The sequence below is a fragment of the Grampus griseus genome (assembly GCF_964374135.1).
Source record: "Grampus griseus genome assembly, chromosome: 1".
NCBI lineage: Eukaryota > Metazoa > Chordata > Mammalia > Artiodactyla > Delphinidae > Grampus > Grampus griseus.
Genome location: NC_139017.1, coordinates 106,161,729 through 106,233,817, shown reverse-complemented (window position 1 = coordinate 106,233,817; position 72,089 = coordinate 106,161,729).

Sequence of the window (72,089 nt, the reverse complement as noted above, 5' to 3'; positions counted from 1 at the left end):
TGATTAGATATACAAGTGGAGATGAGAAGTGGATGGCTGGATACAGGAATCTGGAGTTCAGGGGACAAGTCAGGGCTGAGATGTAAATATGAGAGTTGTCAGGGTGTGGTATATATTAGAAGCACCTGGCACCTACAGAGTGCATGCAGAATAAAGAAAGAAAAATTCCAAGAAAGGAGCTCTAAGGCATTCCATTACCTAGAAGTTGGGTGTATAAAACATCGTTGTGCAAAGGAGACTGAGAAATTGCAGTCAGCAAGATAGGAGGAAAACCAAGACAGAAAGTGTCCTGGAGGGCAAGTCGATACATTATTTCTAGGAGGAAGGAGGATTCAGAGCAGGCAAATAGCAGCCGTGGTTCCAAGAGCCAGCATGAAGAGGCAACTTCCCAAATTTGCAACCCATGATCCGATGACTTGCTCTGGGGTTTGACTGCCTAACAGGGCTTCGACTGAAAGTGACTTGATGTTGGGAGCACATCCCCAGCTTTCTCTCACAGAATGTGGCAGCTCTTGCTGCTGCCTCAAGGTTGACACCTTCTAGTTTCTAATTATTTCCAACTCAAGAAGAATACCAAGCAACCATATAAAAAGAAGTGATGATTATATATTTTCACTCAATTAAGGCTTCTTCCTACATCATCATCGTTATTATACAGTCATTGTTGGCTTCTTCATTATCTAATCATTTCTGTAGGGTCTACACGTGCCCCTGAACTAAGATCTTTGCATTCACTTAGTGTTAACTCTGACAACAATCTGAGAGTTAGATGGTTTTGTTTTTATTTTAACACATGAGAAAACTGAGACAGGTGGGTAAAATGGGTGTTTGTAAATGACAGAGCTAGGACCTCAGGGTGTTTAAATCCAGGGTCCATGCTTTTAATCATTCTTCTGTTTCTGATTTAGTGACTATCATGTGTTTGGTTTACTCTCAGTAAAATAAATTTAGCTCATATAAAGAAAAATAAGTACCAGGAACTTACCAAAATTCTGAGGGAAAGTGTTTGTAAATCTTTCACAAACCCTTGTCCCATCCATCTTTCCAAACAGCATTTTGTCAAATTCCGAAATTTTAAAACTCCCTCTTCAGATGTTAGCATACTTTACATGGCTCCACCTCCATTTCCACCATCACTCCCACTCCCAAGAATTTCTCTCCTTAAGGTAGGTAGGAGGTTGTTGTGTTGTTTTTCTGTTTTTGTTGCTGTTGTTGTTGTTATTTAGGCAGAGGTCGGGGATGTGAGATAAGCATACGTATGGTTTTCACTGCACAAGTTAACATACATCACCTCGTTTATATCACTTCTCTGAAGTCAGGCTTTCAATTACTTTTTCCTATGGACTTGGTTTTAAGCTAAAATATATTCATTTTGCAAATATATGAAAGAGAGAGGTTGATTTCTATCTGTTACATTTGCTAGCTTTCAATCTCTAAAGATGTTAGAGTCTATCATTTCTACCACTGTTAAATCATTGTATTTATAGAATATTTATGCATATTGTGTTCTATCTAGACTTTACTGATCATAGGGCAAATACTCCTACTAGAGTATTTTCATCTCATAGATTTGAGATTCAGATAGTTCACCATTTTTGATGGCAGAAATTGAAAAAGTGAGATTTATGCTTCTTCTCAACCAGTGTAACTGGGCTAAACTCCATTTACCTCTTTGCAAGATATCCATTTCACTTCTCAGCTTAACAAAAACCAGAATAATATTTTAGTAGCCATGGAAATTGTATCCCACTATTATTTTTGGTTAATGCATGTTTTTTGTTCTAGTTGTAGGATTTTTATCTCATAATAAAACTTTCATTAATATTCCAATGACTTTTTCAGAACCTGTCCCTCAAAAACCAGTAGGAGCATGTTAATAACTTGAGCTCCACTGAGCTTCTCATCATTTCCAATAGCTCAACAACAGATTCAGAGCTGCCCTCTTAGAATTTCCTTTTCAACATGGCAAATAATTTTAGAAGCTAAACTTTCATTTTAAATTTCACAGTAACATGACGGAAGATCTCCAGGGCTAGATATGCCTGCTTTAAACATCACATGTTAATACCCATGGACAGATACAGAAAGACATAAACCAGCAACAGCTCTATGAAAGAAGAAGGGAAAGTCTATGAGCTAAAAGTAAGAGCCCAGGGCAGAGACAAGTTCTATTAACTAACCTATGGGCACCTTTTTGGCCTTCTTTCTCACCTTCTTCTTTAAATATCTCATTTTTATTTTTTGCTATCAAAATGATAATCTGACTTTCCAGCCATATTCACCTTCTTTCAGTTTCTTACTCAGCAAGCTAGCCCCTCCTCACCTTTCAGGTTGACACCCAAGAGTCCCTCTGTCTGCAGTGCCTGCCCTGATGCCCAGAGTAGGCACAGCCCTTGTCAAGAGATTTTCTAGCACTTTTTAATTTCTCTATCAGAACACTTGTTAAACTTTTTAATTGAAGCATACATGATTTACAATATTATATTAGCTTCAGGTGTACAACATGGTGATTCAATATTTTTTTATAGATTATATTAAAATTATTACAAAACAATGGCTATGTTTCCAATTACACTTTCCTTTGATTAAATTTCTTCAACATCAGATTTGAGGCAAATGAGGGCAAGGACTCACCATTTTATTCAACAGATTGTCTGTTAAATATTATGTACTTCATAACTATGTGTTTAAAGAATGAAATGCAACATTAGAAGAGGTAGATAGAGAAAACACTCTAGTGGTGGTATGGTGTGGTTTATGAGAGTTCAGCCTAAGACTCTGCACTTCCATTGCAGGGGGCACAGGTTCAACCCTGGTCGGGAAACTAAGATCCTGCATGCCATGCAGCGTGGCCGAAAAAAAGAGTTAAGCCTTCCTTCCACTGAGTATTGCATTCAAATCTCAGCTTGGACACCACGAGATTAATTTACTGACCCTGGATAAATTGCCTAATCTATTTGAATTTCAGATCCTTCTTTAAGAAAATGGAGATAAAAATAGATACCTCCTCAGCGATAGTGAATATACAATACAATTACATAGTTCATATAGCACTGTATCTGATACATAACAGTATTAAATGTATATAAATAATTTTTGTTATTTTACTAAACAATATTATGACTAAATGATAAAATATGTTTACTGATCTGGCTATGGATTGCATTTGTAGCACTGGTTATGAGTTTCAGTGGTAAATCCAAAAACAACTAATGGAAAAGTTTTATGGGATAAAGATAAAAATTGTACAATAATGTGTTGAATCGACAACCCCAGACAATTAATGAAGGTTAGAATGTGGTATGACATTGGCCAAGCTGCTAAATTCTCTGTTAGGCACCAAGGACAACGAATGTTATCGCTTTGTGTTTATCTTTGAGAATTAAAAAAATCCAGATTGAATTATGTATGTCATAAAGTAAAAGGCAACCATTAGTAGAATTAAAAATAGAATGTCTATCTTCCAAATAAGTATATAAGTTAAAAAAATCAAAATATAGCCTATTCAGTGAAACATAGAAAACTAAGGAAACAGCAGTGCAGAAAAAATGAAACCAAACAAACAAATAAAAAACAAGATTCATAAAACATGGCAAAAGCAAGGCTAAATCCATTAGTTATAAAAATATATAAATATATTGTGCAACCTATTAAAAAAACAAGGCCTCTCAGACTGATATTTTAAAAATTCAAAATAATTCTCTAAGAACAAAATAACTTTATAAGTCTTAAAATGAAATATTTATTAAGGATAATCAGAAATTCAGTCTTTTATAATTTCAAGTTTTCTACAAGTAGTTATTACTTCCTTAATTAGGGGGAAAATGGAGTAGATTAATACATGGTAAGACCTCAGAAGAGTGCCTGGCACAGAGTAAGCTCTAAAGTATTGGTTCATAGCATCAGTCATTACTATGGTTATGCCATCTAAGTAATAAACCAAAGCCAGGACATCACAATACAATCATCATAATCATGCAGCCTCCTTAGCTTTAGGGTGCAGTTGGTCACATTCGTGTAAGGCCCCAATGGTGAAATTCCTTGCGATTTCAGCTATTTGTGGTGTGGCTCATTCATCATCACCATATCCGTTATTTGTAGACTAATGAATGGCACAGAGTGGATATTTACTTTCATTATTTTCACTAAAACAGCTATAATGACATTTAAATTGCTCTGCAGTTTACAAGGTGACTTTGTCTCTATTTTCTAAGATAATAGAAAAGTTAAACCAAATTTTATTAAACGTCTTTGCTCTCCCTCAACATGTAAAGTTAGCTATTATATTTCTTTATTTCATTCATTGATTCATTCATCAATTCTTTACCAGGCATTGTGCCTATACAAAGTTGAGTAAAAACATGCATGGTCCCTGCCCGCATAAAGCTTATTGTCTATTAGGAGACAACAATAAATTTAGTATCCCACCTACAGAATGAAATACAGTTCCTTGAGAGCACAGAAGCTTGTGACCAAGAAGTCTGTCCCTTTTTGATGGGTCAGGTAGGCCAGGGTTTTCACAGAACTGTTACAGCCAAGGGTTATTATTAACATATCTCTCTGCCATGTCTACAGTTCAATTTATCTTTCTAACATCCAGAATTATGATTCACCAGAATAAGTACATTCAAATTCCACAGATCCTTTGTTCCAATCTCCCAAATTAGCTCTCTAATATATCAGTTTATACCTTGTTTTATTAAACCTTCTTTATTAAACCTTCTTCTGAAAAACATGTTTTGCATTCACTAATAAGAGCCACATGTAACTGCATCGGCAGAAAAAAAAAAATAGACACACCCAGATGGGCTGTTATATATCGGGAGTGAAACGCTTTCAAACAGGTTTATATTTGGGGAGGACACCCAGCATTCTTTACCCAACACACTCTGCTCCAGGAACAAGTGGAGGGTTTTGCTTAAGGTCAGTTACCTTGTCAAACCCCTAGAGATTTCACCATATCTGAAGGGCGTTACCTGGGCATGAAGAAGAAAACCCATGTAGTACATTGCTATGCAACTCCCTTTGAGTCTTTTCCAATACCCCTAGCAAGTTAAAAAAAAAAAAAGTTTAGTTAATTAATACCAGAATGCATTCCCCTCGTAAAAAGGAAGATATTGGAAATAAGATTAAAATCTTTGACAACCAGCCCTGTATCATGTACCATCAATAGAGGTAATCATTGTCATTGATTTGATGTGTTTCTTCCAGGACTGTTTTCTCTGAATTTACACATACATATAGGGTACTAATTTCTCTGGTTTTGGTTTCTTTTTTACACAAATAATATGTATATATATTTTTGAAACTTTTTTCAATAAAGACTATCTGATAGGTTTTACTTGAGAATACAAATAGATCTACTTCATTCATTTTTATTGCTGCACAGTATACGAAAGTGAGGGTATATTAGAATTTATTAATTCCCCTATTGATGGACATTTAGGTTGTTCCCATTATTTTCCCTATTACAAACAATGCTGCAGTGAATATTCTTGTAAATATGCTAGTAGATCTTTTTCTAGGCTATCATATGTAGAAGTAAGCTTGTGAAAACTTCTGAAGTGTTGTCTGTCACTTTATAATTGTATATATTACCATAAATGACATTAAAAATGTCAAAAATCAAAATGGCATAGGCATTGACCAATCAGGAAGGATGTACAAAGGAACCAGGGCAAATGCCAGCCAGAAGCATTCAGTATGTCATACTTTTTCCTTCTGCCCAAATGCCTGCACTGGGATTTGGGTTTTCAGCTTTGGCATTCATTAACATTTTTACCCTCTTACATATTTTCTTGTGATCATATTTGGCTATTCATGCTAGCAATCATGCTCATTCATAGCCAGAAAACACAAGCCAAAGACTCTGTGTGTATGTGTGTGTAATATGCATGCGATGGTTCATTATAGTTGATAGAAATATATATTATATTTTAATAAATGTTATAAATCCATTAAAATATTTAAATAAAGAAAATGATAAGCAGTAAAACACATAACTTTTTTTTTTTTTTTCTGCGGTATGCGGGCCTTTCACTGTTGTGGCCTCTCCCGTTGCGGAGCACAGGCTCCGGACGCGCAGGCTCAGCTGCCATGGCTCAGGAGCCCAACCGCTCCGCGGCATGTGGGATCTTCCTGGACAAGGGCACGAACCCGTGTCCCCTGCATCGGCAGGCGGACTCTCAACCACAGCGCCACCAGGGAAACCCAAACACATAACTTTTAAAGAAAGATTTTTAAAGAATATGACATACAAAAATGATTTGGTATCTTCCTCAGTAAATCTTAACTATTTTTTATCCATTCCAGTCTTAATGTTACCTACAGAATTTGATCTGGTATTTCTTCCTTAATCATTCAAATTTTCAGTTTAGCCCTTTTCTAGAATTTTATATGCTTCTAGTGCTTCAGGTCAGTTCCCCTCAAAAGCTTCTCTAGCTTTTTAAATTGTAATTATGCATTCTTAAGGAACTAATCCTGTGACTACTCAGCTTTCATATTTGCTTTAAAAAATGTCATAAGTTTCAGCAATCTTCTTCTTAAGGAGTTTCTTTCATCCTTTCCATGACATAGAATCAGAAAAAGAAGGAAAAGAAACACATGGGGTATTCCCTTTGCTGAGATTTCAAAAACTCCTTGTGATCAATTCAAAAGAATCCAAAAGAAGTTCTTTTCTGTTTAATTAATGAACTAGAATGAATCATTTCTCTTCCATAGTTTTTCTTTTAGAATAACAGGAAATGGGAATAGCATGGCATGTTGTAGTCAGTAAAGCACATTTCCATCCACCGACTGGAAGCTCCTAGCAAAGTAAAACAACACATCTCAGAACATCATTTCCTTTAGCAACATCCTAGCAATGATCCCTACCCTTACACACAGATCTTCTCATGCCAAAACTTCCATGCTATTAGAAAATAATAATAATAATTAATTAATTCATTGAAGATTTTCAAAACTGGTTATCTGATGGTAGCCCCGAGAGAGGAGTATGGGTCAATCCTATTTTCTATGCCCCTTCCACCAATCACTCAGAAATATAATTGTTTTGTACTTTCGTGATCCAAAAGCAAATCAAAGCCGTATTTCATTCAAAGTGCTCATGGCAGAGGGATCTTGGGAAGTAATTTACAACCCCATGATTTTAGAATCTATTATAAACCTCTTGTTCGTATAATTATGTTCACATTTTCTCCATTACTTTACATAGATAGCAGAATAAAGAAGCTGCAATTTTGATTACAAGATTGTTTTAATCTCATTACTTCTTCATATCCATCCACTTTTTCTCTTTAATTTCTAATTCAAAACATATTAAAATAATAAAAAAATATTTCAATAATTCTAACACTAATTATTTGACAGGTCTAAGATCCTAATCTCTCAAACATCTTACTGATTTGAATGAAGCACATTTAATTTTAAACATTAAGAAAAAATTAATTCTAATTTATTCTATAAATGAAGAACATTATATTTAATTTGATAACAAATCAGTCGATTCAAACTGAATTTGAAGGGGAGAAACAGTATACTGTTGGAAACCTAAAATCAAGGTTGCCTACTCTATGCTGTAGGGATGAACCTAACATTTTCATTCAAAACATGAACAAATTCTACAAACTATGAGATAGATGTACTCATTGGTCACACATAACTGTGATCCAGGCACTGTCTTAGGTTGTTAGATAAAATGTTGAAAAGGACTCTGGCTTAGGAAGCTCATAATATAATAAAATACAAAGTGGCTGGCACTAACCGATGTATGAATAACATGCTGGTGGAACATTATAGGTAGCAATGATTCCTTCCCTCCAAGTGGAACACTGGGGAGGTTTCACAGGGGTGATGGTTTATTAGAATGAGTAACAATTAGAATGAGCAGATATTGAGATATATTTTAAATGAACTCAATATCCAGCTATTAAAATCCACTTTGAGGATTGTTTTTCCTGGATAGATAAATCTACAGTTTCCTCCTACTATAATAATTTGCAAGCTGTATTTACAGGAGGTGGTCACAAGGGGCAAAGGCAGGACAAGAAAGTTTCTACTTTCTTCTTCCACCTTCCCCTCAACACCTGTTCCCTCTTTGGCAAGAAAACCTCTCCTTTTAGCTATATTATATTTACATGATTGTGCTACAAAAAGAAATCACTTTCTCAATTTATATTTTGTAAATTCAGACTTTTGTGTGTATATATATGTATATTTTAAATATTAAGTCCACTTGTAATAGTAGATACTCATATAGACATACATACAAAAAAATAAAAGCTTAGGCCTTAAAAATAAAAATAAAAGAAACTCCAAAGAACACTTTTTTACTATCAAGCCAACTTCCATCAGAAAATTTGCATAGAATGAAAACAACAAGTTCAAGTAGAAGCGGAGCACACATTGTCTTTCACACTTCCTAAGAGAGTGACTTGCTAAGACTGCACCGGAAGTTATTCTATGAAATTTCTGACTTGGATTTATCTACATTTTACTTTATTTTTATTTTTTCATAAATTCTTCAGCCTAGCACATTATTTTAAAAACACCGATAGTGGGAAGCAGCTGCATAGCAGAGGGAGATCAGCTCGCTGCTTTGTGACCACCTAGAGGGGTGGGATAGGGAGGGTGGGAGGGAGGGAGAGATGTAAGAGGAAAGAGATATGGGGATATATGTATATGCGTAGTTGATTCACTTTGTTATAAAGCAGGAACTAACACACCATTGTAAAGCAATTTTACTCCAAAAAAAAAAGTTCCTAAATCCATACTAGCCTTTAGAATACTTTTTTAAACTTTGAAATTTACCAGTGTTCACTAATTTTCATTTGTCATGAAAATCCTTTTCTTAGCATAAAGTAGAAGGGTAAAACAGTTTCACATAAGAAAAGGGAACCCTTCTACACTGTTGGTGGGAATGTAAATTGGTACAGCCACTACAGAAAACAGTATGGAGGTTCTTCAAAAAACTAAAAATAGAGTTGCCATATGATCCTGTGATCCCACTCCTAGGCATATATCCAGGGAAAACTATAATTTGAAAAGGTACATGCACCCCCATGTTCATTGCAGCACTATTTACAAGTCAAGACATGGAAGCAGCCTAAATATCCATCAACAGATGAACGGATAAAGAAGTTGTAGTACAGAGCTTCCCTGGTGGCGCAGTGGTTGAGAGTCCGCCTGCCGATGCAGGGAACATGGGTTCGTGCCCTGGTCCGGGAAGATCCCACATGCCGCGGAGCGGCTGGGCCCGTGAGCCATGGCCGCTGAGCCTGCACGTCCGGAGCCTGTGCTCCACAACGGGAGAGGCCACAGCAGTGAGAGGCCCGCGTACTGCAAAAACAAACAAACAAAATAAAGAAGTTGTAGTACATATATACAATGGAATACTAATCAGCCATAAAAAAGAACAAAATAATGCCATTTGCAGCGACATGGATGTAACTAGAGATTATCATACTAAGTGAAGTAAGTCAGACAAAGAAAGACAAATACCATATGATATGACTTGTATGTGGAATCTAAAATATGACACAAATGAACTTATCTGTGAAACAGACTCACAGACATAGAGAACAAACTTGTGGTTGCCAAAGGTAGGGGGAGTGGGGGAGGGATGGATAGGGAGTTTGAGATTAGGAGATGCAAACTATTACATATAGAATGGATAAACAACAAACTCCTATTGTATAGCACAGGGAATTATATTCAATATTCTGTGATAAACCATAATGGAAGAGAATATGAAAAACAATGTGTATATATATATATATATATATATATACACATATATATGTATAACTGAATCAATTTGCTGTATAGTAGAAATTAACACGCCATTGTAAACCAACTACACTTTGATAAAATAAATTTAAAAAAAAAGAATAGCAGGCTCACAACAAAATCACGGAGAGTGGAAAACAGTAAAAAGAAAAAAAATACAGTTTCACATATAAGTTCTGTCTGGGGGAGTGAGACAAGAGGGGAAGGAAAGAGCAAGTTTCCTTTACTCCTTGACTGCAAGATTTTCACATCAAAATATAGAGGTGGTCCGTGAGTTGAGTATAATCAAAATATTTAAAAGTTGTTTGTTCAGATTGACAGAAAAGTGCTTCCCTAGTTTATGACAGACTAAACCTTCCCAAATATGTTACATTTCACTATATCCACAGAAACACACACACATGCGCGCACACACACACACACACCCCCTTCTACGCTTTCCAAGCACCTGGTTTGTCTTGAAGAATGAGAGAGAAAACTAATAAGTAGGGACAAATAAGAAATTTTCTGTACTGAGGAGAAGAGAAATAAGTTTAAGAGCTGGTTGTAGAAACCCATAGAGTCGAGAACTTTGTTTGGCAAAACACTCTCATACGTCTTTATGTTTTGGACAATGTAATGATTAATTTTATGTGTCAAATTGTCTGAGTCACAGTGCCAAGATATTTGATAAGACATTATTCTGGATGCTTACATGAAGGTGTTTTTGGATAATATTTACATTTAAATCAGTAGACTTTGAGTAAAGAAATTTTTCCTCAATAACGTGGGTGAGCGTCAACCAATTAGTTGAATGGAACAAAAGGCTGAACACCCCTGAGCAAGAAGGAATTCTCCAGTAGGCTGCATTTAGACTTCATCTAATATACTGGCTTGTCCTTATTCTCCAGCAGACTGCCTTTGAACTTGAACTGCAACTCTTTCTGGGTCTTCAGTCTACTGTCCACACCCCCACACACACAAACTCCATCAGATTTTGGACTCACCAAGTCTCCACAATCACATGTACCAATTCCTTTAAAACAATCTCTTTCTATAGTTATACACGTCCTAGTGGTTTTGTTTCTCTGGAGAACCATGACCAATACATATAATTCTTAGAGTTTGTCCTGTTTTAATTGGGAATGAGTCAAGTAGATAGATAAACTATTCTGTCTTTGCAGGGAGAGAGAAACATGTTAGGGGAAGAGTATGAAAGTAGAAACGAAGAGTATCTTCAACAAAGAAAGGGAATAAAACTGGATGGAGAAAACAAATGGAAATTTTCCAGAGTTCATTATGAGTAAGGCTTTTAAGGAAAAAAAAAAGGCATCTAAATTTTTTTGGAACTTGGCTGTACCACATTGTGATCTATCCACCTTTCAATATTTCCATGATCCCATTTCTCATCCATTGACTCCAAATCCTCAATAAAATCTACTACATACATAGCCTTCAGAAAGTGGTATTTCAGAAGTTTAAGAGATTACATCAATGTCAAGAAGTGTGATGTGACATGGAAACTAAGCAGTGTATGCAGGTGATAACATGTAGAGCAGTGATTGAGAAGTTAGCAGAAGCAGCAATGTCTAGGGAGAAGATGAGCCCAAGGTTATTCAGAGGTGTGAGGAAAGAGAGAGACTAAGTGTTCCATCACCAGTAGGACAATGACAAGGTGATCCTAGCAAAACTGGGGACTTGCAGACATTCAAACCTTTGACCCATGCATTACATTTCACATTGTATCAGATTGTTCACTGAAACCTACACTTAGAATGCAATAAAAAAGAAGAAGAGAAGGAGGAAGGGGAGGAAAAAGAGATAGGTGGAGGTTAAAGAAAAGATAAAGGAAAATATGTAAAGAACTGTGTTCCAAATGCTACCATTGACTTAGTCTCTGATACTTTAGTAACTTCTGTAAAACCAAAGGCTCAATTCATCACACAACGTTATAATATCCATCCCTAGCTGGCTCCAAAATGTCTTTTAAGCCACATCTCCCACTAAGTTTTTGTGTTAAGACTCAGGCCACTGGCTGATGACCACTGGCACTAGTAAAGATGGAACCCAATTTGACGTGGCTGAGGCCTGACTTCCTATGAAGAGGTAAAGCATGGAGAAGAATATTGGTAAGGTGCCTGCAGCTCCAGGTAGATGCCTAACCTGACCTGGCAGCTGGTCATGTTAGGCATCTATCTTCCTTTTCCTGGATTTGGACTGGGTTGGAAAGGGGGCAAATAGAGTCCACACATCTTCCATCTACCCACCTAGGAAGATCTTAGTATAACCTTGAAGAGAAAATATAAGAATGTGCTTTGGTATATATTATTTCAATTATGTTCTGCTTTTTTTTTTCTTTCTTTCTTTTTTTTGTGGTACGCGGGCCTCTCACTGTTGTGGCCTCTCCCGTTGCAGAGCACAGGCTCCGGATGTGCAGGCTCAGCGGCCATGGCTCACGGGCCCAGCCGCTCCGCGGCATGTGGGATCTTCCCGGACTGGGGCATGAACCCGTGTTCCCTGCATCGGCAGGTGGACTCTCAACCACTACGCCACCAGGGAAGCCCTCAATTATGTTCTGCTTTTCACTGAATTGAAAAACCAAGAAAGTCACTTCTTTGTTCTCTGGGGTTTCTCTTTATTGGTACATCAGAGACTCACATCTATTGGCCTGAATAGGGAATGGTTACAGGTTTAAAAGGAGATGTGTGCAAAGGGGAAATGCACTGGTCATAACTGAACAAATCATCCTGCTCCTACCAGAAACTGACAATTGTGATGATTCAGTCACTGGGATGACACTCTCTTTTATGCACTAGGGAGAGTTTGATAAGGCAAAAGAAAGAAACAATGTGATTTGGTCCCTGGCCAGACTTTGCCCTTTTCTCCCACCACTTTTTCTTTCATCACTAAGCTACAAACATGGGATTTCAACACATTGAGCTTGTTCCCAACTCAGGGCTCTTACACCTTGCTTATCCACTTGGAACGCTCGAATCTTAACATAGTTGGCTCCTCAATATTTAGTTTCTGCTCTTTTGTCACCTTCCCTAAAGGTTTTTCCTGACCCTTCTTAAAATAGCACCCAACATACCCCAAAACATACCCAGCCACTTTTTATTTTCTGCCTAGCACTTGTCATTATGTGACACATTATGTGACATCTATCCATCTTTATCAATCTATCTATCTATCCATCCATCTATCATGTATCTAACTATTTTTCTCTAGCTTTGTAAAACATCTCCACTAGGATCTAAATCCCATGAAAGCAAGGACCTTTTCCCCCAGATCTCTACTCTATCCTTAGCATGTAGAACAGTGTATCCTACACATAGTAGGGATTCATTTATCATGAATGGATAAGAGTATTTAAAGAGATTTTAGGAAAAGTATTCATCTACTGTTCTTAGTTTCCAATACATGTGTTAATTGCAAATGATTCTTATCTATTCTTCAATATTGGACCAGTGAGACCTCTAGCTAAGGTAGTTTTGTTCACTGTCTAATAAAATTCTGCCCATAATGTAATAAATTTATATGTAATTTAAAAATTTGCAACCATCCAGGCTTTTTCACTAAATGTGACCAATCCTTCCCCAAATTAATATGAATGATTAAGATTTTTGTAATATAGTGATGTATGATTCACCAAATATCTCAAAATCCTTTTTCTTTGTTAAATAAAATCAAAAGGAAATGACTAATTAGTCAATTTGAATGATTTCCAAATAACACACCAGCCTGTGTTTGTCTATATTACCAAAGTGAATTATTCATTAGCATTTATGAGAAGTGCCTGAAGAACACGAGCAGTGGGAGTAAAACAACCTAGAATGGTTTTTAAATGACCTTCTAAGCAACTTGGATTAACACTGGCATTATTCTCCCTGTACAAATCAAGTTAAAATTTTCCATGTGTCAGGTCTCAGAAGAAGGCAGTGAAGGAGTGCTCTTAGAGAGGAAAATGACCTTCTGCACCTCATACAATTAGATTCTGCTTCTCTCTCTGTGTATAGTGTCCATGTGTGTTTATGTGCATCTGGGGTGAGGAGGGAGAGAGAGGGACGCAGAGAAAAATGCAGAGAAGAAAAAGGAGAGTCAGAGAGAAAAAGGGATGAGAAGGAGGAGGAAGGAAAAAAGACAAGGATGAGAGAAAGAAAGAGGAAGGAAAGAAAGAGGAGACAGGGCATGAAGGAAAGAAAAGAAAGATAAAGAAAAGATATATGAAATTAAATCTGGAAATCAGAAGGAAGAAAGGGGAGATGCAGGAGGGTGGGGGAGGACATTTGTGATAAAAGAGACAGATTCTGAGGCAGGCTCTCCCTTGAGCTGGCACACAACTTTGCCAGGCTCCCAGGAGTTCTCCCAGGTGTGCAGGGTCACCTGACTTAATACTGATTAAAAGTGTAAATTGCAACACAAAAAGAAAAAAGTAATTGTCATGTTTCTTCTCTCCTGTGAGGTCACACTCTCTGGTTGTAGCTGAGCCTGCTGCTAGGCACACCCCTCTTGTTTAATAAAATTGTATTAACTTTATCCCTGCCCTTGATTTGCCGCTTTCTCACGTTGTGAGGAATAAATAATAAATGATTGTAAAGCACTTGTACATATGAAATGCCACATAAATGCTTAATAATAATCAGCTTAGGCCAGGAAGCCAGAGGGTGTTGAATAGAAATCATTGCACGCGGTCATTCTTGTTTAGGTGGCTAAAATCGTCCTGTGTGCTGTCTCCATTTCAAATCGTCCCACAGATTTAATTTTCACCCATTCAAGAATCCACTTCTCTGCAAACTAAACAAGCTTTGTTCCTCCATCCCTACAGTAACGTCGCTTGTGATGGTAGAATATAACTACCGCAGCCCATCTCTGCCTTTTCATTTCAGCTTGTTTATTCAGCACTCCTCTCCTTGTTACCCCTTCCAAATCCCCATGTGCACGATTCTGAGTTATCATTTCTTACCCCTTGGGGATGCCTGTTCTACTCTCATTGTCCTGGGAAAAATGTCTGTTTTCCAGTCTTGGATTTCATTGCTTTTGCTTTTGGGGAATCCAAGATAGCTAAGATGCTAGTTCCTTGATGCTCTTCATTCATGAATTTGTTTAATCATTTATTCACTCAGCACTTCAGAATGGAGTGTTGTGCTGGGCATTGGGGATACAGTGGAAACCAAGATGGAGAGAGTCTGCATTCTGTAAGAAAGACAGGCAGGGTGAGTCTAGCATGATTTGGGAAATTCTACGATCAGAGCAAGCACAGGGAGCTAAGGGAAGTCAGCATGTAAGCAGCTTGAAGTAGGAAATTCTGCTAGGGTCTGAGCTGATTTTGTTTTCTCCTTTGTTTTCAAAGGTCTTTAAAAGCTTTTTTATGTACTGTTTAACATGGCTGAAACTCTCTTGGTTTGACCTGGTTGTGGATAGAAGGAGGTGGTGCAGAACCTGGGCGATAACCTGGACTGACCTCTTCTCCTCCTCTGGAGGGAGCACAGGCACCCTCCGAGTCACCTCTGTCTGCTTCAGTTGCAGGTGGAACTCAACATTTGGGAGCTGGCAAGAGTTGGTCCTTTGCTGATAGAGCAATCTATTTTTAACCTGGAGTCTATACTTTCAAAAGAAGACAATCTAAACTTATATTAGTATATTTAATGACAAAAAAGGGTACATGCTTAATTGAAAAAAAACAAAATGAAAATAAAGATAAGCAGACATAAATTAACTGCAATCATATCACCCACTGGGACCATTTTTATCATTTAGTGTATATCCTATCAGATTCTTTCTATGCTTATATCATATAAAAATGTGCCTCAAGGCACATATTCCTCAATCCCACAGTATTACATTTCTCATCAATGTGGATTGTACTATACTTTGCATACATGTGTATTATTTTATTGCTTTTTTTTTACATTTTACACAAAATTTCAAAAACATAGTTTCATATCAAAAATATATTTAATCATGATTTCTAATGACTCCATATTCTATTATGTATATGAGTTTTTTCAAATTTTTAGATATACATGTTGCTGAAATAAACCTCCTAAAATCGGAATTACTAGTTAATATGCCTGTGTTAAAGTTGTTGTTACATTGTCAAAATGCATTCCAGAGAGTCTGAACTGGCTTCCACTCTCATCTCCCTTTGATCGGACCCCTGCCACACCCCTTATCCTCTTTTACCCCCGTATACACCCCTTGGCTAAAATGAAGTGCTCTCAGGGAAGACAGGCTTGAAGCTCAACAGTTTTCATTTTTCCTCTACCTTCCCATTTGTTCCCTTGTGGCATGAGGATTAGTGGACCTTGGGTTTTCAAACAGGTGGAGAAGGCTGTAGTGTGTATAATTGCCTTTGGTGAAACCATCGACATCCATGTTTAGTTCTTCCTGCCCCACTTCCTCCAATTCAATTAGGCTGTTTTTACCAGGGGGAGAGTTTCAAAGCATCAGATGAAGTGTTACCTCATGATTAGTAATTCATGACCAGAGATGAAGATGGGGCAAGGTAATAATGCCCTCCAAGCTGTTTTTCTCCACCACTCCCTCGTTCTCATTTACATAAAATGCTGTGTCTCAATCGTCAAAGCAAACACACAAAGTTTCACTGCCCCATAAACCAAAGATCCAATGCAGGGACTCATAAGCTTTTTGAAGTCTTAAGCCCCTTCGAGAATCTTGTGAAAGTTACAGACTTTCTCCTGGTGGGAAAAAACCCGAATGCTGCAGCATGAACAGAGATTGTACTTCTAATTCCTGTGGGTCAGGCACACTTGGAAGATCATCCAAAAGACTCTCTAGGTAAAAATTTCTCGTCAAACAGGCTGAAAAACAGGACAAGCCCAGAAGGAATCAAAAGTAGGATGGACAAGACATTTCACGTGCCTTGCCTCTGTTTTCTGTGCCCAAATTTTCAATGATACAAAGAAGTTTTTTCAAATGTAATTTATTTCATTATTTAGGTATTTTGCGAGGGGTCCAGTGAAGTAACTGAAAATTAGAGGAGTGGATTTTGGCAAATACGTACATTACAAGGCAAATCAAATAGGGGCGGGGGTGGGGGCATGGTTGATGTTGAGATCTACTTGCAAGGCTGCAGTTTTTTCTTGCCAAATGCTATCAGCCATAAAATGTCCAAGGCAGTGGATCACACCCACTCCTCATGCTCTGCTACTTGGCATTCCTCTAAGTTCTTCCTCAATTGTCATATCTCCACAGGCCATAACAAGGGACAACAGTCAGCAGCAATTCAATTTCGGCCTCCATCTGCTGGCAATAAGAACATAAGGGGGAAATTAATGTACACTCACACACTTGTCATTATAATAGCCCAAATTTGTTTTTATAGTATGACTTCCTTCCAAGGAAATCAAAAAACAATTTATATTCAAATTCCCAAATAGCTACTCACCTGGTAGATGGCTAAAATAATCATATCCATTTTTTGAAGGCAAAGAGATGCTAAAAATTTGTCAAAGGTCACATAGCACTTTCATGGTGAAATATGCTTATTAGAACAACTCTCTGGAAATCATTCTGGCATTCCTTAAAAGTCTGACATCTAATATGCAAGCCACAGAGCAGGTTATACTAATCGGTAATCATATTATATAAACATACTACAAAATATTTGTGTTCTATTAGTTAACATAATATTTCTTCACTCATTTTACTCTCTTTAATTTATTCTCCTTCCCCAAACCCAAGACCCATAATTGTCCATTTGTGAGCTCTGTGATGCTGGAAAAGTTACTTAATCTCCCTCTGCCTCCATTTGTACCTCTGCAAAATGGAATAGGAGAAGCCAACTCATAGACTTGTCATTAGGATTAAATAAAAAATTCTCAGAAGATTCCCCAATATATACAGGGTGTCCATAAAATTTGGAAACACATATATTATAATTTCATGTTTTTTCCAGAGTGATGAAAAATGAATTGATTGAGCTGGTACTGCCCAGTGGATGAAAAGGCTGATAATAACAATGAATAGCAGAGCCCTTTAATGCATATCATTTTGAAAGAGCTGCCATTTCCCATAGCACAGTTGGAAAGCTGGTTCAAAAATTCAAAGATACAGACAGCGTGTCAGCCAAACTCTTTTGTGAACTATCATCCATTTCCAACAAGGTGAATGAAAAGATCATAGCTAGTCCAAAGAGGTCAACTTGCCAAAGATTCAAGGAATTGGAGGTACCTTGCAGAATTGTTCAAGAGAGTCCCCAAATGCATGCCTTTCAACCATACAAGATGTAAGTTCTACAAAGCTTCTCTGAAAATGATCCTGACCATCATGATGAGGGGCAATGCACTGAATATATCAGATAAGATCATTGAACAAAATCATATACTGTAACATAAATATTTATTATGTATATTTGCTTATGTTTTCATGCTTTTTAGCCATCTATATTACTTATTAAATATTTATTAGTAGTATTTACTATTTAAGGAAAGAACAAAGATGTTCCATAATTCACTTTGTTTTCATTTTTGATATAATCACATTTTGGCACTAGCAAATAAAGACAGAGGAATCACTAGCTAGTACTAATGATTCTGTCCTATTCAGTTGTGGTCCCCTATTGACCTCGTCCTTCGTTAGCTTACCAACATGCCTCAATTCTTTAAGAAAATACAAACAGTGAAATATGTCTGCACATGTTTCCTGGTCCTTCTCCCATAGAATCAAAATTGAAATTTGAAATCTGTCTACATATTTTTTTCTCTATTTCCTAACCTCAATTTCCTCCTCATAAAGAGATATGGTCTTCAAGTTGACTTTGATTCATGAAAATATTATACTAAGGAACTGAAAATAATTATACAAATAAAAACAATATCTTCATATATGCACAATACTAAAAGCAATTTATTTTTGATCACCTATGTTATGCTCTCTGGAGAAGAGTTAATGACAGATTTCTGATGAGCAATTCCATAAAAGCAATTATGAGCAAATTATATATGGGGCAATTTTGAAGAACCTGTCTTTGCTTATGCTCACACTCAGTAACGATATAGAGAACTTTCCAAACAGAAGATATACATGTATTATGTAGTGTAAATAAATGTAGTATGCTGTCATGTCAAATGGACCTGTTTTACCAGGTACTTCATGTTGATCTTAATTCTCTAGCTTAGGGTGTTCAGTGTGACGCAGCCTGGCCAAAAAGGGAAATTCAAGAAATGTTTATTGTTAAGATGCTGATGAACCTCAGTGTTAACGGGGGTGATCAAGTGTAAACTGTCAAGTGTCGCAAGGACATCAACAGTGTCATAAAGCAAAGACTTTCTACAGGATCCATCAAAGGGAAGTCAAGTTTGAAAAAACTGAAATAATTAGATTGCCATTTGTCAAGTATGTCTGAATTTTAGTCTGCCATCTGGCAGAACCAGAGGATCAGAGAATAGAGACAGGCTATATATGTGTAACCCCTGAAATCTTGTAATTCCTATGAATATGAGACTTTGGGGGAATCAGAGGTCATGGACAGCAAATAATGGCCAAAATGCAGGCATGAATACCAGAGGCTTTGTAATAAATAGATTAGTAACTGGTGTAATAACGCCGAAGACTGCTATAAATGGATCAAATCAACCAGGAAGGAGTTTTTTAGTAACCATCTACAGGTATTATTCTTAGCCCTAAACTGTTCACAATTTTATTAGCAGCTTGATGAAAAAAATAGAAGGTAGAATTTTTAAATTCAAGATAGCACAAAACTGAAAGGATGAGAAAATATTTTTTAAAAGTACCCTAAAATTAATGTATTTGGGAGAATTAAACAAAGGAATTATTAAGGGAAGTATGGATAGGGATTAAGGAAACTACAAAGGATTGTTAAATACCCCAAAGAATAATAAGCTCAACTACTCCCTCTACAATTGAAGGTGTGAGAAGAGGAGCTGATTATTAGAACACTGATACACAGAAGTGTACGATACACAGAAGGATGGATGGAGAGAGCAGCCGTCTAAGTAAGAGGAGCTTGGAGGAAAGAAACAAGGGGAATAAATATTTTGACCTCACTTTTCTCCCTTCTTCCCATCTCCTAGGGCTCTTCATCCACCAAGCTCAACTGAAAATCAGAGAGCAAGTAACACACTGATGTTATGATTCCTGGGGTAGAACCCAGAAATCTGTATTTGTTTACAAATATGGTAATGGTTTGGATACATCCCAAAGTTTGAGAACCACTAGAGTCCAGTGCAAACTGTTAGTCTTGCTCTACTGCAAAGATCAGAAAATTTTTATGCAAAGGGCTTGACAGTAAACATTTTAGGCTCTTTGGACCATACAGTCTCTGTTGTAGCTACTCAAGTCCACCTTTGTAGCATGAAAGCAGCTTAAGCAAATGGGCTTGGCTGGAATTTGCCCCAGCAGGCTGGCTTTGGCCCATTACAGTTTTAACACTGTAAAACTTAAAAGCTTTTAAAATATACTGATAATTACACTTATTATATCACTTATTATCAATAGAACTTACAAGCCCTGACAAAGTTTTTGCACTCTCAATTATGCCAGAAGTGAAATTTGAAAAGAGTCTCCCCCAAAAAGCTTTCATCTAGGAAACTCATATCCCAGGAAGATGATCTATTGCTGTACAATAGGGAATATTACAACTTTTATTTATATTTACTTTTTTTAACATTTGTTTTAAATTTCTATTTTCAAATACTTTATGATGTGCTTAAAGAATTAGTATTTTAGTACATGGAAATATTTACAAATTAAATGAATTACTCTGTTTATTGGAAAGCAACACTGGCAAATAGGGTCTCCAAAAATCCACCCTTCCATAAAAGCAATGAGAACACTGATAAACAACTGTCAAATCATCTTTTTAAGAGCTCCTGGAATTAACCAAAGACTTGCAACAATCCAAGGAGAGTTTATTCAAGAAAACTGGTTGAATCTCAGTAAGAATACTGATCTTTGTGTCATCTTAACTTATCTTGTTCCCATCCCCTTACTCCCAGCTTTATAGTAGCCTTAAGAACTATCCACTTTGGAACCAAAATAACTAAAAAACAGCCGCCTAGCAGCCATGGGGGTAGATCAAACTGGTTTGGAATGCCCAAATGTCCATCTCCAAAGAAATGCCACTATCTGACCTATCTTGGAGCTCCCTGGAAAAAAACAATTCTCAGGGCTCATCTTTATTCGAACTCACTCAGATCTCACTGGATGAGGAAAGCTGTATCCATGGGGCATTTGTCTAAAATAGTCAGAGACAAGTGTTTAACATCATAGTTGCCTAAGACAGCAATACCAGTTGGGGTAATTGAACAACCAAAAAATTAAAGGTAAAAAAAGGGAAATGAGATCTCCATAGGGGTTTTTGAAAATATCTAACACGTTTCTAGGACTCTAGAAGGCCATCTGCATGTGTAGTGGCACATGCACAGAAAGACTTGAAAAACTCTAATCTGTGTCCATGGCTGACCTTAAGGCTCTGTGCAAGCAAGAACTGAAGGATAAGGCACAACTTTAAACTACTCCAGCATTGAAAGCCTAGTCCAACACACACTGGGTCCTTCAACAAAGGTGGGAAACTTACTGGTTCAGGACATTTAAGAAAATCTCTGTCCAATCACTATCTGGCTACGAAGATAACTAAGCAGAGGTGAGACTTTAATACCTGCACATAACAAAGAATAAGGTATTACAGAATTTTCCAGACAATTCACTAAACAAATAAACAACAACAAGAACAAAGTCTGGGGGAGAAGGTAGAGATCTATTCCCAGAGCTACAATGCTATGTTACTTAAAATGTCCAAGTTTCAACAAAAAAAATTACAAGATTTTATATGAAGAAACAGGAAAGTATGTCCAATACATGAGAAAGAAAACATGAAATAGGAATTGTTCCTGTGGAGTCCAAATATTGGACTTACAAGACAAAAACTTTAAATCAGATATCATAAATATGCTCAACTAATGAAATAAAATTATTGATACATTTTAAAAACTAAAGGAAAATATGATAACAGTGTCACACAGACACTGTGTTTTTCAAACAGAAAATATGAACAAAGAAATTAAAATTATAAAATGAAACCAAATAAAAATACTGGAGTTTGAAAGTATGATCATTAAAATGAAACATTCACTAGAGAGGAATAACAGCAGATAACAGCTGACAGAAGAAAAATAAGTATACTTGAAGATAGGGTAAATGAAATTATCCAGTCTGAGGCAGAGAAAAAAAAAAATAAAGGAAAATCACCAGAAACTCAGAAACCTGAGGGATACCATCAAGGTCAAGTATGTCAACACACATCATGTGACAGTCCCAGAAGAAAAGGAGAGAGACAGAAAGGGCAGAAAGAATATTTGAATAAAGAATGGCTAAAAATTTCCCAAATTTGATAAACAACATTAACTTACACATCCAAGAATCTTGAAACACTCCTAGTAGGATAAACAAAAAGAGATCCACACCTAAGCACATCATAGTCAACCTGTCAGAAGACAAAGAGAAAATCTTGAAAGGAGCAACAGAGAGAGAAAACGATAAACAAACTCATCATGTACAAGGTATCTTCAATGAGAGTAACAACTGACTTACCAGAAACCAAGAAAGCCAGGATGCTGTAAGATGATAAACTCAAAGGACTGAAAGAAGACTAGAAACCAAGAAAACTACCATTCAAAAATGAAGGCAAAATTAATACAACATAAGATAAAAAAATCTGAGAAAATTAATTGCTAGGGGACCTACCTTATAAGAAATACTAAAGGGAATCTTTCAGGTTGAAATAAAAGGACACTAGACAGTAATTTTAATCCACATGGGTACATAAAAAGTACCAGTAGAGATAACTACATAAGTAAATATAGATGAGAATACAAATATATTTTTCTTTGTAAATAATTTCTTCTATATCATTTGAAAAACAACTACATAAAGCAATATTTATAAAACTGTGTTGATGGACTCAAAATGTATAATTTGTATGTCAATAATATGCCAAAAAGAGTGGAAAATCAATGGGGCTATATTAGAACAAATTGTTTTGTATACTATTCAAGTTAAGCTGGTACTAATCAGAACTAGATTGTTATAAACAAGATGTTAATTGTACTCCCTAGGGAAGTTACTAAGAAAATAACTCTAAAAACTCATAATATTCATAAAATAAACAGCAAAAAATGAAAATTGTACACTAGAAAATACTTAGTTAATACAAAAGAAGACAGTAATGAAAAATAGAGGGAAAAAAGACATATGGAACACAAATAGCAAAATGACAAACCTAAAACCTTCTTCATCAACCCTAGTACATTGCTGGTGGTAATGTAAGTCAATGTAGCATCTTTGAAAAAGTTTGCCAGTTCCTCAAAAAATTGAACATAGAGTTACTATATGATCAGTCATCCCACTCCTAGATACACGTCAAGAGAAATAATACATGTCCACACAAAAACTTGTACAGGATGTTATAGAAGCATTATTCATAATAGCCAAAAATTGGAAACAACCCAAATGCTCATCAATTGATGGATAGGTAGACAAAATATGGCATATTTATAAAACGAAATGTTATTTGGCATTAAAAAGGCATGAAGTTCTGATCCATGTACAACATGGATGAGTTCAAAAATATTATGCCAAGTGAAAGAAACCAGTCACAAAAGAACTCATATTCTATGATTCCATTTATAGGCCATGTCCAGGATAGGTAAATCTTATACAGTTAGGTAGTAGTTTAGTGGTTTCTAAGGGCTAGAGGGAAGATGAATGGAGAATGGCTGCTATTGGGTGCAGGGTTTCTTTTTCAAGTGATGAAAATGTTCTAAAATTGGATAGTGGTGATTCTTACATAACTCTGTGAATATACTAAAAACCTTGAAGTTTACACTTTAAAAGGGTGAATTTTGTGATATATAAATTACATCTTAATAAAGATGTTACAAAAAATGTTCAAGCTCATCATTGTTTAGTTGATCACATGTAAGATCAAAATAGTTTGAAGTGAATTAGCGTTCCTGAAAGGCTAAGCATACTCTCATCAGACTGACATCCTGAAATATGTCAACTTCAACTCTACACAAATACAAAACCCGACAACTTGAAAAAATGTGAAAAATGTATACAGATTGTAGAGTGGGCCATACACTTAGAAAAAGGGACTCACGTGGATTAAATTTTCTGTTTTATGAATTTTGGCCTAAAAACAAGCTGAAGTTGAATAGAAAACTCATACTTTATTTGTCCTGAAGGTCCAGAGGATAGAATTAAGGGAACCCATAGCTGCTGGAGAGTGAGGTGGGCATGTTAGAAAAAAGAAAGATAGTGTGGTAGAAAGGGCCCAGGTTCTGTGGTAAACTTGGCTCACATTTTCAGCCTGAGTCTTGAACCATGCATGCATAAAGCAAACCCAAAATAGCACAGACAAGGAAAAAAAAAAAAGAAAACAGCTAAAACTTAACTGATATTTAAACTGTTGCCCAAGAAAAAACATTTATATTTCCACTACAACCAATTTAATTCCTGCTAAAATCAAAATATCAACACTCTTGGGTGGAATAAAAGAGAATCCAAAGTTTCTGCAACATGGCAATTAATGTCAGAATGCAATCAAATTTAGTCGACATAAAAAGAAACAGAAATACTTGACAAATTCTGTAGACAAACGACAACCAACATTGACCAACCTTGACATAATTTAGGTATGAAATTAGCAGATAAAGATTTTAAAGCAGTTAGTATGCTTCTGATCACGTATAAATATGGTTGCAATGAATGAAAATATAGGAAATCTCAGCAGAGAAATATAAGCCATGCAAAAAAAAGGGAAATTCTAGAGCTGAAAATAATTTATTTATAAATATCTGATATATAAAATGTACTGAGTAAGTTTAGCAGGAGAATGGAGACGACAGAAGAAATATTGAGTGAACTTGAAGGTAGATCAATAGGAATTATCCAATCTACAGAATAGAAAAAATAAACATTTAAAAATAAATTAACAGAACTTTTTTTGATATTATGGAATAATATCAAAATATTTGTTTATACATGTAATTGAAGTCTCAGAAGAATATAGAATGGAACATAATATATTTTAAAGAAATAACAGTGATTTTTTTTCAAAATTTGGTAAAGACAAAAACCGAAAAATTTAAGAACCTCAGCAATTCCCAAGCAGGAAAAATATGAAGAGAATTATACTTAGATATATTAAAATAAAACTGCACAAAACCAAAGAAAAAGAGAAAAAATTGAAAGTAGTCAAAGAAAAATGAAACATTACATACAGAGAGAAAAAATAAATCATTATACCATTTACTTATCAGAACACTTGGAACCCAGAAGACAGTGGGAAAATATCATTAAGGTGATCATTAAGGTGATGAAAGAAAATATCAAAGAAACAAAAACTATCAACCAGGAATTCTATATCTAGCAATAATGTCCCTCTAGAATGTAGGGAAATATATCTTCAGCTAAAAAGAATATAAGAGAATTTGTTGCCAGCAGACATAAATTAAAAGAATTGCCAAAGGCAGTTCTGAGGCTGAAGAGATACCTCACTGGAAGCTCATATCCTCAGGAAGAATAAAGAATACTGAAAATGGCAAATATAAAGATAAATGACTATTCTCTTTTTCTCTAAATTACTTTAAAATTCATATGATGGTTTAAAGCAAAAATTACTACATTGTCTCATGGAGTTTATAATGTATATAGAAATAAAATGTTATATCCATGAGAGCATTAAAGTGAGGGATATTATATAAACCTACAGACAATTGTAAAGTTCTGCATTTTATGTGAAATGACACAATATTAACTCTAAGTTCACTGTGAAAATTTAAAGATGTATATTTTAATACCTACAGCAACTACTAAAAAATATGCAAAGTGGTATAATTAAAAAGCCAACAGATAAATTAAATTGCAATTCTGAAAATATTCAAAAATCCAAAAGAGGACAGAAACAGAGGAAATTAAAGGCAAAGTAAGTAAAATGAAGGAAATGATCAAGTTAACAGCAGATATTAATGAAATAAAAAAACAGATAAGCAATAGAGAAATTAGTAAGGACAAAACTTGCATTTTTTAGAAGATCAACAAAATAATAAGTCCCTAGTTAGACTGATAAAAATAAATAAATAACACGAATCACCAATAAGAGGAACAAAAGTACTGCTATCACTGCTTATACTAAAGCTATTAAAAGGATAATAAAACAATATTATGATCAACTTTATGCCCCAAATTTATTGACAACCTAGATGGAATAGATAAATCCTGGGGGCAAAGAGGAACAGCTTACCAAAACTGACATTAAATTAAATTGAAAATCTGAAATGTTTTACAATTAACAGATAAGTCAAATCCATCATCAAAAGACTTTCCACAGGGAAAACACCAGGCCCAAGTGATTTCATTTGTGAATTCTATCGAAATATAAGGAAAAATAGCACCAAATTTACACAAAGGCTTACAGAAATAAGAGGAAGAGGGAATATTTGCTAACTCATTTTATGAAGCCAGCATAATCCTAATATTGATATCTCACAAAAAATATTACCAAAAAAGAATTACAGACAAATATCCCTCATGGACATAGATACAAAAATGTTACACTTAAATTCCCCAAAATACTTAATAAAATATTATTAAATAAAATTACAGTTTTATTCAAAATAGCCAAAACTTGGAAACAATCAGATGTCCATAAATGAATGGAAACATAAATCAACTGTGATATATTTATACAATGGACTATAACTCACCAATAAAAACAAACAAACTATTGAAATGAATGACATGGATGAAGATCAAAATATTATGCTGAGTAGGAAAAGTCTTACAAAAAAGAATATGTACTGTGTGGTTCTATTTATTTGGAGTTCTAAAACAAGCAAAACTAATCCATGATGGAATAAAATAAGAACAGTTTTTGATTCTGAGAACTTAGGGGAGAATTTGAGAAGTCCATGAAAGAACTTTGTGATAGTAACATTCTATATCTTGATAGAGATTTGTTACATAGCATTTGTCAAAACCCACCAAACATACAAGATTTGTGTATTTCTTTTTATATAAATTTTACATGAAAAACTGCAAAAATGTTGAACTCTAGTTAACGATATGGATGCTAAAGTATTTAGGAAGAAAAACATCTGCAATTCTTAAAAAGTAAAATGAGTAGCTAAAGGGATGACAAATGATTATAAATGTGATAAAACAAGTAATTTCAAACATATAGCAAAGTTTACTATTTACTATGAGTCTTTCAATCTTTTATTTATTTATTTATTTATTTTAAAATAAATTTATTTATTTATTTTTGGCTGTGTTGGGTCTTCGTTGCTGCGAGCAGCCTTTCTCTATTTGCAGCGAGTAGAGGCCACTCTTCCATGTGGTGTGCGGGCCCCTCATTGCGGTGGTCTCTCTTTGTTGAGGAGCATGGGCTCTAGGCTCACAGGCATTAGTAGTTGTGTGTGAAGAGTCTTTCAATCTTTATATTTGACATTTTTCATACTGAAATGATGGAAAATGGTTTGAAGTTCCATAACTTAGACTATGGGAAATTTCTCATTTAGAAATATGAAGGACCAATTAGCTATAGAATCTTAATATAGCTAGGAAACTACCTGAAAAAGAATTCATACTCAATGCAACCCCACTGTGATATAAGAAACCAGTATTCTGGTTCAGAAAGAAATATTTTCAAAACTCTTTTCTAATGGGTCAGGACTAAGAACTGGTTTTTATTCAGAGCCTTCTCCATTTTTCTCACTTAATTGTTTCATCATTTAGACTATTTAAGATTCAGGTTGTTCCTCCTTATGTGCCAGCATCACAAACTTCCTCTAAGCGAATGTCCATTTGTAAAGATAGAAACGCAAGCAAAATGTACAACCTAAGTTTCCACTAGTTCCCACGTTCCATGTACTTCAAATGCCCATAAGCAGCTTCATAAGCCTTTAGCAGCTCTTTCTCTTTTTATTCAAATTGGATTCCACTAAAAACCTGGTTGGATGAACAAGTAAACAGACAAATAAAATAAATGAACAAATAAATGAATACATATAATTTAACCAAAGCCAGAAACTCTGCCCACTAAGGACTCAACTGCCCTCCAGTTTCAAGGAACAGTTGGGTAGCCTGCCACGGTCTTAGTGTGTTATGAAGAACTGAGTCTAATCCTTACATTCTAGCTGTCCTCAAACCCAAAGACTAAATAGAAATCTTTTTGTTCAAGGTTAAGTAAACCTAAAATGTCAACAAGTAACCTATAAAAAAGAAATATAACCTGCAAAATGCATATTCTTCCCTTGATTAGATTTAGACCACCATAAAAAAGGAAAATTGCTTTAAAAATATTTTGCTATCTGTTGTTAATATAAGAGAATATTACTCTGAGTATTTTCATCTTAGCATTCTCTAGCACCTGGCACAAAAATTTTAAATATCCTTTGAATGGATGAATGAATGAATGAGTTTCTCTTATTAAAAAAGTTGACTTTAAGACACGAGAATGAATATAATCAAATTAAACCATGGTTGGAATTTGGAAGTCGCTAATTGATACTGCAGACAACAAAATAAATAATTCAAAGGATGTTCTTGAAAAATACTTGTGAAATAAAGAAAAAGAGAACAGAAATTTAAAATTAGGGAGAGAATATAATGGATTTGAGTTTCCAGATTTTATAAGACCTTAGGGTTAAAATGAAAAGTGGCATTTAAAGATAGAGTGATGAAAGGAGACTTAAACTTAGAAATATCCTGGTAACATACTTAAATTTAATAAGTGTATTCTTAGCACTTATCACCATCCAAAATATTACATATCTTATAAATTGTCTTTTTGTTCCTCTATTAGAAGTTAAGCTCCAGGAAAGCTGGAAATTTTTTACTTTTGATCCACTGCTATGTGCACCACCACCAAAAGTATTTTCTAATAGATAGTAAATATGCAGTAAATATATATTGAGTTAATTACCTAATTTTAATTAATTAAAAAGAATCCAGGCAAGGAATGAGGGATGGTGGTGGTGTGTAGATCAGTAGGGAGTCAAGTATATATTGAATACAGCAATTAAAAGCAAGTTGGTCTCAGCTTTTCCTCTGTAACAAAACTCTGTTTTCTTTTTCAAAAAGCAATATAACTTTAAAAACTTTTTATGACCTTAAAATTACACTAATAATAAGCTACCTTTTGTGCACAAAGATAACAGGACAAATCTCAAGTTTTGCAAAGTCTAAGAAATTAAGAGTTCATAAAAATTGCTTAAAGAAATGCTTTGAAAAACTTAAAAATTTTATCAAGATTAGAGCTCAGGGGGAAAAAAGGCAGTTAAAAAAATTACCAGTAATTTTCAGAGAAAACTCTAATTCGAAAAGATACATGCACACCAATGTTCATAGCCAAGACATGAAAGAAACCTGTGTCCATCAATTAGATGACTGAAGGAGATGTTGTCTCTCTCTCCCTCTTTCTCTCTCTCTCTCTCTCTATATATATATATATGTATATATATGACAAATATACATAATATATAGAATGTATTATATATATATATATAATAGAATATTACTCAGCCATAAAAATGAATGAAATAATACCATTTGCAGCAACATGGATGGACCTAGAGATTATCAAACTAAGTGAAGTAAGTCAGAAAGAGAAAGACAAATATCATATGATATCATTTATATGTAGAATCTAAAAAAATGATACAAAAGAACTTATTTATAAAACAGAAACAGACTCACAGACATAGAAAACAAACTTATGGTTACCAAAGGGGAAAGGGTGGGGTAGGGATAAACTAGGAGCTTGGGATTAACAGATACATGATACTTTATGTAAAGCAGACAAACAACAAGGTGATACTGTATAGCACAGGGAACTATATTCAATATCTTTTAATAATCTATCTATAATGGAAAAGAAACTGAAAATATATATGTATATATATAACTGAATCACTTTGCTGTACACCAGAAGCTAACACAACACTGTAAATCAAATATACTTCAGTTATAAATAAATAAAAACTTCCTGCTAATTTTGAAGTCAACCACATTCACAGAATTATGAGAACAAGAGGACAACCACCATGGCAAAAAAAGAGTTGAAGCTAAAAACTCTACATGGTGTATTGAAATCCACAAAATAAAATATTAAATATAAATGGGGCTCGAGCCAAACCAGAACTTTCTGAGGAGCATAAAAAATAACTCACAGGGCTTCCCTGGTGGCACAGTGGTTGAGAGTCCGCCTGCTGATGCAGGGGACCCATGCCCTGGTCCGGGAAGATCCCAACATGCCGCGGAGCGGCTGGGCCCATGAGCCATGGCCGCTGAGCCTGTGCATCCGGAGCCTGTGCTCTGCAATGGGAGAGGCCACAACAGTGAGAGGTCCACGTACTGCAAAAAAAAAAAATAAAAATAAAAATAAAATAATCTAGCATTACAGAAGCTAGACCAGGAGAATTATTTATATATCAGCCCTGTCTCCCATTGATTAGGAGATGCCCTTGGGAGCATTAACACCTTGGCACCTCCTGGTTTCACAGGCTGGTTGCTCCTACCAGCTTCTGTGAAATGAGAGAAGCCCAGGCAGAGAGTGAAAGACAGAGGGACACTAGGTCTTAATTTGAACAAGACACTGTCAGCATGAGACCAGTGGAAGGCTCAAGAAATTGTCTATTCTAACCATGGCTGAAATCAGAGGTGAGACAAAGAGGATTTTACTCAGGCCTTAAAGAGGAGTCTGATGTTTCTTTGATAGATCTTCCAAGATCTATCATCTATGCAATTCATGATTAATTTCCTCCCATCCTCCTACCTTGCCCAATTGACCAGAGCTTCCTTTGGAAATAGGGATTTATGTTTCTGCTTACATGGAAGAGCAGTTTAAACAAAGTAAAAATATTATTGGTGAAGGCAATAAGAATATTAAGAATAAATAAATGTGTGTATAATTTTCATCTTTTGTACACCAGATGCAAAGGATACTAGTTCTTTTAAAATATATGTACAAGAATTCATATACTCAAAAAATTCTCATTATTAAAAAAAATAGAAACTATAGGAAAGAAACACCATACCACAATGCAATAAAACTAGAAATTCTTTATGTAGTTTAAATTCTCACTTCTGTTTTAAACTATAACTTTCATATTCTTGAGTTCATCACTGACTGGCATACCTACTATGCCAGACATTTGCCTATTTGCCCTCAACCCCTGTTCCCACTCTTCTGTGTTTTTTCTGTATATTAAAGAAGGTTAGAAGTCTGCAAGCTTTGTTTCTCTGTTTTCCTTGCTGGCTCTCTTGCTGATGAGTTCTGCTAATAGAATGTACTATTGGGAGATAAGAAGACAGCAGGAAGAGCAAAGGTTCCTCCTCTGACTCCAATATTGTAGTAGTGGCTGGCAATTGCTGTCAGTTTCTGTAGTAGTAGCAGGAATGGGTTGATTGATTCTAGACCAGAGAAGACTGGGCATAGGTGGCCACTTTTCCTTGGTGTCAGCTTTGTCCCTCCAACCCTCTTTCCTTTTCCTGTTTGCTATCCTAGCCCTTCCAATATTCATCAACAGTTCTTCATTTAAAATTCTCTCTGTTGAGAATGGCCATCATTAAAAATCTACAAGTAGCAAATGCAGGAGAGGGTGTTGAGAAAAGGGAACCCTCCCACACTGTTGGTGGGAATGTAATTGGTGCAACCACTATGGAGAACAGTACAGAAGTTCTTCAAAAAACTAAAACTAGAGTTGTCATATGGTCCTGCAATCCCATCCTGGGCATATATCCAGAAAAACTATAATTCAAAAAGATTCATGCACCCCTATATTCATAGCAACACTATTTACAATAGCCAAGACACGGAAACAACCTAAATGCCCATTGACACATGACTAGATAAAGATGTATATATATCCAATGGAAAATTACTCAGCAATGAAAAAGAAGGAAATAATCCTATTTGCAGCTACATGGATGGACCTAGAGATTATCATACTAAACGAAGTAAGTCAGAAAGAGAAAGACAAATACCATATGATATCACTTATATGTGGAACCTAAAATATGACACAAATGAACTTATCAACAAATCAGAAACAGACTCACGACATGCAGAACAGACTTATGGTTGCCAAGGGGGAGAGAGGGTGGGGCGGGATGGATTGGGAGTTTGGGACTAGCAGATGAAAACTATTATATATAGAATGGATAAACTACAAGGTCTTACTGTATAGCACAAAAACTATATTCAATATCCTGTAATAAACCATAATGGAAAGCTGGATGTCTCTATGGTGAATTTTGTTTCCCCAAATGGATCCTGAATAATAATAATACATTTTTTGACTAATTCTTAATTCAAATTAGCATGACTTGATAGGGGAGATGTCAAGATAGCAGTGTGGAAAAACACAGATTTAGCGTCTCCCCACAACTAGGGTGCCTGCCGGCCACTGGTGGGGGACTCTGACGCCCAAGGAGACAGGAGGAACCCCAGAGTGAACCAGTAGGATGTAGGGGGACAGAGAGGGGAGGAGAAGTGGAGGCCAGACAAGATCAGTGCCCCTGAGGCCAGGGAGATCAGGAGAGGCAGGTGGGAGGGACCCTCTGGGAAGAGTGGGAGAGGAATGGAGGGTGATCGCCTGGCCCACTGGGGTCTGGGGAGCCTGCTGAGCTCCCAGGCTGGTCCCCTGAAATCCAAAGACTCCCCCCAGGTCACGTGGGTCCTTGGGGGCATAGGAAGGAGGCCGAGGGGAGAACAGGAGAGGCAGATGGGAGGGGGTCTCTGGGAGGAGTGGGTGAAAAGCAGAGGGCAATTGCCCCACCTACTCGGGCATGGGGAGACTGCTGAGCTCCCAGGCCGATTCCCTGCTCTCCAAACTCCCCTCCAGGCCACGTGGATCCTTGGGGGCAAAGGAGGGAGTCTGCAGAGATCAGGAGAGGCAGGTGGGAGGGGGCCTCCCAGAATCCAGACCAGAGGAGCAGGAGAGGAGAGGAGGGTTTTTGTCTCAGCCGCTCGAGCCCAGAAAGCCTGCTGGGCTCCCAGGTGAGGTCCCCTGCCCTCTGAGACCAGGGGTTGGGGGGGCACACCTGGGCCCCCTTCTGTTCCTTGAGCCTAAGCCCCCCCCCCCTCACAGCCCCCAGGGCCTTTTCCAGCCCTGTGGGTCCTGAGCATTGGCACCGCACACTGCCCAAACCTTGCCCTTGCTTAGGTCCCACTCTCCACATCCAAGGCCTTCCCCCCACCTTCTTTTTCCCTTTCCCTACTCCTCTTTTTTATTATTGTGGTACTGATGTACCTTCTGGTTGTTGATTCATCTATATTTTCATTTTTACATTCTTTCTAACATATCTGTTAGTTTCCTAGTATAATTTTATTTTTTACTTATTGTTCTCTTTTTTATTTTTTGCCACCCCACATGGCTTGTGGGATCTTGGTTTGCGAGCCTGGGGTCAGGTGGAAGCTCCTGTGGTGGGAGCTCTGAGTCCAAACCACTGGACTAACAGAGAACCTCAGACCCCAGGGAATATTCATCAGAGTGAGGTCTCACAGAGGTCGTCATCTCAGCACAAAGACCCAGCTCTACCCAACTGCCTACAAACTCCAGTGTTGGAAGCCTCAGGCCAAACAGCCAGTAAAACAGGAACACAATCCCAATCATTAAAAAAAAAAAAATTCAGATGGCAAAAAAATATGTCACAGATGAAGGAGCAAGGTAAAAACGTACAAGACCAAATAAGTGAAGAGGAAATAGGCAATCTACCTGAAAAAGAATTCAGAATAATGATAGTAAAGATGATCCAGAATCTCAGAAGTAGAATGGAAACATGGATTGAGAAAATACAAGAAATGTTTAACAAAGCTCCAGAAGAACTAAAGAACAAACAAATGGCGATGAACAACACAATAACTGAAATGAAAAATTCACTAGAAGGAATCACCTAACAGAATAAGTGAGGCAGGAGAACGAATAAGTGAGCTGGAAGACAAAATGGTGGAAATAACTACCAAGGAGCAGAATAAAGAAAAAATAATGAAAAAATTTGAAGACAATCTCAGAGACTTCTGGGACAATACTAAATGCACCAACATTCGAATTATAGAGGTCCCAGAAGAAGAAGAGAAAAAGAAAGGGTCTGAGAAAATATTTGAAGAGATTATAGTGGAAAATTTCCCTAACATGGGAAAGGAAATAGTCACCCAAGTCCAGGAAGCACAGAGTCCCATACAAGATAAACCCTAGGAAAAACACACCAAGACACATATTAATCAAACTAACAAAAATTAAATTCAAAGAAAAAATATTAAAAGCAGCAAGAGAAAAGCAAACATAATATACAAAGGAATCCCCATAAGATTATCAGCAGATTTTTCGGTGGAAACTCTGCAGGGCAGAATGGAGTGGCAGGATACACTTAAAATGATGAAAGAGAAAAACCTACAACCAAGATTACTCTACCCAGCAAGGATCTCATTCAGATTTGATGGAGAAGTCAAAAGCTTTTCAGACAAGCAAAAGCTAAGAGAATTCAGCACCACCAAACCAGCTTTACAACAAATGCTAAAGGAACTTCTCTAGGCAGGAAACATAAGAGAAAGAAAAGACCTACAAAAAAACCCAAAACAATCAAGAAAATGGTAATAGGAACATACATATCGATAATAACCTTGAATGTAAATGAATTAAATGCTCCAACCAAAAGACAGAGACATGCTGAATGGATACAAAAACAAGACCCATATATATACTGTCTACAAGAGACCCACTTCAGACCTAGGGACTCATACAGGCTGACAGTGAAGGGATGGAAAAAGATATTCCATGCAAGTGGAAATCAAAAGAAAGCTGGAGGGGCTTCCCTTGTGCCACAGTGGTTGAGAGTCCGCCTGCTGATGCAGGGGACATGGGTTCGTGCCCCGGTCTGGGAAGATCCCACATGCAGTGGAGCAGCTGGGCCCGTGAGCCATGGCCGCTGAGCCTGCCTGTCTGGAGCCTGTGCTCCGCAGCGGGAGAGGCCACAACAGTGAGAGGCCCACATACCACAAAAAAAAAAGAAAAAAGAAAGCTGGAGTAGCAATACTCTTAACAGATAAAATAGACTTTAAAATAAAGACTGTTACAAGAGATAAGGCGGGACACCACATAATGATCAAAGGATCAATCCAAGAAAAGATATAACAACTATAAATATTTATGCACCCAACATAGGAGCACCTCAATACATAAGGCAAATGCTAACAACCATGAAAGGAGAAATTGACAATAACACAATAATAGTAGGGTACTTTAACACCCCACGTTCACCAATGAACAGATCATCCAAACAGAAAATAAATAAGGAAACACAAGCTTTAAATGACACAATAGACCAGATAGATCTAATTGATATTTATAGAACATTCAACCCAAAAGTGGCAGAATACACTTTCTTCTCAAGTGTACATGGAACATTCTCCAGGATAGATCACGTTTTGGGTCACAAATCAAGCCTTGGAAAATTTATGAAAATTGATATCATATCAAGCATCTTTTCTGACCACAACACTATGAGATTGGAAATCAATTATAGGAAAAGAACTGTAAAAAGCACAAATACATAGAAGCTAAACAGTGCACTACTAAATAATCAGTGAAGAAATCAAAGAAGAAATAAAAAAATACATAGAAACAAGTGACAACAAAAACATGGTGACCCGCAACCTGTGGGATGCAGCAAAAGCAGTTCTAATAGGGAAGTTTATAGCAATTCAATCTCACCTCAAGAAACAAGAAAAATCTCAAATAAACAATCTAATCCTACACTTAAACAACTAGAGAAAGAAGAACAAAGAAAATTCAAAGTCAGTAGAAGAAAAGAAATCAGAAAATTCAAAGTCAGTAGAAGAAAAGATCAGAGCAGAAATAAATGAAATAGAAATGAAGAAAACAATAGCAAAGATCAATAAAACTAAAAGCTGGTTCTTTGAGAAGATAAACAAAATTGATAAAACCTTAGCCAGATTTATCAAGAAAAAAAGCAAGAGAGATGCAGTTCAATAAAATTAGAAATGAAAAAGGAGAAATCACAACTGACACTGCAGAAATACAAAGAATTATAAGAGATTACTACAAACAACTATATGCCAATAAAAATGACAACCACGAAGATATGGACAAATTCTTGGAAAGGTACAATTCTCCAAGACTGAACCAGGAAGAATTAGAAAATATAAACAGACCTATCACAAGTAATGAAATTAAAACCATAATTAAAAACTTTCCAACAAACAAAAGTCCAGGAACAGATGGCTTCACGGGTGAATTCTATCAAACATTTAGAGAAGAGCTAACACTGATCCTTCTCAAACTCTTCCAAAAAATTTCAGAGTCAGAAACAGTCCCAAATTCATTCTGCAAAGCCACCATCACCCTGAAAGCAAAGCCAGAAAAAGATATCACACACAAAAAAGAAAATAAGACACCAATATCACTGATGAATTTACATGCAAAAATCCTCAACAAAATACTAGCAAACAGAATCCAATAGCACATTAAAAGGATCATACACCATGATCAAGTGGGATTTATCTCAGGGATGCAAGGATTCTTCAATATACAAAAATCAATTAATGTGATACAGCACATTAACAAATTAAGGAATAAAAACCATATGATTATTTCAATAGATGCAGTAAGAGCTTTTGACGAAATTCAGCACCCAATTATGATAAAAACTCTCCTGAAAATGGGCATAGAGGGAACCCACCTCAACATAATAAAGGCTATATATGACAAGCCCACCACAAACATCATTCTCAATGGTGAAAAACTGAAAGCATTTCCACTAAGATCAGGAACAAGACAAGGATGTCCACACTTGCCACTCTTATTCAACATAGTTTTGGAAGTCCTAGCCACAGCAATCAGAGAAGAAAAAGAAATAAAAGGAATCCAAATTGGAAAAGAAGAAGTAAAACTGTCACTGTTTGCCGATGACATGATGCTATACATAGAAAATCCTAAAGATGTCACCAGAAAACTACTAGAACTAATCAATGAATTTGGTAAGGTTGCAGAATACAAAATTAATGCACAGAAATCTCTGGTATTCCTATACACCAACAATGAAAAATCAGAAAGAAAAATTAAGGAAACACTCCCATTTACCACTGCAACAAAAAGGATAAAATACCTAGGAATAAACCTGCCTAAGGAGACAAAAGACTTGTAGTTAGAAAACTATAAAACACTGGTGAAAGAAATCAAAGATGACAAAAACAGGTGGAGAAATATACCATGTTCGTGGACTAGAAGAATCAATATTGTGAAAATGACTATACTACCCAAAGCAATCTACAGATTCAGTGCAATCCTTATCAAACAACCAATGGCATTCTGCACAGAATTAGAACAAAAAATCTTACAATTCGTATGGAAACACAAAAGACCCTGAATAGCCAAAGCAACCTTGAGAAAGAAAAATGGAGCTGGAGGAATCAGGTTCCCTGACTTCAAACTATACCACAAAGCTACAGTAATCAAGACAGTATGGTACTGGCACAAAAACAGAAATATAGATCAATGGTACAGGATGTAATGCCCAGAGATAAACCCATACACATATGGGCAGCTAATCTATGAAAAAGGAGGCAAGAATATACAATGGAGAAAAGACAGCCTCTTCAATAAGTGGTGCTGGAAAACTGGACAGCTACAGGCAAAAGAATGAAATTAGAACACTGCTTAACACCATACACAAAAATAAACTCAAAAACTTTTAGTAAAACCACTCTTTGACATAAACCACAGCAAGATCTTTTTTGACCCACCTCCTAGAGTAACAGAAATAAAAACAAAAATAAACAAATGGGACTTAAAAATAGCTTTTGCACAGCAAAGGAAACCATAAACAAGACAAAAAGACAGCCCTCAGAATGGGAGAAAATATTTGCAAATGAGACAACAGAAAAAGGATTAATCTCCAAAATACACAAAAAGCCCATGGAGCTCAATAACAAAAAACCAAACAATCCAGTTAAAAAATGGGCAGAAGACCTAAATAGACATTTCACCAAGGAAGACATACAGTTGGCCAAGAGGCACATGAAAAGATGCTCAACATCACTAATTATTAGAGAAATGCAAATCAAAACTACAGTGCGGTATCACCTCATGCCAGTCATAATGGCCATTATCAAAAAAGCTAGAAACAGTAAATGCTGGAAAGGGTGTGGTGAAAAGGGAACCCTCTTACACTGTTGGTGGGAATGTAAATTGATACAACCACTATAGAACACAGTATGGACGTTCCTTAAAAAACTAAAAATAGAACTACCATATGACCCAGCAATCCCACTACTGGGCATATATGCTGAGAAAACCATAATTCAAAAAGAGACATACACCACAATGTTCATTGCAGCACTATTTACAATAGCCTGGACATGGAAGCAATCTAAGTGTCCATTGACAGATGAATGGATAAAGAAGATGTGGCACATATATACAATGGAATATTACTCAGCCATAAAAAGAAACGTAATTGAGTTATTTGTAGTGAGGTGGATGGACCTAGAGACTGTCATACAGAGTGAAAGAGAAAAACAAATACAGAAAGAGAAAAACAAATACCATATGCTAATGCATATATATGGAATCTAACAAAATAAAAAAACAAAATGGTACTGATGAACCTAGTTGCAGAGCAGGAATAAAGATGTAGACATAGAGAATGGAGTGGATGACATAAGGTGGAAGGGTGAAGTTGGGACGAAGTGAGAGTAGCATCAACATATATACACTACTGAATGTAAAATAGTTGGCTAGTGGGAAGCAGCAGCATAGCACAGGGAGATCGGCTTGGTGCTTTGTGATGACCTAGAGGGGTGGGATAGGGAGGGTGGGAGGGAGGCTCAAGAGGGAGAGTATATGGGGACATGTGTATGCATATGGCTGATTTGCTTTTTGTGCAACAGAAACAAACACTGTGTTGTGAAGCAGTTATACTCCAATAAAGATCTATTAAAAAAATTAGCATGACTTTATTACACTGTAATATATTCAGTGCATTTTGTTTGCTTTTTTGCAGCATGCATCCTGACTTTTTCTGTTCACTCCCCTTCTGTTTCTCCTCTCCTTTCACAAGTGTCAGATCGTCTTCTCAGTTTCTCATTTCTCAGTCTCAGACTCTCACTGCCTTCTCCAGCTCCTTCCACTTTATCTTTATAAGCACACAGGAAATAGCCCTAATAATTCCCTTGCACTGATAATTCGGTTTGCTGTTGCTTATCTAAGGGCATTAACCCACACAGTAGGAAGTGCAGTTTAGATAGATTACTCCAATGGTTGACTGGAAACTGAATTGAACAGAAACACATCTGGAAGCAGGCAGAAGAATATAAAAATCTTCCTTTAAAATGTGTTTCAAATAGCTGTTCGCCAAATTTAGAAATTGTTAAGAAAGCTTTTATTTTCATAGTTTAAAAAGTAAATTTATTTTAAAAATGTGTACAAAACTAGTGCACATTCAGAACAGAGCAATCAGGATAATGAATGGATTAAAGCATATTAAAAGCAAGTGAAGGGAATGAAGAAGAAAACACTACAAAAGACCTTAGCAGTTAAAAGACTGATATACATAACAGGAACTTGGCTTCTTTACTAGGATCAATAAATATAGGCTACAAGGAGACAAATTTCAACTTGATAAAAGATAAGCTTTTACAATATATTTACAGAGCAAATAGCCCCTTTGTGGGATATTCAAACAAGGACTTGACCACTTGAAGAACAGGCTGGATGACTGGAATCTAATAATTCTGAGATTGTTCCTAATGCTAAGTTAGTTGAATCCGTAGCAACTTCAGTGAAACAGAAGAATGCACTCTCACACCCCCTACCATTTAATTTCTTTTTTCCTAAGATCATTCTTATATGCATGGTGATGTCAACAAGACATGCCTGCAAGAAAGCATACTCTCTGAATATGCCTGTTTACTGTGTCTCAGTGGGGGTATAAATCCGTATCTCAGTGGAAAAGAACATACGGAGCCCAAAGAAAGGAAGAAAATATAATAGTTTTAAAACAACTAATTAAAGCTGGCGACTGGACCAGAAATACCTTCCACCTTTACACTAAAACATTTCAGATTAGTTTCTAATTGATATAAAGTAGAAACTTAAATAGTCCTATTTCTCTAGGAGTTGCTTTCGGTGTTGTTGCTATGAAAATGATGGTCTGGACAAAAATGGCCCGGAACATGTGGTATAACCTAGCTAAGTCGTATTAATGCATCTTTAAAGTCCAGTGCCTGTGTCCTATGTACCTTGAGTCATAGGTCTCCTGTTACATTTCTCAAGACTATATAAAGCTAAGAGTAAATACCTATTAATCCAAACTCAGTTTCCTCTAAAGAAGATATAAATGCAGCCTAATTAGTTAATGAGTTGATATTTATTAAAAGCCCACAGTGTGGTGAGATTGTGGACAAGTATTTGACAGCTTATTTCAGGTAATGGTACCACCTTCTACAGTTACCTAACCTAGAAAACTCAGTTATACCTAACTCTGCTCTCTTCCTTTCACCATAATTAATCTGACTCTAACATGTCAATTCTACTTCTTAAATACATTTCAAAACCTCACCTGCTCTCCAGCCCCACTACCACTTTCCCAATTCAGGGTTTTATTACTTCCTCCCTGGATTATGAAAATAGCCTTCTATCTGGATGTCCTGCCCCTCAACTATTACCTCGCCGGTCAACCATCCACATTATTACCAAAGTTATCTAATTATCTCACTTCTGCATTTGAAAGCTTTCAATGGCTTCCCAGAGCCTCACAACTATATTATTTCTCTGTCCCTTCTACCTTAGATATATTATGGATTTATGCCTTTCAGTAAATGTTGACTAAATGATGAGCAATTCCTAGATAACATCCTAGTTAAATAAGCACATGTCTATGGCCATGTGGTAACTTTCCTAAATTACTGAACTGATTGTTATATCTGTGCCTATCTATTTATATACATATACAAAAATAACATATATATATATGGTGATTTTGAGTATATTAGAAATAAATTACTTTTAATAATTACCTCTGATTTTAAAATCATCATGCTTCACTTTATAGATGCTTAAAAAAAACCAATAATGATAGTAAAAATTACCAATAATCCCACTATTCAGAGATAATTGATGCTGATATTTCAGGTTCTTTCTTTTCCATCGCCCCCTTTTTTTAAATGTACAAATAAACTCTTTAAAATCAACATTCTATGGCATACAGGGTTTTTCACTTAGGTAGCATGAATATTATTTCATATCATTAAAATTTTTTTGGAAAATTTCTTTTAGTAGATATACAACTTATTTGGCCATTATCCTATCTTAAACATTTATTAATCAATCCTTAACTATATCTCTAATTATTTCCTTAATATAAATTTCTAAAAATGGGATCCCTGGGTTGGAAGGAAAGGTTGGTTTTAATGTTTTCATATAGTGATGAATTTTTCCAGAAAGTGTGCTAACCAGGTAAGAAAATGTTTGTCTCACTGATAACCTGCCAGCATTGTCCACTATCTTTTTAAGAGATTATTTTGTCATTTAAAACTAGGTTTAATGTTCATTACTAGGGTAATTTAACATGTTTTCTTATAGTATCCATCATTTGTTTTGGTTCTGCTGTAAATTGTCTATTCATGTACGTGGCCCTTTTTTCCTTAGAGGTATGAAATAACACATATTTTGCCAGCAGGTTTCAACACCCATGGGAAAAAGATATATTCATGGAATGTGCCTTTGAAGCTGCATTCAAAAGATCTCAGGCAGAGGTTAGTGGTGAATAAAGCAGTTGCTTTTGCTTAATTACACAGGTTGGGAAAAAGTTTGTAGAACATGTTTTTCTTGAAAATAAAATATCTGTGGCCCACAAGGTAGGTGTACATACAAATCAGCTTCACAACTGCTTTCATAGAAGGAGCTGCTGGAAACTAGTATAAATGTCTGCCTTTTCTATCACAACATTTCTCTAGAAGGGCATGTATAATAGTTCTTTCAAACCTAAATTTAGGGGTTGATAAGTAAAATATGAGAGGAGCTAGAAACTTCAGAGTCATCCTTGACATGTTCGCTATCCAATTGCTAACAAGTTCCTGTTCATTTTTCCTGAGTGTCAATCAAATAGAGCCCCCTGGATCCATCCCCTTTGCCACTGTCTTAATTCAAGCCTGTCACATCTCACCAGAACTGTTGTAACAGTTTCCAAGTTTCTAAAATCACTCCCAATTAGTATCTAGTTGTGGAGTTCTATCAGAGTTAAATTAATAGTTAAGTATCATTTTTTCCCTTTAAAAAAGTAGTAAAATCTCATCTGAGAAAATGTGGATGATAAAAAAAGCAAAAAGGGAATAGTATCTGTAGTCTTATCTAACCCTCAGAGATAAAAACTAAAATTCCTACATATATTCTTTCTGGAATCATCCTATACATGTGTGTAACCTCTTTTATTCACAGAGCAATATATTCATTGCAAATACCTTCTTAAGTTTTAAAGCATTTTTCTGCAACATAATTTTAAGTGGCTGCATGGTGTGCCATTGTATGGACATTCAGGACACTTCCAATATTTCACTATTACAAGCAATGCCACAGTAAACATCTTTGTAATTAAATATTTTCTTTTAATACTTAAACACATTAATTTTTCTTCCATCCAATGTTGCTGTGGAGAAATCTGATATTGATCTCATTCTTCCTTCCTTGTAGGTGAACTGCTCTTTCTTTCTGGAAGGTAGTGGAGTTTACTCCTTGTCTTTGATATTCCCTATGTGAGGCTTTCCTTATTTTTCTTGTTTGGTGCTCTATAAGCCTATCTCATTCTAAGGTCTTTCAGTTTTCAAAAATAGTGGGACACTTTTCTTCATTATTTCTTTAACTATTTCATTCTATTTTTCTTCTTTTCCCCTGAGAGTTCTTGTATCTAGATAACTGCACTTCTATTTCTAGACTCTGTGTAACTCTTAGCTTTTCTATGTTCTACCTCCTCATCCTACCTCCTGCTTTTTAGGAGAGTTTCTCATTCTGATCTTTTAACTCATTCCTGGTTCTATTTCCCAATTATGTAAGTATTTTAATCATACTTATTTTAGATTATTCATCCATCTATTCTAAAAGTTTACGCTCAGAAGATGTACGTTGCCCAGTTTGGTGTGTGTTCTGTTAGGAAGTTAAATGCCATAGTAGGCTCACTATCTCAGTCCATGAGTCCATATTTTCTTATGAGTGCCAGCTGCTCTCTGTCTGGTAGACTGTGCAGTGGAAAAGCCCAAGGACCAAAGTCCTAGTTTGGTCAGACCAGCAAGTATAAGGAGAAGGAAGTATGAGCCAGAGCAGAGACCTAAGCCAACATGTAATAATTCTTGACCACACCCTATTTCTGCAATTCCACTAGACAACTCCTCTGGGAAAGTCTTGCTGCCAAGCAACAGTGTCAGGAGGCAGACTCCCTGCATGGTAGCCCACCAGCTGTGGAGTTCAGAGGGGAGGGGTGAACCAGTGGGTACCAGAAGACAGCTGATGGGTAGGAACCCCAATTATTCACCCCAATTATTCATGCCTTCAGGGATTTTTGCTATGCTACTTTGATCCTATCCCACAGACCCAAACACCCAGAGTGTGGGTCACTAGCAAAATAGCAGGAATTAGTGGTCCTAAGACAATGGGGGGAAAGATAACAAAAATTAAACCTTTCTTGTCCAGTTCATGTGTTCATTGCCATATCCAGTAACACCCTGTGTCTCCAGTTGTCATCCCTTCATGCGTCCAGCCACTACCACACATTCAAAAGTCAACCATCCTTTGTGGTCCCATTGTTTTCTCAGTTTTGTGGTACTGTTTGTCCTAAAGTCTGTTTCTCATTTTTTCTTAATGTCTCTAGGATTGATTTGAGGCAGGTGGGTCCAACAGCCCTTCTAGTTTGCCTTCTTGGTGAGAACCAGAAGCTCATGTCAACATTTTATTCTTATTTCATGCCAATTCCCTTAGAATAAATTCTTAGAAATAGGAATGTTGTGGCATAGTGTACCTAAAAATTTAAGACTTTGGTTATGTTTACCAAACTGTCCAGAGTTATAAGTAGGAAAATACATATTTTTGATAATTTACATCCAAACTTGCTTAAACAACTTTCTGTCCTCACAAACAGGCTGTTATGAACCCATGTATGTCCATATCCATATCTAATCACAGGAGATAGCTTGTCACATGATGAACCCACTTCTTTCCTACATCTGTCTTTGTTTCTAGAACGGTGTTGCCTTTATTCTTTGTTGGGCTCTAACTCAAATATTACCTATTATGTGGATCCCTCCCCAAATTCCCAAAAGTTAATCTCTCCTTTTCTATGTTACTGTAGAGTATTTTGTTCATACCTCCATTATAACACAGTATATTTTAATTATTTACTTTTGTACCTGGATGGGCACCTAGACTGTGAAGTTCTTTTGGATAGAGAATTTATCTTAATTATCTTATTAGTGCCAGAGGCTTATGACTGGCAACAAAAGGTGATCAATGTTTGCAGAACCAATGAATGAATTTTCAACCAACAGAACCTGAACTAAAGGTGCAAAACACTGTTTAGGCACTTTCGTTCAGTCTTCAAAACCACTCGTATTATCATCTCCACCTTGTAGATGAGAAAGCTGAAGCTTAGAGAGGGTAGGTAGCTTGCAGAGGGAAGGGCTGGGATTTGAAATCCTATCTAATTCCAGAGTTAAGAATCAAAGCAAAAATCCCAGAGGGAAAAAAGACTTGGGGCAAACAGGTTCCTACCCATGAGGTTAACTTGAGGGTTAACCACTAGGATCTTATGGTTCCTGCTCATTCTGTTTTGATAAATGTGGGTGAAGAAAATCAGGAAGATTATTTAATAAGGAGGCTCATTTTTTTCTTTGTCAAGTCACTATTTCTAACCTAATGTAATCTAGCATTTGAGAGGTGTCACCTTCACTATTCAGTTATTTCAAAATAAACCTAAAATGAAGATTAAATTATGTCAACTGAGAAATAGCCTAAATAATTTCCTTGTATAATAACCTTGCTAAGAGACTGTTAAAAGAACAGACTTGAAAACATTCTTCTGCCAGCAACGTGACACAATCTTTGTAAAACAGTTCCATTTCAGAATGCTCCTAAATTTCCATAGATTTTACTAGTATTTCCTGATAGGGGAATGGAGTAAGGAGAGGATATAAGTCATGTAAGAGGCAAACAAACAAACAAACATTGAGATACTGAGCTAAGCTATGAAAATGTGCTATTTAATTTCTGGAATTACCTTAAGAAATTTCAAACGTATAATTAATGACATATATGATGAACTAGCTCAGTGGATTTTACTATCTTCATGAAAAACTCTATAGATGCAGACAAGGAACACATGTTGAATTACATCATTTTGATGCCTCCGGTAGATACATATGGTTGAAAGAGGACTGTATGATACCAAGTAGTCCTACAAGGTCGAGTTTTCAACTGTCTTCATCTTCTACCGCCTGGCTGTCAACCAGGCGGAGGAGGTGGAATGGATCACCCATGCCCCCGATCTGCTCTGACATGCTCTTGTTATTTCAGCCATGGAGACGTAGTCCAAGGTAAATGTTACTGATATGTATTCCCCTAAAGCTGAATAAAAACAAAGGCAGAGCTTATTGATTTTTTAAAATTAATTTCTTTCTGCCAGACTTCATTTAGGCCCATTGCCTACTTTCTTTGAGAACACCTGGGCAAGCAGAAATTTCCATTGCTGATTTAGAACATGGGAAAACCAAACTATAAAGAGCCAAAATTTTTTGTCATTTAATAAAAGGGAAAAGTGATCTTCAAGGGGGGCATGGTGATAACTCAAATTGCTAAAAGGAGTAAGTACACATCCAGGAAAGTGCCCCAAAGGTACAACGACTGCAACCGCATTCAGAAGTTATCCCTTCTGAAGGTAGAGATTCTTATTATTGGAAGATTATTGGTTTTGTTGGCAAATTTCCATACCTACTTCTACATTATAATTGGCCATTTTATTAAATATGTTTTCACTGCACTTTAGCAAAGTATATGCTAGAATTCCCAAATATGAGAGGTGGGAATTCTATCATCTTAGAGGTTCCTTGTCAAAAAGAGAGTATAATTTAAGATTAAGCCCTGAAGGAATGTGCCCCAATGAGCCCTCTTACTGTTGAAAGACTTCCATAAGAATAAAATATTTAAGATTTTTATGAAAATATTTAGTTGGGGTGTTTTGACTTAGAAGCACAGTGGTCTACAGATCCTCAAATTCTAGATAGGAAGTGAGTCTCATCATGAATGGCAAGTGTGAAGGGTCACTGAAGAAAGAAAAGAGATGAAACGGAGGAGCCACTGCCATGTTTTCCTTTAGTGATTGTTGTAAAGTTAACCTTTGGAGTCTGCTCTCTTCCTCATGCTGAAAGGAGCCTCTGATTATTAGAAGCAAAGAAAACAAAATGTAACAGGTGTTGGTGGTATCACTTTTGTACATGGGAAGAGATGATTTAGGTCTGCTCAGGAACAAATGGCCCTGCTATAGTACAGTTCTTCTAACTTCTGGGTCATGACCCTGAAAGTGAAACATAGACTGAATTATATGCAGCTCCATAGACAGTCTGATGACTTATGCCATGCATATGATAAGATTGAGCATGTAACTTTATTCAAGTCAGGGCATTTTATATTACTAAAGAGTTGGATTTCTCTCTTTCTCTCTGTCTCTGTCTCTGTCTCTGTCTCCCTCTCTCTCTCTCTCTCACACACACACACACACACACACATACCCTGTTTTCAATAACTGAGGTACAACATTCAGGTATCTCACAATACCCTAAAGTTGACCCTGGTCTGGTTGCTACACAGACATCCCTATCGCAGTACAAACGTGTGGTAGACTGGAATTGTTTTGTGCTGGGAAACAGATAAATGACGTGGATTGAAATTATGGTAAATTTAAATTGATGGCCTAATTAGTATTATCTCTTTTTGTATTCATTGTAAGAAAAATTATCCAGGAGGAACTCATTTTGCATTAATGTTGATATAAAGTGTAATTCTCTAGGATTTTCATTGTAATTTGGCATTAATTAATGCATCATTATTTTAAAGTGTTAATTAAATTGTTACAGAAAGGGACATCTGCAGTGGCTCAGAAAGAAAATCACATGAACAATTAGTTTTGTATAGGTCTGTGTATAGGTCTGTGCAGAATCCAAGATCGCAAGTGTGGCAGCAGCGTGAAGGCCAAGGTAGATGGCAGACAGAAGGAGCTCTGCTCTGCCCTGCCCAGTGTACTGTTGACAGTACCTGCCCACTGTGTTCACGGGAAGGAGGAGTAGTCTCTAGAACACTGGATAGTTGTTCCATGCTTAGGACACAAGGCACTTCAGAAGGCCTGTGGTTTTTTACTTGATTTTTCCTGGGAGCTTGGCAAAAGTCACTGACCATTCCCATGTCAGTAAAAGGAATAACAGCCTTCTTTTTTTGTAATATTGTCTAAAGATTTCAGAAATAAGCTGCTGTAGAAGGCTAGGTTAATATTTCTCTTAGTAATAAACTCCATACAGAACTGTGACAAATCAAAGGGGAGATAATCTGTGGTAACTCCTTACGCAGTGGACCATCATTGTTAAGGCATCTGGAAATCATTGAATGCTATATCCCTGCTTAAGATATATCATTCCAAGGAAATTCCACCATGATTTCATATATCAAGGAATCGTGGCAATCAGATAGCAATGCGGTTGGCAATTCAATGGAACTTGGGATTTGGAGGGAATATATAAAGCAGGCCCCAGACACTCTGCGTCATGGTCTCATAGGACACAAAAATTTGGGGAATCTTACTGTCAGCAACATTATCCTATATTTTTGTGGAACTCTAGTGAATGAGCTTTCTTTGTCAAGAGTTGTAAACCAAGATTCCCATAGGAAGAGTATAAAAGAATAGTATAACATCATACCATGTAAAACTATGAAGCCCTTAAGTTGGCTATATATTTTTTTCTGGATACCAACTTAATACTGATTACAACCTATCCTTTAGCAACCGCAGTGAGAGTCTAATTTCTTAGGTTCTGTGAACTTTTCCTAACAGATAATCCTGTTTTATGGACATATGAGACAAAGCCCAAATTCCTACTATCAAGATGAAGTCAAACCTTTCCTCTTTTCATTAAATGATAAATTAGACAAAAAAAAGATGAGAATCAGTCCATACTGTTTTGACAGTTCTCCTTAGAGGAATTCATTTCCCTCCTCATGAAGATGCAAACTCACTGTAGATGGAGGTCTTTCTCAAGTCTTTTGTCTAGCTTGTAGCCTGGTTCCAGGATCACTCAATGAATGGTTAATCAATAGATTCATTCATGTAGCTCATGGATAATTGCTTTCCTAAAAAGAGGTGACCACAAAGTTTCTGTAAGTTCAATAGGTTCCACTTGAGAGTGATAGGTTTTACACAATTATTTCCAACCCATGGTCCCAAAGATCTCTGTTGCCTATACTGCTAATCTTTAGAAAAGGCTATGAAATGAAGCAGCCTGAAAATCAAATTCAATAGCAACTGAAGAGGAAGATTTGGTTAGTGGAAAAAAATCTCTCTTGGCAGAGAAATTAATGTTTTTTTTTGGTTTTTGTTTTGTTTTTTAATAATAGTGGGGGTAAAAAGGAGTAGAAGCAGACTGCCACTGCAGAACTGGAAGAACCCATTCATTGCCTGGGGAAATGTTGCATGATCCTTAGGTCAGGGTTCACTCTGTCACCTGAGATTAAATTATTTTAAAAGGAGCTTTCACCTCTCGGTGAGGATTCCTCCCAGTCTCCCTAGAGATTCTGGAAGTTAGGGTGAATCTTGATGAAACTAGTTACCCCTGGTTTTGCATTTCTGCCTCAACCAAAGACCAAATTATTTCAGTCTATCGATTATCATGATGTGCTCTTATGAAACAATTTACTTCAGTTTGGACTCCCCACTTCCCAAAACATTGACTTGGGAACAGGCACAGGCATACACTACAACAGAGCAAAATTTTCCAACCTGAACATGACACATCTGCACTCAGAGGTCATTTCCCAGCCTCAGGAGAACACAGAATTTCTCAGTGATTGTTGTTTTCCTGTTGTTCACCCTCCTAGATCCCAAACTTCTTCCCTCTCCTTTCTACAGTGAACTTCAGCCCCCAAAGCCTGCTAAGTTCCTTTGCAGAACAGTTGAGCTACCTCTTTGTTTTACTGTCTACTTTCATACTATGCCCCAAGGCCCTACTCTCCAAACCAAAGTGGGTCTGTCAAGACAATTTTGCCAAACAAAGGACTTTTTAGTCTTTCTTAGGAAACAGAAGAAGTTGCATTCAATTGTGGTTTTAAATAACTTTTTTTTGTATTGTTTTGTTGAGTTTATCATCTCATAGTTTCAATAGTTACCTTGGGCTTTTTAGAAAATTCTGGTTTCTTTGTTAGCTGTGCTTCAGCCCCTCACATCAGATGCCAATTCCTTTCAGGCAACTAACGTGTGTCTAGTTTCTTTCAAACGTATTTGTAAATGCCAAGTAGACTCTCCTGCCCACTTTGGGCACTGGATAAATGCTGCCGAGGAGCAAGAGATGACAGAAATTCAAAGAGATGACAAGGAAAGTGGTTCCAGGCCCAAGGTTTTGGATGTGGGAAAGGAAATGTACAGAGGATCTTACTACCATCCCAGTAATAAGAAAAATTCAGAAAGGACATAAAACTAGCTTTCATTTTTAAGCATAAGATGCTCTACATTTCTTGCTCTAAATTTAGTGCTGTGGCATTCAGCTAAAACCACCTTGTGTCCAATAATATACTTCCTGGTCTACCCTGAGGTCTTCAGGAAGCATTTTATCTTTCATATAATTGCCAGGGTGAATCCCTAGTTATAACATACTCTACAGCATATAAAATAATTGTTGCAACTGAACCTATCACATAAATATTAGTGATTGAAGAGATTGGTTGGGATAAATCAATGTGGGTGACATATTTAATAAACTTTGTATAAACATTGTTTGCAACAGCTATAAATAAAATTGTCTTTAGGAATTTTACATATTGCACATCCCTCTATTCAAGGAGAGGCACAGGAATGATTTCTAGCTGCATGAAATGACAAGCAATGCCTTTTCAAACCTGCCCAGATCAGAGCAGGCAAGCAGAGTCAGGGAGCGTGCCCACACCCACACCCGGTTCGGCGTGTGCTGAGGCTTGCTCCGTTGTCTGAGCTCTCCACATCACTCACTTGCCAGTGGGAAGGAGATTCAATCAGAGGAGAACGTCAAGCCAACATGCTCCTTCTTTTCTTTTTTTTTCCCCCCAAAGAAAAAGCCACACCATAAATAAAGCATGATTGAGATGGCATTTTACATTCACACAGATTTTGGCATAAATAAATAAAAGGGATTTTGTTCAAATTCTGTCATCCTTACATGCCATTTTAAAATTTCTTTCCCTACCAGTTCAGCATATTCGACTACACTGTGAGAGTCATATTGGCTCCCTCCAGTGGCTGACTTAGCTCTAATGAAACCACAGGGGTATTTCTCAAGGCTGTACAGCCTAGTGGTTCAGTGTGGAATCACTTACTTCTGAGATAAGCTCAAATCCCTTTGGGAATTCTGCCTCACACTTAACATGCGTTACTCTCCCTGGAAGGGTTTGAGGTGTTGATTTTAATTAATCTACCTTATAATCTCCCATCCAAATTTGTATATTTCACCGTTTCCATTTTATGGATGAAAAACAACCCATTGGAAGACAGTGGAAAGGACTGGGAATTCTAGGAGGGCATGGCGATGCCTCACATCTGAGCTCAGGACCACAGCAGTTCCATGAGGGCTTTCTCTCAACTTAGAACAGATCCTGTCACATTCTCTGCCTTATTATTGTTAGATTCCAAAGGATGACAAATTGTGGAAATATTTAGGTTCCTTTTTTAAAGAGGTCAAACATAATACAGTGTGTCTTCAGCTTTAAGCTTAATGACATGTCACATACACATTGGGAAATTCAGGTATGAACTATGGGTCTTACATTGTTTGAAATTTACAACTTTCACATTTATTCTTATTAGTAATATTTCAGTCGCTCAATATATTTCCCTGGCATTAATGGAAAAAACATGGTGTCTTCAAGCAGGCAAAATAATCTCTCTAAATTCCCACTGAGTTTAAGCAAAGGCCATGTAATTTAATGGCTAAAGTTACTGCCATAGATTTCCAGTGTGCTGGGTTCAAATCCCATTAAATTAGACTCTAATTAAAATTCATCTGAGCTATTTTTTCATTTTGTAATTATTTTTTTAATTCTTAATGACTCACTTTAACTGCCTTTTACTCAAGGAAAACAAAGGGGAAATTAAACAAAATGCAAGGCAGTAAAAAGAGCAGATGAATTAGAAGACGATATGATGCCTTTTTAAAATGTAGCCTGAGAATTGGGTGTGCAGCGCAGATGATCAAGAGGAGACTTAATTAGGGCTTAAACACTCCTTTCGTAGTTCTTGAGTCGTTATAAAAGCTCCAAGCAGGGGACTTCCCTGGTGGCGCAGGGGTTGCGGGTCCGCTTGCCGATGCAATGCATGCGGGTTCGTGCCCCGGTCCGGGAAGATCCCACATGCCACGGAGCAGCTGCGCCCGGGGGAGCCATGACTGCTGAGTCTGCGCGTCCGGAACCTGTGCTTCGCAACGGGAGAGGCCACAACAGTGAGAGGCCCGCATACCGCCAAAAAAATACTAAGAGCAAAGCAAAATCCTGTGTAATTTGTCATTATTTTCCCAGCTAGCTCTTTCTGAAATGTTATTTTTCACTTGCCTTTCTTTTTTTTTCATCTCGAGAGCATGGTATCAGACCTTGTATATACAGTGTGCCACTTGCCTGCTGTCAGAGAGAGAAGTGACAACACTTGTCACTACCAATCTCTTCATGTCTGGTCTCATCTGAGCAATACAAACAGCCTGGTTTCCAGGTGTTTGTTGAAATTTGGAGTTATGTAACGTCTTTGCTGTGCTCAGAACTGAAAAGGAAACACCACAGGGGGAATAAATTCTTACCTTTCTAAGAACTCTGAGTGTGCATAATACCGATTTTAGAGGAACTGATAGATTCAGGGGTGGTCAAGTAAAAATGATGGGAAATTTTTACAAACTTTTAAAAAATTGAAGCAATATGAGTATACAGTTGAAGAATTTAACCATTACTAAAAGCACTATATATATATATATATTTAAGATTATTCCCTCTGCTTGCTACCCAGTTCACATACCATCAAGGGCAACAACTTTTTCAATGTTTCTAATTATGTCTACATCTACACAGCTATATTTTAATTTATCAATTTTAAACATTATCCATTGATCTATTATAATGGTAAATGAAGATTTTAGCTCTTTTAAACACACACACACACATACACACAGAGACATAACTTCTTTCTCTCTTTCCCTGATCCTTGCCATCGAGTTTTGTCAACTTGGAGTTAAACTCATATCCACAGTCTTTATTGCTGTTACTATGCACATATATTTCCTTGGTGAGCCAAGTAGTTGACTCTGCTTACATATATTTATTGTATAACTTCTCATTTTTTAAAAGTAATAATTGCATAATTTCTTCTTTTGCTTGGTTTTTTTCTTCTCTATTGAATTACTGACTCACACCCCAAAGTGTGCCTCTTCATACAATATCCCACCAGTCAGATCTAACAAGATCTAATTATGTTTTCTCATCTAGCTCTCTGGAGTTCTATTTTTCTGGTTTCAATATGGACTGGCAATTTCTGGTCCTGCTACATAGTAATTGTCTCCTGTATTTACTTTTGAGTCATCCTAAGAAATACCTTATCCTTTCTGCAATGTTGGATATGGTTTTTATGACCATGTTTTGTTGGAGCACCATCCTCTAGTAGCTTCCAGAGAAAAGGTGAATTTAGAAATCTTTCTTCCCTCCAAACCTTAAAGCTATTCTTCTGTTCTTCTCTCTTTCAATACTGTAGTCTAGAAGTTTAATGCCATCTCTTTATTGGTAGTACTCCAAAATTTCATTACAGTTCACTTTTGTGTGGTCTTTTGTTCAATCATTCTTCTGGGAGCACAGATGGACTTTTCACTTTATATTTTTAGTCTGTTTTTTTTTTTTTTTTACTTTCCTGTCTTCTTTTAAAAATAACTTCCTTGCCATTATTTTCTCTGTTCTCTCTTTCTAGAATGCCTATTAAGTATATGTTAGACCTCACTTTTGGTTCATAAGATGTTCCAAAACATTTCATCTGTTCATCTCTTTCTATTTTTGTTCTTTCTAGGATACTTTTTGACTGCATCTTCTAACACTTTTATTAAAATTTGGCTCTCATACATTAATTTTAAAAACACTTTATTTTTCTCAGATTGTTCCATTTTTCATAGCATTCAGTTGTTGATTCATTAGTGAAAGATATTCATTCTTTCCACTGTCCAGATTTCTTATCAATTCTGTTCTTTTGTTTATTTGTTTCTCTTTATTAAAGTATCTGATCATTCTTAGTTCTCTGTTCATAGTTAGGCATTAAAGAGTTGATGGGAAACCATACATTAGTGCAGCTGTGAACTAATGAGTGTCTCCGTAGCACGAGTGACCAGCTGGCTTTTTCACTGGGCCAACCAACTATTGTCATTTGTAGGTCTGTAATAGTTTAATTTCACTAGAGAAGCACCATCCAATTCCCCCTCTTGCTGCTAGCATTCTGGACTTGGGCACAGTAGTAGAGCTGATATTGGAGTGGTCTCACTATTCAGTATGAGATTTTCGCTTCATCCCCAAATTTGCAGTTCCCATCACATCAGTTTACTTCTATGCCTGGGATCCTGAATCTTCTCAATGGGTATTTTTGGTTTTGAGTATTTTAAAAAGTTCTGTTATTGTTATAGTTGTTTTAGGTCAGGTATAGGTGCTTGCAGCAGAACTAGTGAAAAGAAGGTTATCATTTATTCATTCTTCACTTAACAAATAGTGCCAGCTCTCTTTCCATGGGCAGCTACAGGTTTATCTGTTTACTCTCTCTTCCTTTCTCAACCAGGAGTAGTCATGTGATAGTAAAGATAGGGAACTTTTAAATTTGGTTTTTATATTCTAAGGCAATATAGTACAATTAAAAGCATGGAATTTGGAACCAGAAAGACCTGTGGTTTACGTATATTTACTACCTGTGTGAAGTTAGACAACCTTTCCAGATTCCAAAGTTCTCATCATTAAAGTAAGATAACTTCTTTGAGACTCTTTGTCAACTGTGACATGGGAATATAATACCTTTCTTAGGTGTCAGAATTACATGAGTTATTACATATAAATTGCTTAGCACATAAAATTGCCCCAATTCCCCTTTTCCATGGAATTTTAATGGATCAGTATATCAGTTAGGATTAAGTTTAGCTATATATGAAGAAAAATCTAACACAACTGTGTTTTACAGGAGATGTAGGTGGCCAGTCCTATTTATGACAGGAATTTAAGCTCTTTCTAGCTTTCTGTTCCAACACTTAAAAAATGAGGGTGATAATAATATTGCCATCATTTGGATCCTAGAAGGAAGAAATATATAGGAAGTATTTAGCACAGTATTTACATACCAAAAAGTACAGTTAAAAAAAAAGATAGAAAAATTCATTCAGGTTAGTCATAACCAATTACTTGATAAGCAATCTGGAAATATAGGATGTTTATCACAAGGCATGAAGAGTGCACCCACCAGAAGTCTGATGGTAAATTCTGACTCACCTACAATTGTTTAGAGTGAAAATAAGCAACTTGGCAATCCAAACTGTACTTCTAGTAGCAAATCCCCTGCTATTCCATTTCAGGGCATTCAACACCACTCTGCTAGGCTTATTTCCCCCCTCATGGCACATCATGTCACATGTTCTCAATCTATCAACTGCATAGAGATGGCATCATCATCATCACTCCACAAACTCCATACAAGGTCATCTGTTCAGACAATTTCATTCATCATATCTACATTAACGTCAGTTAACATGGCTTCTGCCTCATTCTTAAAAGACATTTAGTTTCTTTTTGAATTAGTAATAACCCAGTAAATTCCAGATATAACTTTTGTAAGCATTTTATTGTTCTTTCAGTATCTTCCTTCTAGGGCCTGGCAGAAATATTAAAATTCCTTCTAAGACAAAATTACGATAACTTAATGAATAAAAATGTTTTACCTTTCCCATTAAATCTTCTCTGATAATTATCTGGAATGCTATAATTATTGTCTTCTAAATAGCAACTGAAAGAATTTGTTAAAAAATATCTCAGACTACTTTTTTAGTTTTGCTTATTGTTCTGGAAATTCTTACTTCCCCAAATCTTTCCAGAACCTATGCGAGCTAAATAATTCATTAATGAGCACCATTTCTTCATTGTACTTCATGTAAATTGCAAAAAAGTAATATATTTTCATCTGACTCATGAATTGTGTCAATTAACAAAATGGAATATCCCCCCACAGTCATGACAGAGGTGGCTTATTCCTTCCCAATCACAACCAAAGACAACAGATTGAAGCAACTTGTGGAGTCTAAGTAGACTTTCACCATAGAGCAGTCTACTTTCTGATAGGTTCTGTACTCGATTCCCCAAATGATGGACAGTTGGTGAAAGTGTTAGGTGTGGAAGATGATGGCTAGTTCAGGATTGGTTGTCTTCTGAAACTATGCCCAAATGAATCATGGGATAAGTCCATTTTGTTGTACTAAAATTTCCTCTTTGCACTAGTGGTCATGAAAATGTTTTATTGCCAAATCTAGATCACTTCACCTCCAATGAAATTGTGATTCCTAAAACACAAAACCTAAGAAAGATGCACATTGGGCAGCACCAGCAAGGTCAGCTAATTCATCAAGAGCCAGATAAAAAAGTCCACATGTTTCATGTTGCCAGCAAGCTTATCTGCTTCATCTGGTGCCAACAACTCAATCCTCTGAACAGATGACATATTGAATAAAGGCATTTTTCAAATTCACGGAGTACTTCAGTTCTCATCTTTCCAATGTATCATTTGCTATAAGGATTCATTCTATCATTTTAGGGTCAGCAAATGGATTATTGTGCCAAGTCAGTGTTCTGAAGATGCTGAGATAAAAACTGCATTCTCCTCCTGAGCATCCTATCAGGACAAAGGTCATATTTTGGAATCAATTTACTATGTATCCTGGGGGTTTCAGAAGTTCTCTTACACAGAAAACTGAATACAACATCCTTCAAAGAGGTTTTTAACTTTACATTCTTTGTCAACAATTGTTATATAATAAAGAGACAGTAGACTTGTAATTGGGGAGGAGGAAAATAACTCAATTTAAACAATTATGTACTTCTGGGAAATTCAATTCTGTAATCACAAAATTTTTGACACAACAGCTCACAATAGAACTCACTCTTCTTGGTTTATTGCTCAACAGGAATCTACAGAACTATAATAACAGTCACATTCCACATTAGAAATTTGTTTTCTGTACACTTGAACTTGCTGGTGACCAATTCTGGAAGCCAATCAACCTTTACAAAACTTACTGAGTTCATTTTTCTCACCTCGCCACCAGATTGAAGGAATCATCACAAGACCTGCTGAAGGTCCTCACAGAATCTCCATGGTTAAGAGGAAGGGAAGAACTTGTTCTTTTACCCTCTGCACCGAGAAGAACTGAACAGTGGTCACAAAGGGAGCCTGGTGTTGATACAGCTAAGGATGATGCATGAGTAAAACAAGCCTGCCATTTGCACAATGATGAGCCTTGTTCTCTTGTGACGTGCAGATCTTACTCAGAAGATGGTGTGCATCTGTTGCACAGGCCAATAGCAAATTGAAGATGCCGAGCTTACACTGTTGGGAGTGTGACAGCGTGAGCTCTCTGAGTGAGAGGTGTTGAGGGCTGAAGGGATTGTGAAAGGAACTGATATGTTTAAATTATTTTACATGTCATTGTTTAGTGCAAGGCCCTTCCCATGTGTTAAGAGAGTAATAATGTCACTTCCCTTAAAGCTCTTTCATAGAACAGACCAGATGATCTCCACAGATTCCTCCCTGCACCATAAGTCTAAGTTCTACGTGCTCAGTAAAGGTTTGCAGCTCTAGGCCTTTCATGTAAAATCAGAAGAATTGTGTGGTGAGCTCTCTGCTGTCAGGGAGCATAAGATCTATTGATAAGATAAAAGTTTAGAGCAGAAATATACCTTACGAACAGTATACTTCACTACAAATAAGGAACCAAATATATGGTACAGAGCTGTTTGTCAATGTGGTTCATTGTTGTATGTCTAGTATCGCAAAGTGCCTGTCATGTTGTAGGGGACCTGCAATTATTTATTATTATTTTTTTTTCGGTACGTGGGCCTCTCACTGTTGTGGCCTCTCCAGTTGCGGAGCACAGGCTCCAGACGCGTAGGCTCAGCGGCCATGGCTCACAGGCCCAGCCGCTCTGCGGCACGTGGGATCTTCCCGGACTGGGGCACGAACCCGTGTCCCCTGCATCGGCAGGCGGACTGTTAACCACTGTGCCACCAGGGAAGCCCCCTGCAATTATTTTTGAATAAATAAATGATTCCACACAAAATATACTCCAGTCAAAAGTAGAAATTTCAAAACTGAATAGGTTTACTCTCAAAAGGTTATATACTGTACAATTTCATTTACATAACATTCTTGAAATGACAACAAAGTAGAAGTGGAGAACAGACTAGTGATTGCCAGGAGCTGGTAAGGGTAGGTAGGGAGGTGGCTGGGATTATATGACAGCAGCACAAGGGATCCTGTGATGGAACTGTTCTGTATCTTAATTGTGGTGATAATCCCATGAATCTACCCCATGTGATAAAATTGCCTAGAACTAAATACATACACTCACGCACAAATGAGTGCATGTAAAACTGGTGAAATCTAAATAAGGCTGGTGAAATGTAACAGCGTCAGTATCCCGTTTGTGATACTGTATTACAGTTAAACAACTGACAGAAACTGGGTGAAGAGTATAGAGGATCTCTCTGCATTAGGTCTTACAATCACATGTGAATCTATAATTATTGCAAAATAAAAAGTTTGGAAAAATAGCAAAGGTCTGAAGAAGCTCATTGAAGAAGCGTTCATAGAGACGTAGGACTGAGCTGGGATTTGGATAGGAAGAGAGGGCATGGATGATGTGGGGAATGGGCTGGAAAGTAGGCTTATGAGAATCCCCAAGGGACAGTGGTACACAGATGGTAACATGGAAGAGCCTAGTTGCATAGTTTGGCAATTTGGTGGCATGGTTTTGAGTAGAGAAAGTATGAATTTTAGAATCTGACACCCTTCACTCCGTAGGCCAGTTCCCACACTCTCATTTGCATGGCAGCAAACTCCCTACTCTCTGAATGTAGGGCTGCTCATCTGTTGTCACAGAGGGCATGATATGAGCATTAAAGGAGCTATAATGTATATGGAGAGCCTAGCTCAGATTTTGGCACACGGTAGGTATTTAGCAAATATAGATTCCTTTTCCTTGCCCTTGGACACAGTCCTACAGGTAACCAAGGGTTCTTGGGTCAAGTCCAAGGCAATTTACTGCACATTCTTACCACTTCTCAGTATTGGGGAAGCTGAGGAGGAGGGCAGTGCCGGGAGCAGGGACGTGTCACCCATCAGCTGGCCTTAGCTTCAGCATAAGCCCAGTTTGAGGAAGGCAGGTGAACAGGAGTCGGGAAGTGTCCTGAATCTCCACTGAAAAGCATGCCGATCTAGAGAGAGGAGAGAGACAAAGTTTGCAGGGCAGCGCATCACAGCCATAGCCAGCAGCTGGAGCCACTGCTGGGTGGCTGCCTGGGTCTGCTGCCTCTTCTTATCTGGACTATTCAAGGAAATAAAGCCAGGATGTCCTCTGGGCAGTGACAGTGTGCTCCAGGCTGAACCCAGGCAGAGCGTCACTGCTCAGGCCCTGTACATGGTCAGCCAGGATCCGAACTACTAGAGAAACCAGCTGGCCTGGTAAGGATACTCCCCTTGGGCAACAACTGCAGCAGCCGCGGGAACAAAACAGAAAACTTTTGAATAAAATGTTTGCTCACATACCAACAATTTTCTTAAATCTACATTGAAAATTAGTACCAATTTGGAGACAGATGAAAGATTTAAAATAATAACTTTCCAAGGAGTGTTTCTCCCTCATTTCCTCTAATTTCAAAATTCAAAATGATTACCATTTTGAAATCCTGGTTTGTGTGTGTGTCTGCTTGTGAGTGTGTTTGAGTATGTGTGTATGTGTGTGTTTTGTCTACAGTGAGTATTAGTACATTTTCTGCTATTTTCCTTCAAGGAAGAAAAAACAGATTGGAGAGACGAAACCCTAGGCTGACAATATACAGTTTTGTAAATACAACATGATACAAGCATTTACAAACAGACATTAGCTGCAACAGTATGAATTCCGTGGCTGAGCAGTACAAAATATATTTGCAGCTATTGCTGTACAGAGAGCTACTGCTGTAGGAGGATCGCATTTATTGAGATGTACAGTGAAACCCGAGGAGCTGATCACACACAGGAAAGGAATCTAAGTTGACCTCTAAATTTCTGCTGCTTTCAGGTAATAAAAACCTAACACTCTGGACTCTAAACAAAATCTCTGTCAAAATGGACAGTTAGTTTGAGCTCTAGTCAGAAAAGTCAGTCTGGGGAAATCAGTCAACATTTTTCGTTATGGTGGTAGTGTTTTTGGTTTTGTTTTCATTGTGCTTTTTTGTACAGTTCTGTTTTCCCTGCTATTGATACATCAGGCATCCAATCATGAAAAACAATGTCCATATCACTAAAATGGCCTCCGGGCCTCCAGTATATCTACATTGGGGTTAAACATCTGTGAGAAGATGTGACAACACACCCTATAAAAGGTATTATTGAGCCATACAGACTTCCTGTAATAACCAAACAGTAAAGAATACAGCCTTTTAAAGGTCTCCCCATGGCTGATCTCATGACTCAAAGATAAGACACTGTGCTGCAAGGTAAGTAATAAAATCTGGTGGGTACTCTGGGCTAGCTTGTGACAAATCATATCAAAGTATTATTAAAGAAAGAACTTGAGACCCAAGACTATTATTGATTCTTGACAGAATTTCTTATAAATAAAGTGCTGCAATCAGGTCCTGGACTTGCCAAGGTCCTGGTAGAATTCTTCCTATTGTAGGGGAGGCTGCAAAATAATAACGCGCCATTAGTGAGAGCCAAACGTCTCTGTGTGCAGTGCCACAAGAATGGGTCATGGTCAAAAGAGAGCTAGTAAGAAGACAATTGCCAAATGCCTTTTAAGGCACTTTTTTTTTTTTTTTTTTTTTTTTTTTTTTTTCAGTATGCGGGCCTCTCACTGTTGTGGCCTCTCCCGTTGTGGAGCACAGGCTCCGGACGTGCAGGCCCAGTGGCCATGGCTCACGGGCCCAGCCGCTCCGCGGCATGTGGGATCTTCCCGGACCGGGGCACGAACCCATGTCCCCTGCATCGGCAGGCGGACTCAACCACTGCGCCACCAGGGAAGCCCTTAAGGCACTTTTTGCTGATCTCTTTTTGAAATGGGAAAAGCTGCCTCCGAGCTTCCATGGGAAGTCTGTGCCCTGACTGTGTTAGCAGAATGAATCTGTGACCCTTCCCAGCACTAAGGACACACCTCCATTAGTGTCCATATTCTTACAGGGAAGAGCCTGATACAGTCAACTGAAATGACAGGGTGATAAATATAAAACCACTATCATCAATAAGACTGGAATGTAAAAGCACTTAGTTTCAGCCTAAGTAACTCGCAGAAAGTTTGGTTTCAAGAACCAGTGCGTCATCCATCACTACTCTACCTTCTGTTGACAAAGTAATTGTAAGATATCTAGAATGGAGGTTCAATACAAGCTGACAGTTTTGAAAGGAGGAATTGTGTGCCGTACTTACTCATTAAATGTATTTTTCCTCCACTAAAGATGTTTCCTTTTTTAGTTTATGTATGAATAACTTTAACTAAAGTTTCCTTGACACCCTGACTTTGCTCTGAATAGCACCTATGTTCATTAACATAAAACCTGAAAAAAAATAATTTTAATGTAGTTTTTTTAACACTTCAAAAGCCTCTAACAAATGGATCGAGCACAATTATGCATCCTAAAGGGAATTATAAAGAGATCACAGAAGGTTGAAAAGTTTTAGCTAAAAAAAAACTTCTGGGTGAAAAAGAAAAGAAAACTAGGCAGTTAATGTGAAACTTTGATGCACATTGAATAAAAGTGAACTTAGGCATTTTTTATTTTTCTATAAATGCAGTGTTCACAGAGAAGAATAAACAAGAACCCATAGCAAGATGAGGCTCAGATAATTTGACAGAATGAGGTATATTTTTTATTAGTGTGTGGACTTTGGAGTCAAACAGACCTGGGTTTGAATTTCTGCTCTGCCACTTACTATCTGTATGATGATGAGAAAGTTACTTTTTTTCTTCTAAGACTCAGTTTCCTCATTTGTAACTTATGTGAGGATTAAATAATACAACTTTTAAAGCATTTAGCATTCTGTTTCACACATACAAAGGATTTAATAATTTAGTCCTCCCTATCTTCATTCCAAGTATTGATAAATCGTGAGATGGCCCGTTCTTCTTTTCTTAAATACTACAGAATTTTTTTTGGAAGAACAAATTATCCTGGTTAAAGTTCTAGGACAGAAATAGGAAAAAAACTTTCTCTTATAATGGGTGCATCAACTTAGGTGGAAATTTCTACCCCTGTTTACCTGCAAGGGTGAAAATTCTTGGAATTTCTTTGCTCTCTATATTGTTCTCAATTCTATTGCTTTTTGCAAAGTTCAGTTAAATCCTATTTTCTCCAAGGAGCCATTCCAGATTCTTCCACGTGATTTTCCACCCCCCTAGTGACATATTGTTTAACTTAATTTCCACTATACTGTGAGTTCCTGAAGATCAGTGTCTTATTTGCCTTTGTACACTACAGTACCTAGAGCTGGCCTTTTCTGATGGTGAACACTCAAGAAATGTGCACTGATTGTAGATCAATTATACTTCAATAAAAATAAATACATAAATGCATACATACATAAATAAACGTACATTGAATGTCTATTGGTTTGCTGCCCCATAAAACCAGACTAAGGGTAAAGTCCCAGAACCTGGAATAAAATCCTTACGCAGCTGAACCATGGAACTAGCCTTTTTACATTTTGCAAATATGATCATTGTGACCACCATGCAGAGCTGCTGAAAATCAAACAAAACCACTTACTGATCCCCAAAGTTTTATGCATAAGGGATATGCAAGAGAAATTAAAGGCTGTACACAAACCTTTGAGAAACTAGCTATCTCACTGAGAAAATATACATGAGGGGCATGTTAAAAATGTACCACCACCATATGTAGTTTATAAATCTTAGACTACCAGGCAATAAACCTCAGCAGATATGTTCCTGGTCGCCCCAAGCCATTGTATACAAGTTATAGTGCAGAGAGTATATCAGTAAAACTATACTGGACCTGTTGCTCTGCATGAGGCTAGATTTATACTTAGCTAGAATGTCCAGGTGAACAGGACAAGTCTGCTCTCTTTGTTTCAAGTGACAGCACTTCCTAGTGGTCAAGTACCTGAGCTCTGGAGACAGTTAACCTTGGTCAACTTGCCAGGTCTCTCTTCTTTATCAGTGTGATTGTGGACAAGTCACTCAATCTCTCTCTGTTGTACTTTCTTCATCTGCAAAATGAGAGTAAAAATAGGATCTTCCTCATACATTTGGGGAGGGGAGGAGATTAAATTATTACATTCAAGAGAAGCACTTAAAAAAGTACCTAGCCCAAAGTGAGAACTCAATAATCACTATCTATCATTAATTGCTTCCTGGAAAGCAGCATATTTTGGCAAGAACACCATTTACTAAGGCTCTTGACTTCTTGGCAAAATTCATTCTCCCAAATTTATGAGCTCACCTTATGCCATATTGCTGGTTGGATTTTCCCTGTACTCTAAATTACATTGGCCTCATGGATTAAAGCTGCAAGGACATAAAGGAGAACAAGGGATCAGGGCCTGGGAGTGGTATCTAAAGAAACTTTTACTTAGCAATTGGTGAGAATTATGAAAAGGGGGTGGTGAAGGGGGTTGATATCACAGAGAATATCGATCATTTAACTGAGAGCATGGGGCAGGGAACTACAGACATTAAGTGTGCTTTGCCCTCGTTACAGTAACAGTTTGCCACGTATATCTATTTACTTTCATATCTATTTACTTCCAAAAGCTCTCCACTACAGGTTTTATTATCCCTATTTTAGAATTGAGAAAACTGAGACTCTGGAATGTTAAGTGACTTAGCCAGGATCAGACAGATAGCACGTGTTGAATTCAGGATCAGAATCCAAGTCTGATTTCAAACTCATTAGTCTTTCAAAGATACTCTTCCCCCAATGAAATAGTTCTCAAAGTAGGAGAAAAATTGCTTTGCCAGGAATCAAATTTAGGACCTACATTTCACCCTGCACACAGAGCCGTCAGTAAATTTTCTTTAGAATCTAGTGAGCAATTGGCTTTAACCAGAATCCAGTCTATGTGTCATTTGCACGAAGGAGAGAACTTCTGATTCTTCACCATGATACTTTCTCTGCCCCAATGCAAAATTTAAAAGACAAAAATCAAATACTCTTTTGCTGTTTAGATGCTCTGTTTCTGCCTTCTGCTGCAGCCCTTGGGTCCCTGGAGCACTTGAACCCATTTACTTTCCATCTGTTTCTTGCCTTCCTAAAGCAGCTTTATTGGACCCCAGAAGGCTTTGCTTCTCTCAATTAGAGAGGGGAGAAGCACTCAAAGACACACAGGATGCACCAGAGACTTTGCAGGTAGGCAAGGTGGATAAACAGTTTCAAGAGTCCAGGAACGTAGATATCTGATCGTGTAGCACTTTCGACACATGTTGGCCTGGCTGACTTTTGGCTGCAGGATTACAATTCAAGACCTGTTCCTAGGAGTCCATTTTAAGGGGCAGGGGAGCTGACTTTGCAATCCAGGGTGTGATGCTTAGGGTGCTGCTAAGAAATAGAAAAGACATACAAATTGGTGGAGGGTGGATTTTCATGCATAAGGTTAAAACGTAAAGAAGAGTTTGAAATGCCACAGGGCCGCAGAGTACTCAGAAGTCTTGGCGAATCAATTTTCTCCCTGAGGATGGCCTCAGGCCTATCCCTCTGAAGCAAGAACATTTTGTACCATTGACTGGTTGCTCCTGGGGAAAAATTCCCCTATGAAACTCTGGAAGGTGTTTCCCTAGAGCCATGCCAGGTTTAATGGCTCCTGTCTGGATCCAATTAGGACTGGCTTGGGAAACTTGGAGAATACAAAATCAGCAGGGGTGGGAAGATGCAGTAGAAAGCAAAGGGGACTCATTCATAGCTTTTCAGGTATCTGGAAACAGCGCCCACTCCTGACTTCTCTTACTCCAAATTGTTATGATAGCCAACTATTCTACCTATTAAGGTTTTAATGTGGCACCAATAAGTCAAAACCGGTTTAACAACTAAGAATTATAGTTGATATAAAATGTTTGAATTTGGGCTAATAACATATACTAAGTTATTAGACAGATGAGATTTAAAATGACTAAGGTAAGAAATTGGGTTTATAATGGACACATTAATAGACCACTAAACTGACTTTAAAGGCTCTGGCAGGCACAGTCAAGACACCATATATATAACAACTCCATCTATCTTGAGCTTTCTCATCATGTCACCTAATAGAATTTCAAACACTATTAGCACACTGATGAATGCTTATTATATATTACCCATGCATGCTGTCTTTTGAATTAAAAGACAAGAACAGGCATCTGCTACTTTATTGGATTGGGTCACTTTCCTTATTTTGATGCTGAAATGCTAAGTTTACTTGTTTGAGGAACTTTCTTCTAATTTCAGAAAAACCTTTTTGTGACCAGAATGACCATTGTTCTGACTAGATAAATATTCAAAACAGCTTGAGAAAGAGACATCCAGGACAGTTTCTGTTAGACTGAACTGACCGATGGCTTAGAGACCAGGCCTAATTTGCTATTGCTACTTCTGCCAGGCCAAGGATGGTCATCATTCATTTACTCACCAAAATATTTTTTTCTGAGCAACTACGTTAAGTGGGGCACCATTCTAGTTACTGAAAATACGGTAACAAACAAAATGTATCTGATCTGTGCCCTCGTGCGGCTTAAGGTTTTGTGGGAGAGATAGCCATTAAACAAATAACAACAAAAATAGCTAATTATAACATACTTACCATGTGGGACCTTTGGAAGTGGGAGAGAGTCCAATAATACTTCTCTGAGGTATGACAGTTAATCGGAAGTCTGACTCATACATTGCATTTAGTCAAGTAATAAAATGGAAGAAAAGGATATATACAAAATGCTGAAGCAGAAAAGAGCTCTTTTACTCACCAAAAGAAGAGCAATAGGATTAACAGAGACCATTTCATGGAGAGGATTGTAAAGATTTAGGGTTTTGTTTCAGGAGGTCATTGAAGAGATTTAAGCAGAGAAGCCATGTGGTTAAATTCGAGCTTTTAAAGACACTGCCATTATGGCTGCATGGAAAATGGATTGAAGGGATCAAGAGAGACAGCTTGAAGTGTAATTAGGAAGTGATTTCAGTGATCCATGTGTGAGATGATCAAGGTCTAAGTCAGTATTAGAATGCTGACAGTGGAAACAAAGAGCACTGGAAGGAATCAAGATCCATTTTGAAAGTAGGATCAATAAGACCTGTGATGTATAGGATAGAGGGATGGAGAGAGAGGCCGTTGTCAAGAATGACTCCCAGGTTTCTGGCATGAGGAACTGAATGGATAGAGATGCTCTTTAACCAACTGAGCTTATGGTAGAGGCATAAATCCACAAGGAAATTCCATTAAAAGTACATCAATCCCTTGTCTATTGCAATAGCTTAATTTTCTGGAAGCCTCATTGATGGAGAACTTAGTTAAGTTAGAGATAACACTTCTGTGGGAGCCAAAATAGATATCATAAAATTTATGAGATAAAATTGTGAACCTTAATATAGAAAAGCCCCTTAACCTCTCAGTCAAAACCACCTTTTACTCTTCCTTTAAACATAATGTATTGAACCTTCTCATATAGCACATAGGTGGCCATAGAAATAATGACACAAAGCAATATACAGAAACAAGTGAATGACTCCACAAAGTAAGTAGAAACATTCATAAGAATGTGGAAATAAAATGAGAGTGTATAATTTGCAATGTGAAAAGGCATATATGGGGAGTTTTCATTGTTTTGATCATTTTTGACCAAGAAAGATACTCATTCTCTCAATTTTCCCTCTATGCCTTGACTCATTAAAATAATTTCTATTATTGCTTTTATTTCTCCATTTTTTTTGTTCTTTTAGTTCCCCCCTCCCTCTCCCTGCTCGTCTTATCTTTGCTGTGCATTTTTTCCTTGGAAATTACAAAATTAGACTTTCATTAATTATAATTAGATCTACGAGAATAGACATAGTGAAGGTTGGGGAGTGTTTCTAAAAGGTAGCAAATACACAGAGAAAGACCATAGGACCCTTCTGAATTTCCATTGAAGAATCACTAGGCTATAATCTTAAAATCATACAGACTCTCATTTATCTTTGTATCCCCAGATTTTAGCACAATACCTAGGAATATTGATTTAAAATTTCTTTAATGAATAGGTGTAATGATTACCTAAGCAGATAATATTTAATTATCAGAAAGGGTGGTAGGGTCAATATGGCAAGGCCAGTTGTAAAGGTCATGAATGGGAAGGCAACTTAAACAAAAATGACAAAGAATGGCTTTAGATTGGACACTAGAAGGCTTTTCTTATTGTCAGGGTAAAATATCTTTTTCATGTTACATCACCCAAGAAGATTGTGGCATCTCTTTCCTGTGGCATTTAATTTAGTTTGATATTTTTATTATAGAATAAATAATATTACAGTAAATTGAAATAAGAAGAAAACATGAACCGAAATCCCTAGAAACTGAACAAATTAAATTAAATTCCCATTTATGTTATGTTTTTCCTAGTGCCTGTCTTCACACACACACACACACACACACACACACACACACACACACATACAAATACGCAAACTGAGTAGTACCTTATAAGTGGTAATCATAGTATATAAACAGTTAAGGGTTTTGATTCTTTTATGTTAATATTATATCATAAACTTTGTATATAATGTTCACAGTTATAATTTTAATGACATTAAAAATTCCATCAATTTGAAAATGATGATCTGAGCACCTATCCACATTTCAGAAGATTCATTGAAATAAAAAAATATATCAAAAGGAATATTTCAAAATCAATTAATATATTTGTTCGTTAATTCAACAAATATTTATTGAGTGCCAATCATATACTAGATGCTTTTATAGACTTTGGGTACATAATGGGAATAAGAATTGATCTTTGATCTCATGCTGATTACTGTCTAATGAGATGGGAGACATTCTTCCCGAGGAACCTCAGAAAGATTCAGTTCTGGAGCTGGCAGGCATGAAGATCAGAAATGCACTTTGGTGCATAGTTCAGGACAATTAAGTAAAGGAATGTCTATAAAGCAGCTGGGGCTGCTGAAGCCTCCACCAGGGTACAGAGTAGCATTTGCCTCCGTCTTAATTGAGTACTTAGGAACTGATTTCTAAACAAAGTGTTAGATTTACCTCAGAGGGTCTTTACTGGGAGACTGGGATTAAAGAAAGGGACCTGAGCTGGAGATAACTCTCAACCCACAGAACAGTCCAAAGCAGGGGTGGAGCTGGGGGATGGGAGGAAAGAGTGCTCCAGGCTGGCACAAGAATGAAATAGAGAAAGCACTTTACTGTGGCCCCAGAGTAAATTCTCCCGTTCAATTGTATGGTTGGGAGTACGGGACCTGCCTGCCTATCTCCACCCACACTCCACAGGGAAGTCTGATTGTTACAAGCACAGCCCCCTTTCAGCCTTACCAGGAAGAGGAAGAGTCCTTTGGTAAATCAAATAGAGGAGTGACAACAAAAACCTTGCCATCAATTTATGCTAATTACACGGTCCTCATTTACTCATGTTAATAGCCACCTAACCAATAGCATTAAAGAGGGTTACCCAAAGTAATCAAATAGAACCAATAATCCTAGGGAAATAGAACTAACATAAGCTACAGAAGAGAGCCTAAAAGAAAATCTAATTCATATCTTGGGAGATAGTCAAGAAGATATTACATCCCTGAGTACGTTTAGACCACTCTAAAAGAGAAGTAATAAGGAAGTTGAACAGATTATTCAAAAATTAAATAAAACTTCTAAAACTTAAAAAAATCAGTTGAAGAATCCAATAATGAATGAACATGGTTGAAAATGAATTTGGGTGATTTGGAAGACAAAATTGAGAAAAATCTCCCAGAACTAAGTAATAAGAGAATAGAAACCATGAGACAATATAAAAGACACGAAAGTTCAATCCAGAATAGACCAAAATAACTAATTAGAGTTCCAGAAAAAAATATTATGTTCTTTTCCACAGTTGGGAGATATAATCAAATAAATTATAGAAGATTTATCTGGGCTAAAGGCATAATTGATTAGGCAATTTGAAACAAAGACTTAGATGCATTTTCATGAAATTTCAGAACTTAAGAGCAATGAGAAATTCTAAGATGTCCCAGAGAGAAAAGAATCAATTATTTACAAATGATCAAAAATAAGATTGACATCACACTTTTTCATTAGGAATGAAAGCTAGCAGGTAACTATCAATCCTATTGGAAATCTCACCCAAACTTGAGGATGTATTCCAGCAAAACAAAACGGAAATCCTGAAAAGTATAAAAAAAAAAAATGGAATTGAAGCATACTAGTACCAATACAGGGCAGCAAAAAGAGAAGATAGCTGTGTAGCAAGCCTAATAAGCAATGAATAAAATTAGTGAGAATGCTATGTGAAGAAGGTCTTTAATAAGCAAGCCAATTCTATTACAAGCCACACTATTCAAAAATTGATAAAATTAAATCCTGTGTTTTTTCCCTTTCTCGGTGAGGAAAATATATGCATTTAGCAGTTATAGTATAAAACAGATGCAGTGAAAGCCATAGTCCTAATAACAAACACACTCTGAGGTGCACGGCTAAGAAATAAGAATCCACTTGCTACTGTTGCTTAGAATAGACATTCTCCATCAAGTGGTAGAAATTAAGTGACATAGATTAACATAATCTTCTCTGTGGATCCAATCACTTCACTTAGATCTGTGGAGAATGATATGTGCATTACAATGATATTATATATGTGTTTATTTATTTTTAACTTATGCAATCAACTTAAAGCACTGCAGACAATTATAATTACCAATTGTGTAAACGTAATAGTATGGTTAATAGGAGTTGAAATGTGGAGGAAGAGGAGGAGGAAAATAGATGGAAAAAGATAGGTTCACTAATTACCTTGCTTATCTAATGTGGAGTCAATAGATACTCTCTAAATTGGTGGATAAAGAATAAATAAAGGCCTAGATATATCATTTAGTTATAAATGTAACTGCTAAAAGTACAAATAACATAACTAATAAAACTGAGAGAAAAAAGTGCATCAAAATACTAACATTTTATAGTTTGATATAAATAGATACAATCTAAAGTTGATAAATCAAGAAATAGATATATATTATTTAGAACTTACATAGTAATTCATGGTGGATGAACCTTGACTATCGTTACAACCTTGTTATATTTTTCTTTTCAGCAGAGGACTCAGGAAAATAGATCTCAGTAATAAGTAATAAAAGGGCTCATAACTGTGATTCAATTTTGTGTCATATCTCCAGGAGGAGAAGATTGCCCATAGTTTTTGCGCTGTTGCCTGATTTTAATTCCCATGTGAAGCAGAAACTGATAGAATGCCCAGTTCTGATGCAATGAGGACCAAAGGAGACCTGTCTTAAGAATAAGAAACAACTGGTGAGTATAGGAATTTTCAAAGGAAAATCAACTCCTCTGGGAGTACAAAAAGCACTATGAAGACCGTGTATCCAAAGTTTTGATTCTTGGTAATATGTTCCGAATATGACACAGAAGAAAGGATCTTGTTAGGGTTTTTCAAAGTTCAGGCATGCTTCTCATGCTTTGGAACTTGAGTTTTGCTAGTTAGGCCACTTTTTTAATCCAAATACACTTAACTGATTTTGAGAAAAGATTTCATTTGAGACAATGATATTCCTCAATCAAATGCAATGGACAATTCAAATGACACTTTAAAGAAAATCCAAGTCTGCTGTTGAGGCCCTCCCTCTTAAGAATATTTGGCAAAGAAAGGCTTCAAAAGAGACTGTGTCCAGATGCTCAGGGCATAGTGTATTAGGCACATATCACCAGCAGTTGCAAACACTTAAGGCTGTGATCTTTGTTGCTACCATATGTGGCATCAATGTGCAGTAGTGTGAAGCCAGACAGACCAGAGGACAGATTATGTGTCCCTCACGAACTGTGTTACCTTTGACAGTTATAAACCCTCTCCAAATCTCATTTTACTCATCTGTAAATTGGACATATTGAAGATAATCAGACAAAACCTGCCTTCCTCATTGATCTGTTATAGTAATTAAATGAGATCATCTGTTAAAAGTTCTTTGTAAATTTTAATTTGCCCTGCTTATTACTACTCTTATTATCATCTACACCATTGTGGGATAGATTTTAAGAAAACTCTTCTCTTTGGCCTGTTCTTCCCTCTTTTGCTTTTGTCTAGCACTGAGTATATTGATGATATAAGATTTCAGAAGGTTATGCCAGCTCATTTGTTTTCCTGCTTCCAGATCAAAGAGGCTCCTCAAATCGACCACGCCAGTGAGATGGAATTTAAGTTTCCTTGTTAAAGCATAACATAAGGGTTCCAATTCGGAATCTTAGCGGTTGGCTACTTAAGCCAACCTCACATTTGGTAGTTCCTTTTTCCACCCTTCATTTCCAAGTCCTTCATCTTGTATTATTTCTGGACATGTCTCTCTCTACAGTCAATGGCTTGAAAATCTCTCTCTTTGATTTACTGGTCCCTTTGGCCTTTTGTCTCTTACCTGTTCTCTTGCATCATCAGTAATCAATCTGTCATTAGATGCTTAATAAATTACCAGAATACCTTTCACACAAAGCAATTACTGATTGGTCTTTACAGGGAAAGTCATATTTTGATTAAATTGGACTTATGGCTACAGATAGAAAATATACCTTTTCTGATAGTCACATTTCCAAGTCAAATGAAGAATGCATCTCCAGTCATTTTCTCATCTCATTAGCCATTCAGAACTATGCATTTTATAATATTTAATTATCTATGTATTTCTCTAGTAGCTAAATGAAGTAAAATGAGAGGTAATAGTCTATTACTTTTATTAGGTGGCAACACCGCACCAAGCACTGTAGAGAGCACCGAAGAACGTGAGTTATTTTAGAAGGTAAGTAAAGGAGAACTGAAGTACCCTAATCCCCCTTATCATTGTTTAATTTTATGCAATGTAACTTTTTAAAATAAGAAGAGAACAAAGAGAGGTTTGTTGTGCATGCGTGTGTGTGCTTTTTGCAAGAAGCATGTGCTAATTTTGAAACACGACAACGTATTAATTGCATAAAATATTACTTTTGGATGCTGTATATCTAATGAACAAATAATTATAAGAGTGCTCTGGGATTCAGTCGGCAATTCTCTTCTTTATCTATACCCACTCCCTAAGTGATCCTATCTAGTCCTGTGGTTGTAAATACCACCTCTATACTCCTAAACCCCTATTTATACTTCTTATCCCAACCAGTCCACCATGCATATGTCCAAATAGCCACCCAACTTTACACGTGGATGCTTAATAGTCATGTCAAACTTAACCTTTACAAACAGACAGACCTCCTAGTTCCCCTCTCTAGCTGCTCTTCTCACAATGGTCCTCATCTCTGTGCAGGGCACCAGCAGTCATGCAAAAGGCTGATAGTAAAACCATGACTCCATGACCCTTATCTTTCTCTTACTGCACACATTCAAGGCATCAACATATCCCGTCAGATATATACTTAAAATATTTCCCAAATTAGACAATTTCTCACTACCTCTATACGTTAATTCCCAGTCCTAAACACCATCGCCTTTTACCTGACACTAGCAATGGTGTCCTAACAAGCTTTCCTGCCTCCATTCAGATCCTATACAGTTTCTTCTCCACGCAGCAGTTCAC